Genomic DNA, 72,089 nt, shown 5'->3' on the forward strand with positions numbered 1-72,089 from the left:
CTCAACAGAATGGTTTTGCTGTCTCCCTGGTGCCAGGGTTCAGCATGTGGTGGAACGGCTGGACAAATTGCTGCGAGGGGCTGGTGATGATCCAGCTGTTGTGGTCCATGTAGGTACCAACGACAGAATAAATGGTAGGTGGAGGAGACTTAAGAATAATTTTAAAGAACTAGGCTACAAGCTAAAGGGAAGGACCTCCAAGGTAGTATTCTCAGGAATACTGCCTGTGCCATGCGCATCGCAGGAAAGACAGCAGGAGCTCAGGGAGTAAAATGCATGGCTTAAGTCTTGGTGTAGAGGAGAAGGCTTTGGGTTCCTACAGCACTGGGCTGACATTTCATTGGGGTACAAACTGTATTCTGCAGATGATTTGCACCTAAATGGAAGGGGGTCCGCTGTGCTGGGGTAGAGAATTCTAACTGGGGTGGTGGAGTATTAAACTAGGGCTGAGGAGGGAGGCCAATGTAGAAAATAAAGGGGTAGTTAGGTTAGAGAGGGGTCAGACTATATTGGTGGGGGGAGAAACAGACTGTGGGGAGAGGACTAGGCAACAAGATAAGGAGATCCTTTCGTTACAAAACAGCAGTGAAAATAAAAATGCCCAAATGTCAAATAATCACATTTCTGATACTGAAAGTGAAGCATTTAAAGGCAAGTTAAAGTGTATGTTCACAAATGCCAGAAGTCTAGCAAGCAAAATGGGGGAGCTGGAGGCCTTGATACTGGAAGAAAATATAGATATAGTTGATGTTGTTGAAACATGGCTGGACTCTTCACATGATTGGGCTGTAAATCTACAGGGTTTTATACTGTTTCGGAAAAGCAGGGCGAATAGGAAAGGTGGTGGTGTATGTCTGTATGTGAGAAGTGATATGAAGGCGAGTGTGAAAGAGACAATAGTGGGTGAATACTGTGAGAAGGTTGAACCCTTGTGGGTGGACCTAGAAAGGGAGGTAATCACTGAAAAAATTACTTTTGGTGTAATCTATAGAACCCCCAATATAACTGAGGAGATGGAAGGTCAGCTATATAAACAGATGGAGCGGGCTGCACAGGCTGGTACTGTAGTGATAATGGGAGATTTTAATTTCGGGGATATTAATTGGTGTCATGGTTCGGCTTCAACTGCAAAGGGGAGACATTTCCTCAACCTGTTGCAGGAACATTTTATGGGCCAGTTTGTGGAAGACCCGACTAGAGGTGAAGCTCTGTTGGATCTGGTCATTTCTAATAATGCAGATCTTTTTGGGAATGTCAATGTTCGTGAAAACCTTGGTAACAGTGATCACAATATAGTTACATTTTACCTATACTGTAAAGAACAAACACAGGCTGGGAGGGCAAAAACATTTAATTTTAAGAAAGCCAATTTCCCCAGGATGAGGGCTGCAATTCAGGATATAGACTGGGAAGAACTAATGTTAAATAATGGGACAAATGATAAATGGGAGATTTTCAAATCTACTTTGGGTAATTATAGTTCAAAATGTATTCCTATAGGTAACAAGTATAAACGACTAAAATTAAATCCCACATGGTTTACACCTTCTGTGAAAGGGGCAATACATGACAAAAAAAGGGCATTTAAAAAATACAAATCTGAGGGTACATCTGTAGCCTTTGTAAAATATAAAGAGCTTAATAAAATCTGTAAAAATTTAATAAAATTAGCAAAAATACAAAATGAAAGGCAGGTGGCCAAGGATAGTAAAACAAATCCCCAAAAAATCTTCAAGTATATAAATACAAAAAAGCCAAGGTCTGAATATGTAGGACCCCTAGATAGTGGTAATGGGGAGTTGGTCACAGGGGATCAAGAGAAGGCAGAGTTAGGCCCCATGCACACGACCGTGCCCGCAATCACGGCCCGCGCTTGCGGGCACGGCCGGCCGCTGACTGACAGTTGCATTTTCGGGCCGTGCTCCCATACAAAGTATGGGAGCACGGCCCACAAAATGCGAAAGAACGGACATGTTCCATAATTCCCGGAACATTTCCACGGCACTGACACCCTTCCATAGTGCTACGGAAAGGTGTCAGTGTTCAATGAAAGTGAATGGCTCCGTTTTTGAGGACCGCAATTGCGTTCAGCAAAAACGGAGGTTTTTGGCTGTCGTGTGCATGGGGCCTTACTAAATGGGTTCTTTAGCTCTGTATATACAACAGAAGAAAGAGCAGCTGATGTAGCCGGTGCCAGTGCTGTTAATGTATCAGTTGATATACTGAATTGGATGAATGTAGATATGGTCCAAGCTAAATTAAATCAAATAAATGTGCACATTGCCCAGGGACCAGATGGGATACACCCAAGAGTTCTTAAAGAGCTTAGTTCAGTTGTTTCTGTCCCCCTTTTCATAATATTCAGAGATTCTCTAGGGACTGGCGCAGGGCAAATGTGGTGCCTATTTTCAAAAAGGGCTCTAGGTCTTCCCCAGGTAATTATAGACCAGTAAGCTTAACATCCATTGTGGGGAAAATGTTTGAGGGGCTATTGAGGGACCTTATACAGGACTATGTGACAAAAAATAGTATTATAAGTGACAGCCAGCACGGTTTTACTAAGGACAGAAGTTGTCAAACTAACCTGATCTGTTTTTATGAAGAGGTGAGCAGAAGCCTAGACAGAGGGGCCGCTGTGGATATAGTGTTTTTGGACTTTGCAAAGGCATTTGACACTGTCCCTCATAGACGTCTAATGGGTAAATTAAGGACTATAGGGTTAGAAAATATGGTTTGTAATTGTATTGAGAATTGGCTCAAGGACCGTATCCAGAGAGTTGTGGTCAATGATTCCTACTCTGAATGGTCCCCGGTAATAAGTGCTGTACCCCAAGGTTTAGTGCTGGGACCACTATTATTCAACTTATTTATTAATGATATAGAGGATGGGAGTAATAGCACTATTTCTATTTTTGCAGATGACACCAAGCTATGTAATATAGTTCAGTCTATGGAAGATGTTCGTGAATTGCAAGGGGATTTAAACAAACTAAGTGTTTGGGCATCCAGTTGGCAAATTAAGTTTAATGTAGATAAATGTAAAGTTATTCATCTGGGTACCAACAACCTGCATGCATCATATGTCCTAGGGAGAGCTACACTGGGGGATTCACTTGTTGAGAAGGATCTGGGTGTACTTGTAAATCATAAACGAAATAACAGCATGCAGTGTCAATCAGCTGCTTCAAAGGCCAGCAGGATATTGTCGTGTATTAAAAGAGGCATGGACTCGCGGGACAGGGATGTAATATTGCCACTTTACAAAGCATTAGTGAGGCCTCATCTAGAATATGCAGTTCAGTTCTGGGCTCCAGTTCATAGAAAGGATGCCCTGGAGTTAGAAAAAATACAAAGAAGAGCAACGAAGCTAATAAGGGGCATGGAGAATCTAAGTTATGAGGAAAGATTAAAAGAATTAAACCTATTTAGCCTTGAAAAAAAACGACTAAGGGGGACATGATTAATTTATATAAATATATTAATGGCACATACAAAAAATATGGTGAAATCCTGTTCCATCTAAAACCCCCTCAAAAAACAAGGGGGCACTCCCTCAGTCTGGAAAAAGAAAGGTTCAACCTGCAGAGACGACAAGCCTTCTTTACTGTGAGAACTGTGAATCTATGGAATAGATTACCGCAGGAGCTTGTCACAGCAGGGACAGTAGATGGCTTTAAAAAAGGGTTAGATAATAGAACAAAAAAGTATTAGCTCCTATGTGTAGATGGACATATGTCTTTTTTCAGCCGTACTAACTATGTAACTATGTAAATATTAAAGGGAAGGTGTCACAAACAATTTTTTTTCTATATCTTATTGCTTTTAGTATGTCATTTAAATAAATTTTATTTATTTGTGTTTTTATGTTGTACTTTTTTCTTTCTTTTACTTCTCTATGGGGGCTGCAATTTTTTTTTCATCTCTGTATGTGTTGATTAACGACACATACAGACATGGAATACGGCACATACATCCCCATAGAGAATGCGAACGGGAGCCGTTCGATTCACTATAGCGTACGGCGTCTGTGTGGGAATGGCGCATGCCACACCGTCCAAAAGGAAGGTCTTCGGCAGAGCGACATCCAGCGCCATTTTCATGTGGACCGGAAGCCGCGGCCGGACAGTAAGAAGACTACTTCCAGTCGCGGCTTCCGTCCATATGTTCAGAAGCAAGGACTAGGAGCGGAGGCAGCGGCAGCGGCAACGACAGCGGCGGCGGCAGGAGCAGGTAAGTTATGTTTGTGTATGTGATGTGTGTGTATGTTCGTGTTATACTGTGTGATTACCACTGTATCTAATCCTCCTACACTGTGCATTCGCTCAAAAAATGGCGGCACACAGTGTAGGAGGTTTGAACATTCAACCCCCTCCTTTCTCCTGGCACTAGCCAGGATAAAGGAGGGGGGATTTTTTGAGGACACTAGAGCGAGTGTGTCTTCTCCAATTTTGCAGTATAAAGCAATGAGGTTGCTTTACCACGTGCCAATGCTGCATTTTTGGGAATTGCTTCCTCTTGTGACCAGCACATGGAAATGTTATAAATTATAATCTAATTTATAATATTTCCTGACTTGTGAAAAAACTTAAAAAATTAGAACAATGTGTAATCATTTATATACTAATGGTTTAACTAAAAAAATATATATATTTTTCTAGCGACACATTCCCTTTAAACAGTACAGCTGGTTAGGAGTAGAGAGCATGCAGTATGGATCTAAAAATCAATCTTATACTGTGTATCCCAGCCCATCAGCCATGCAATACCTCTCAATTTGTATGCTTTGCTACCCTTTTTCTTTGCTTTCTTTCTTTTTGTTTTACTAACATTGTTAAGAGATTTCCTACATTTCAGTCCATGTACACACACACACACACACACACACACACACACACACACACACTGCATACATGTCCACTTCATACTTCTCGTCATAATCCACATTAATCACTGCAATGTTCCTAGCTGTATTAGTCTTCATCATCACTAGTACAGTCACTCATCTTGTCAAAATCTATGCCTGTATACACATACTATTCATATCAACTTCCTTGTAACCACCTTGTTCAACATTCATTGACACACTTTTCCATAGCTCTGCTTTTCCTATCAGTTCATGGTCTTTTAACCATGAAGCATTCTTGTTCTATGAAAGTTTTCCATTGAGATCTATCTGAGCGTCCGGTTAAACTGACCGCTGTGGGTACCGGGTTTCGACACCAATGAAAGGTCAAAGTAGCCTGGGTTTGGGAGAGCTAAAGGTACTCTAAGAATCCGGACACGGAGTCCAAATCAGATAACGATGCATCCGAGAGATGACACAGACAAGTGCTTCAGTACCTAATGTGACATTCTCTGTAGAATGATGCCCTGTTCAGTTTATTTATATAGGTCAAGATGCCAAAGAGAGATAACATTATTTTTTTCATTTTCAATCCAACCATTATTATGACTGGCTATTTTTTTATTTTTTTTTTAGATTGACAATCCATGCATCAGTATTTTTGTTGCTTGAGCTTCCTACAGCCTACAGCATACCCAAACAGCAGTTTACATCCACATATATGGCATCGCCATACCCAGGAGAACTCGCTTAACATTTTATGAGGTAATTGTCTTCAGTGGCACAAACTGGGCACAACATATTGTGCACTAAAATGACATATCAGTGAAAAATTGCAATTTTCATTTTGCACCATCTGCTGCGCATTAGTTAATTTCTAATGAGAAAAACACTTGTGGGGTCCAAATTTTCAATACACCCCTTACAATTCCTTAAGGCGTGTAGTTTTCAAAATAGGGTTTGCTACTTGGGGGTTTGTTATACTATTTGACCTTAGAGTCCTGCAATTGTGGGCCAATGCTGTGAAAATCATCAAAATAGGCCTCGAATGTGCTTGTTGCTCTTCACTTCTGAGCCCTGTCATATGTCCAGGGAAATGATAAATGCCTTGAAGGGTTTAGTTTTCAAAAGGGGGTCACTTCTTGGGGGCTTCCACTGTACTCTGATACCTGAGATGCAACATGGCACCCAAAAACCAATCCAGCAAAATCTGCATGCCAAATAGCCTTTCTGAGCCCCTGCCGTATGTCCGAACAGCAGTTTATGACCACATGTGAAGTATTGCCATATTCGGGGGGAAATTGCTTTACAAATGTTGGGGTGCTTTTTCTCCTTTATTCCTTGTGAAAATGAAAAAAAAAAACAACATTTTAGTGGAAAGAATGTTGATTCCTTTCCACGGCCTAATTCTAATAAATTCTACTCTTATCTATTGTGAAAATGCAAAAAATCTGGGCTAAAACTACATTTTATTAGAAAAAAATTTAGATTTTAATTTATATGGCCTATTTCCACTGTTTTGGTCCCACAAGACCTCTTCAAACCTGACATGATGCCTAAAATATATTCTAATAAAAATTAGGAATCAAAATCCACTAGGTGCTCCTTTGATTTTGAGGCCTGTGTTTTAAACCATTAGCACACTAGGGCCACATGTGGGATATTTTTAAAAACTTCTGAATCTGGGCAATAAATATTGAGTTGTGTTTCTCTGGTAAAACCACCTGTGTTACAGAAAAAAATTGATTTTCTAAAAAAACTAAATGAAATTTGTAAATTTCACCACCAATTTGCTTTAATTCCTGCGAAACACCTAAAGGGTTCAAAAAAACTTTCTAAATGCTGTGTTAAATACTTTGAGGGGTGCAGTTTTTAAAATTTGATCACTTATGGGGGGTTTCTAATATATAAGGCCCTCAAAGCCACTTCAGAGCTGAACTGGTCCCTAAAAAAGTAGGTTTTGAAAATTTTCTTGAAAATGTGAGAAATTGCTGTTAAAGTTCTAAGCCTTGTAATGTCCTAGAAAAATAAAAGGTTGTTCAAAAAATGATGCCAACATAAGGTAGACATATGGGAAATGTTAACTAGCAACTATTTTGTGTGGTATTACTATCTGTTTGACAAGCAGATACATTTAAATTTCCAATTTTTGCTAATTTTCTCACAAGTTTGGCATTTTTCTCAAATAAACACTGAATTTATCGACCAAATTTTCCCACTAACATAAAATACTATATTTCACGAGAAAACAATCTCAGAATAGCTTGGATAGGTAAAAGCATTTCAAAGTTATTACCACATAAAGTAACACATGTCAGATTTTAAAAAATCGGCTGTGTTCACAAGGCCAAAGCAGGTTGTGTCCTGAAGGGGTTCAAAGGGTTGTGACATGGCAGACATTTATGGCATTTCCTCAGGATATGTCATAAATATCTCAATGACGTGATCCCACCTCTAAGACCTGCATGCAGGAGCGGATTAAGGGTACCATGAGCCCCCGGCAGTTCAAAGTGTCCACTCCAAACTCTGAAGGCAGCTAACATTATATTTACAGATTTTTATTTAGGCAGCCACAGATCTGGCATGGTTTTGAATTTGCTGTAAAAACAGAATGATCCATACAGAAGATAGAAAGTAGAATACTTTCACCCTTAGGGTATGTTCACACGGCCAAATTTCAGATGTATACGAGGCATATTATGCCTCGTTTTACGTCTGAAAATACGGCTCCAATACGTCGGCAAACATCTGCACATTCATTTGAATGGGTTTGCCGACGTACTGTGCAGACGACCTGTTATTTACGCGTCGTCGTTTGACAGCTGTCAAACGACGACGCGTAAAAATACAGCCTCGTCAAAAGAAGTGCAGGACACTTCTTTGGACGTTTTTGGAGCTGTTTTCTCATAGACTCCAATGAAAACAGCTCCAAAAACGGACGTAAAAAACGCCGCGAAAACGGCGTGAAAACGCCACGAAAAATGCGAGTTGGTAAAAAAACGTCTGAAAAGCAGGGTCTGTTTTCCCTTGAAAACAGCTCTGGATTTTCAGACGTTTTTGTTGACTACGTGTGAACATACCCTAAAGCGGTCAGAAGCTTTAAAATTTGTGTGGTTTCTGTGAAAAAACAACCTCTGCTGTGCGTGAATATAACCTTAAAGAAGCAGTAGTCTCTGTAGTTTAAATTTACATTTAAGATCAGGTAAATATCTATAGCACCAGAATCAAGCTCAAAGCTCAGTACGTGTATACAGCACCAGAACAAAGCTCAGTACATAAATACAGTACCAGTACCAAGCTCAGTACATATGTACAGCACCAAAACGAAGCTAAATACATAAATTCAGCACCAGAACCAAGCTCAGTACATATATACAGCACCAGAACAAAGCTCAGTACAAATATACAGCACCAGAACCAAGTTAAGTACATATATATAGCATCAGAGCCAAGCTCTACAGCACCAGAACCAAGCTCAATACATATATACAGCAACAACACCGAAAAAGGCCATACTTACAAATGGACACAGCCAGGTCAGAAACGCTGATGAAAGGGCGAGCAGGTGCTTTAAATAATAATAGCCACTCCCACTAGTCTTGAGGGGAGTGGTGTGTGGTGCATGGGATGTGTAGTAAGAAATAATAAATGAATAGTGTGTGTGCAAGTGTAATACTATAAGTGAATTATAGGGGGCAGTAATGAGTGAAGTGCCTCAATAGAAATAAATGGATAATGGGGTGCAAGTGAGTGAAACATGGAGGGATAGTGTGTACGTCATGAGGCACAACGTGTATAGCCAGGTAGAAGCCTATTTGTGACGCCTTGATAATTCATAGAGCGGGCTACCCTGCTTGCTATGCCAAACAACAACACACCATGCTCTCCCAGCATCAAAGACCCGGCTGTGTCCAAGAGAAGCGAATATACATAATAATGAAAAATACCTGGGGTATTGGTAATCATTTTGGCCAAAAGGACGCAAGCTCGCAAACCACGACAAGGATCCCCAGACTTGCGAGTCCCTAACTCCTAAACTGGAACAGAACGTTCCTGATGAACAAACAGAACCGATAAAAACAAGGGGACATATACAAAAACACCGAAAAAGGCCATACTTACAAATGGACACAGCCAGGTCAGAAACGCTGATGAAAGGGCGAGCAGGTGCTTTAAATAATAATAGCCACTACCACTAGTCTTGAGGGGAGTGGTGTGTGGTGCATGGGATGTGTAGTAAGAAATAATAAATGAATAGTGTGTGTGCAAGTGTAATACTATAAGTGAAATATAGGGGGCAGTAATGAGTGAAGTGCCTCAATAGAAATAAATGGATAATGGGGTGCAAGTGAGTGAAACATGGAGGGATAGTGTGTACGTCATGAGGCACAACGTGTATAGCCAGGTAGAAGCCTATTTGTGATGCCTTGATAATTCATAGAGCGGGCTACCCTGCTTGCTATGCCAAACAACAACACACCATGCTCTCCCAGCATCAAAGACCCGGCTGTGTCCAAGAGAAGCGAATATACATAATAATGAAAAATACCTGGGGTATTGGTAATCATATATACAGCACTAGAACAAAGCTTAGTACACATATACAATACCATAACCAAGCTTAGTACATAAATACCGCACCAGAACCAAGCTCAGTACATAAATACAGTACCAGAATAAAGCTCAGTACATAGATACAGCACCAGAACCAAGCTCAGTACATATATACAGCACAAGAACCAAGCTCAGTACATATATACAGCACCAAAACACAAGCACAGTACATAAATACAGCACCAGAACAAAGCTCAGTACATATATACAGCACCAGAACAAAGGTCAGTACACATGTACAGCACAAAAAACAAGCTCAGTACATAAGTACAGCACTAGAACCAAGCTCAGTACATAAATATAGTACCAGAACCAAGCAGCACTAGAACCAAGCTTAGTACATATATACAGCACTGAAACCAAGCTCAGTACATAAATACAGCACAAGGACAAAGCTCAGTACATATATACAGCACCAAAACCCAAGCACAGTACATAAATACAGCGCCAGAACAAAGCTCAGTACATATATACAGCACCAGAACGAAGGTCAGTACACATGTACAGCACAAAAAACAAGCTCAGTACATAAGTACAGCACTAGAACCAAGCTCAGTACATAAATATAGTACCAGAACCAAGCAGCACTAGAACCAAGCTTAGTACATATATACAGCACTGAAACCAAGCTCAGTACATAAATACAGAACAAGAACCAAGCTCAGTACATATATACAGCACCAAAAACCAAGCACAGTACATAAATACAGTACCAGATCCAAGCTCGGTACATAAATACAGCACCAGAACAAAGGTCAGTACACAAGTACAGCATCAAAAACATGCTCAGTACATAAATACAGCACTAGAACCAAGCTCAGTACATAAATACAGCACCAGAACAAAGCTCAGTACATATATACAGCACCAGAACGAGGCTAAGAACATAAATACAGCACCAAAACCAAGCTCAGTACATAAATGCAGCACCAGAACAAAGCTCAGTACATATATACAGCACCAGAACAAAGCTCAGTACATAAATACAGCATCAGAGCCAAGCTCTACAGCACCAGAACAAAGCTCAGTACATATAGAGCACCATAACCAAGCTCAGTGTCACGATGGGTACGTGGACCCACTTGGCCGTACCGCCTTGACGGTATGGCAGCTGGCCAACAGGACACAGGTCACAGTTTATAGTTCGTATGGTGTACCTGTGGTAGCTCAGACAGTGGCAAGACAGGCTTGGCTGGGACTAGGCAGCAGGCATTCTCCAAGCGTGGTGTAGCAAAACAGGCATGGTATACAGCACAGCACGACTTCAGCTCAACACGGTACTTGACCAGGATAGTACAGGATTCAGGTTACAGGTAGCAGGAACGGGAAACACTGGGAACTGGGAAACACCAGGAGACCATTTGCATAGACATACTAGGATAATGACAACAACGCTCAGACATTGCAAGGAGGGGCACAACCCTTCTTATAGCCCAGGGTTCTTTGGGAGCACTCAGCTCAATCTCCCACCTGTGTGCGCTTTGGCTCCTTAAGTCTGGACTGAGCTCGCGAGCACACCCTGGTGGTCACTGTGGAACAGGACGGCCGCATGTGCAGACATCTCTGGAGAGAAGGGCGTCGACTGGATGGAAGGAGTACTTGGTCAGCGACCACGGACGTTACACTCAGTACATAGATACAGCACCAGAACCAAGCTCAGTACATGAATAGAGCACCAGAGCAAAGCTCAGTACATAAATACAGCACCAGAACAATGCTCAGTACATAAATACAGCACCAGAACAAAGCTCAGTACACACATATAGCAGCATAAGCAAGCTTACTACTTACATACAGCACCAGAGCAAAGCTCAGCACATTTCTACAGCACCAGAACAAAGCTCAGTACATATATGTAATACCAGCACAAATACAGTTCAGTACAGAGATAATTTAAAAAAAATTCAGTTTACCCCTGCCTTATAAGTTTGCACCATGTGCAACTACAGCTCCCAGCATGGCCTGAACAATTGTAAGGATATGCTGGGAGTTGCTGTTTCGCAAAAAACAATGCTACTACCCATCATCGTGCTGCAGATTATACAGTAAATAAAATATTAATCAGTCAGAGAATAAACATTTACATTCAGTGGCTACTTCTACTTAGATTCTAGTTGTACTTGCTCTCTTTTCTTCTCCATCCGGTCCATACCTTAATGACAATGTCTCCCGACCACGACCCATTTCTGCAGAGTTTGCCGCTCAGATGTCTTCAGTGCCACGCTTTTTTTAAATTTCTGAACCTATAAACTAAGATAAAATTCTCATGGTGCCTCATGGTGCCACACACTGTGCATCTAATTATAACAGCATCATACACTGTGCCCCTGAATATAATAGCACCATACACTGTAAAATAAAGCAGCACACACACAGTGCCCCCTCTAGATAGTGCCGCTCAAAATCCCCCCTGTAGTGCCACTCACACTGCCCCTGTAGATAGTGCCACTCACACTGACACCTGTAACTAGTGCCACTCACACTGATCCCTGTGGAAAGTTCCACTCGCAATGCCCAACATAGAGCACCCTGTAGATTGTGGCCCACATCAAGCTTTCTGTAGACAGTGCCCCCATAGAGCCCCCTGTTGATAATGTGCCACATAGAGCCTCCTGTAGATAGTGCCCAGATAGAGCCCCCTGTAGCTAATGCCCCACATAGAGCCCCCTGTGGATAGTGCCCCACTTAGCGAAACCCATATATAATGCCCCACATAGAGCGCCCTGTAGATAATGCCCCACATAGAGCCCCTGTAGATAGAGCACCACTAAAAAAACAAACAACTTTAAATACTCACCTTCCCCCATTCCCACGCCATCCTCCAGAGATGCAGGCCTTGTCTCTTCTGACCAGGCCTGCTCTAGCGGAAAGACACAGGCCGCACAATGACATAATCGCGCCGTCAGCATCATAGCTAAAGCACCGAATAGCGGGACAAGGAACTGATAGTTCCTTTGCCCTGTCAGCACTAGAAAGACTGCTCAGTTGTATCTGCGTTCTAAGGATGTGGATACAAGTGAGTGCATGGGGACTTGTTCTTGATCCCACTGTATGAAGTTCTGGTCTCTTATAAGCCAGACCTGCTCCTGAGCAATGTCGCAGGCAGCACAATGACGTCATCACACTGCCTGCATCATTGAAAAGCATTGAATGGCAGTGAACTGATGTTCCCTGTCCTTTCAGCACTTGTGGAATTATTCAATTGTTTCTGCGTCCTCGGGCACTTGCCCAGATTACCCTCATAATAATCCACCCCTGCCGGCACATATCTCCTGAACGGGGTCCCTCGATCCATCCTGCCTGGCGAGGAATCAGTGGACAGCAGGACAAATTTCCAAAAATAGCCAAGCTCCCTGTGCAACACTGTTTCCATAACTCTCATGCACTTCTCCCATTCACTGCTAAACTATTTTCGACCACCTTATCCAGTTGGACGTGGTTGATGGAGTGGGGGACCCGGATCTATCAGACATTTATGAAATATCCTGTTGATATGCCACAAATGTCAGTCATGAAAAAACCCTTTAACCCCTTCCTTCTTTTGGGCACCTTTGACCTTGCTGACAGAGCCTCATTTTTCAAATCTGACCTTTTTTACTTTATGTGGTAATAACTTTGGAATGGTTTTACCTATCCAAGTGATTCTGAGATTGTTTTCTCGTGACACATTGGACTTTATGATAATGGAAAAATTTGCTCGATACATTCAGTATTTGATTGTGGAAAACACCCAAATTTTGCGAAAAATTTCAAAACTTTGCATTTTTCTAAATTTAAATGTATCTGCTTGTAAGACAGGCAGTTATACCAAACAAAATTAGGCTTAGAACTTCAGCAGCAATTTCTCAAATTTTCAAGAAAATTTCAAAAGGCTATTTTTACAGGGGCCAGATCGGTTGTGAAGTGGCTTTGAGGGCATTATATATTAGAAACCCCCAATAAGTCACACTTAAAGTCATATTTTAAAAACTTCACCCCTCAAAGTATTCAAAGCAGCATTTAGAAAGTTTCTTAAGTTTCTTTACCCTTTAGACTTTTCACAGGAATTAAAGCAAAGTAGAGGTGAAATTTACAAATTTAATTTTTTTTGCAGAAACTAAGTTTTAATCCATTTTTTTTGTAACACAAAAAGTTTTACCAGAGAAATGCAATTTAACATTTTTTGCCCAAGATCTGAAATTTAAGGAAATATCCCACATGTGGCCCTAGCGTGCTAATGGACTGAAGCACCGGCCTCAGAAGCAAAGGAGCACCTAGTGGACTTTGGGGCCTCCTTTTTATGAGAATATATTTTAGGCAGCATGTCTGGTTTGAAGGGCTCTTGCGGTACCAAAACAGTGGAAATACCCCAAAAGTGACCACATTTGGGAAACTACACCCCAAGGAAATTATCTAGGGGTATAGTGAGCATTTTGACCCCACTGGTTTATTGCAGAAATTATTGGAAGTAGACCGTGAAAATTAGCTTTAGCTAATTTTTTCTCATTTCCACAAGGACTAAAGGGGAAAAAACACCACAACATTTGTAAAACAATACCCCACATGGGGTCATAAATGTCAGTTTGGACACACGGCAGGGTTTAGTATGGAAAGAGCGCTATTTGGCTTTTGGTGCTCAAATTGAGCAGGAATGGTTTGTGGAGGCCATGTCGCATTTGAAAAGCCCATGAGGGGACAAAACAGTGGAAACCCCCCACAAGTGACCCCATTTTGGAAACTACACCCATTGAGGAAATTATCTAGTGGCATAGTGAGCATTTTGACCCCACAGGTAGGCCGTAAAAATGAAAATTTACATTATTTCAAAAGAAAATGTAGGTCTAGCAAATTTTTTCTCATTTCCACAAGGACTAAAGGAGAAAAAGCACTGCAAAATATATAAAACAATTTCTCCCGAGTAAAACAATACACCACATGTGGTCATAAACGGTTGTTTGGATCCACGGCAGGGCTTAGGAGGGAAAGAGCGCCATTTGGCTTTTGGAGCTCAAATTTAGCAGAAATGGTTTGCGGAGGCCATGTCACATTTGCAAAGCCCCTGAGGGAACAAAACGTTAAAAACGCCCAAAAAGTTACTCCATTTTGGAAAATACACCCCTTAAGGAATTCATCTAGTGGTGTAGTGAGAATTTTGACCTCACAAGTGTTTCATAGAATTTATTAAAATTGGGCAGTGAAAATAAAAACAATCCCTTTTCTTCAATAAGACGTAGCTTTAGCTAAAAAATTTTAATGTTCTCAACAAATAAAGGAAAAAATGTTGTTTGGGCACACAGTAGGGCTCAGAAAAGAAGGAGCTCCATTTGGCTTTGGGAGTGCAGATTTTGCGGAATTTTTGGGTGCTACGTCGCATTTGCAAATCCCCTGTGGGACCAAAACAGTGAAAACCCCCCAGAAGTGACCCCATTTTGGAAACTACACCCCTCAAGGTATTCACCTAGGGGTGTAGTCAGCATGTTAACCCCGCAGGTGTTTTGCAAAAAATTTGTGTGCTCTCGATGTTGCAGAGTGAAAATGGGATTTTTTGCATAGATATGCCAATATGTGGTGCCCAGCTTGTGCCACCATAACAAGGCAGCTCTCTAATTATTATGCTGTGTTTCCCGGTTTTAGAAACACCCTACATGTGGCCCTAATCTTTTGCCTGGACATTCGACAGGGCTCAGAAGTGAAAGAGTACCATGCGAAGTTGAGGCCTAATTTGGCGACTTACACAGTATTAGTTCACAATTGCAGATGCTCTAATGTGAAGTAATGAAAGAAACCCTTGAGAAGTGACCCCATTTGGAAACTGCACCCCTCAAGGCATTTATTAAGGGGTGTAGTGAGCATTTTCACCCCACAGGTCTTTTCCTTTAATGAATGCGCTGTGGATGGTGCAAAGAAAAAATTTCAATTTTTCCCTAGATATGCCATTTCATTTGGCTTTTGGAGAGTGGATTTTGCTTGGTAGTAGTTCTGTTTGAAATCTTACTGGTATTTCAGTTTATAATGTGTGGGTACATGTAAGCTGGGCAGAGTACATCAGGGGCATAGTCAGGTGGTATAATAATGGGGTAAAAAAACAATAAAATAAACCATAGATGTGTATTACGCTGTGACACAATCGTTTCTGCACAGGCCGGTGTCGCATTGATAAATGTCCTTCCTTATCCCCCTTTTGGTCCATACTCTGCACCTTTGCCGTTTAGGGAATATTACTGGGAAAGTGTTGTCCTGGCATAATACGGGCACCCTCGCGTCCAGCAGATATGTTTGGGCCCTACCCTTCATGGTTCCCTAGTTTTAGGGCCTTGATAATTTGCCTCTTGAAACAGAAGAAATGTTCCCCTCGGGCCTGCACAACTGTATACTTTTTATTTCTTGAATTATTGGAGCCTTAACTGATTTTATTTTTTGATAGACGTAGTGGTATGAGTGCTATTTTGTTGCGGGACGAGCTGTAGTTTTCATAAGTACAATTTTCGGGTACATGCGACATTTTGATCACTTTTTATCCTATTTTTTGGGAGGCCAGGTGACCAAAAAAACTGCAATTCTGGCATAGTTTGTTAGTTTTTCTTTATACAGCATTCACCATGCATTATAAATTAAATATTAACTTTGATTTGCGGGTAAGTATGATTCTGGCGATACCTAATTGATAGCACTTTTTTATGTTTTACAACTTTTTGCACAATAACATTACTTTTGTAAAAACAATGTCTTTTTTCTGTCGCCAAGTTGTGAGAACCATAACGTATTCATTTTTTCATCGACGGAGCTGTATGAGGGCTTGTTTTTTGCAAGACGAGCTATGGTTTTTATAGGTACCATTTTTGGAAACATGCGACTTTTTGACCACTATTTATTCAAATATTTGTAGGGCAAAGTGACCAAAAAGCATAAATTCTGGTATCGTTTTTTAAGTTTTTTTTACGCCGTTCACCACATCGAAAAAATAACATAATATTTTTATAGTTCAGGCTACTACAGTAGCGGCGATACCAAATATGTATGTTTTATTTTATTTATTTTCAATAATAAAGGACTTGATAAGGGAAAGGGGCGATTGTATTTTTATTTTATTACTTGAAACTTTTATTATATGCATTAAAACTTTTTTTTCACTTTTTTTATACTTTTTTTACACTTTGTTTTAAGTCCCACTAGGGGACTTGAAGATCCAACTGTCTGATTTTTTTTCTAATTCATTGCACTACCCATGTAGTGCAATGTATTAGATCTGTCAGTCATTCACTGATAGCAAGCCTATTAGGCTTCGCCTTCCGGCGGGGCCTAATCGGCTTTCGTAATGGCAGAGGAGGAGGCCATTGTTAGGCCTCCTGTTGCCATAGCAGCAGTCGGCAGCCCTGCGATTGCAGGGCAGAGCTCCCGATCTGCTAGCAGCCTCTAAGATGCAGCAATCACTTTAGATCGCTGCATCTAAGGTGTTAATGGCAGGGATCGGAGCTAGCTCCAGTTCTTGCCATTACAGGTGGATGTTAGCTGTAACATACAGCTTACATCAACCACTGATGACGCCGGCTCAGCTCCTGAGCCGGTGCTATCTTGCCGTTGGCCACAGAAGTCTTTCGGGCCCCGCCTCTGGGCGGGGCATGGACGGCTCCCATGCTAGGCAGGCCGGTAGGCCAGTATTAGGCCTGCAGTTGCCATTGCAGCTACCGGAACCCCGGCAATTTCATTGCTGGGGTGCCGATGAGCTGATAACTCCTTAAATGCAGCGATTGATTTTGACTGCTGCATTTAAGGGGTTAATGGCAGGGGTCAAAGCTAATTTCGGTCCCCGCCATTACAGCCAGATGTCAGCTGTAATACACCGCTAACATCCGGCGATGATGGCACCGACTCCGCTTGTGAGCCGATGCCATCCATTTGTCGTATGGATACGCCAAAATGTGGGAAGCACTGGCTTTCCATTACATATCCATACGATAAATGTCGGGAAGGAGTTAAGAGATGGTCTTTTGACCTAGATTATCAACTATCCTCAGGATGTTAGTAAATTAGATTGTGGGGGCCCTATTGCTGGGACCCACACCAATTACTACAATGGGGGGTTCTGAGTTTAAATTGAGCATGTCATGCATGAGTCCTGCCGCTTCATTCAATGATTATGGGGTCGACGGAGACACTTTAGGACTCCTGTTCTAAGTGATTAGTGGGGGTCCAAGTGATAATGCCTCAGCAATCATACATTTTTTTACTTATCCTGTGGATAGGTGATAAATGGTTTTTGTAGGTTTTTGTAACCCCTTTAACTTACCCTGAATGGCTAACACTTATAACAGAAAATACATATATAATTGACGTGTGACAGTGGCATATCTAAATGATATGCAGTGGTAGCAGTTGCTCCTAGGCCCTGGTGCCTACGGGGGCCCAAAGGCCTCCTGCCACATATGAAGACACCAGTATGGGTCCCAGAAGCTATACCTTCGAAGCTTGATAATGTAATCACTAGTTATTACATTTAGAAATATTCATATGCTTTGAATATAACAGTTGGAATATTGATGTCTTCTCTGGAATTATTATTATATTGCAATATAGCACTTAATGGAAAATACACAAATGTTTATAGTATATACTATCTAAAAAACATCTAAAACTGTGGCGTAAACTGCAGGATACAAGACAGCCTTTATATTGAGATCAAGGTATTTCATAGATATGTTACCTAGGTAGCAGCCTTTTATCTGATCACAGTTTATGATATGACATGAAATGTCAGGGGAATGCTGAGTTCTGAAGGGATTACAGAGCAATGCCATTCTCAGATAGCTAAGAGGCTAGGCTCACTGAAAGCTAAAAACTGTCCCTCTATCAATTGGAAGTAAACAAAGCATTAAAATAACACTTGTCCAAAATTAAACAGAGGAAAAAGAAGTGCAAATCATCATACAAATAATATAAAAATAAACCAATGCAAACTTTAGAATTTCTTACAAAGTTTGTTCTAGAATGTGAAGGATTTTCAGAATCTTTATTAAGGTGAATGCATTTCAAATGCAGAATATATTATTTATAACATTTTGTCTTTGTAGAGACATCTTCATCTGTTTCTTAACACCTAGATGTAAAGTACATGCAGCTGGCAAATTGAATCTATCAACGGATGGTCATAAACAATCTGCCACTAAGAATTTTCCAATGTTTTTTTGCTAGAAATGCTTTGTTGAGACATGCACCGCAATAAAGATAAAGGTATACAATACATGACTAATGTACTATAAAAATAGTAAATCAGTATGACTTCATTGTACTGCACTTCCACTGTGGTAACAGAATGTATTCAATTGTAGAGTTAATATATGTATCATAAAAATCAGTGCACTCCAGGTGAAAAAATGCAAAGAGAGTAGACCATTAGATCATGTCTTGAAATAAATCATATACACAGCAAATATACCTACAAACATGACATGTGTCAAGGGCAAACCTATTATGTATCCATCTTTCTTGTTAAAAACTGCCTTTTTTTTTTCAGAAACAGCACCACTCCTGTCCATGGGCTGTGTGCCTGTTATTGCTGCTCAGTTCTATTTTCTTGAATTGGTTTGAGCTGTAATACCAAGCATAGACCATGGAAAAGACTGGTGCTGTTTCTGGCAAAAAATATGGCTGCATCATGTCGTCATGGAGAACTTACCTTAATTATTTTGTGATGTGCATGATATGGCTTATTTCAAGTGAATATTCCGAACATGTAGTTTGGACATTACAAATATATTGCTATATTTTTTTCTCCATACATCTGTAGTGTGCATTCATACAGTATATGCAATTTGACTTCTTAAAGGGGTTTTCCGAGATCTAAAAAATGTTTTTATTAATAGTCTGCCACATTTTTTAGGCATAAATAAACTTCCAAAATACCTTTGTTAGATTTCATTTTCTTTCTATGATGTAAACGTTTTCTGTTTACATCGTTCACTTTGTTTACATGCCTCCTTTTCTTCTGACAGTTACCCGTCCACTGCTAGGGGAGAGAAAATTATGCGCAGGCACTGTGATAGGGCAGGAGTGGGCATGCGTGGTAAACACTGTTAGTGTGGAAACCACGCATGCTCAGATGCCAGAGGAAAAGGATCCGTTCCACCCCTTCCCTCAGTATACAGTGACGTCAGGCATGATGTTACCATACATTGAGTCGACCAGAAAAAGGATGTGTACGGGGCAGCGCTGGAAGTTAAGATTTCAAGATTGGAGACATGTCATGTGACCGCCACTGGAATAGGGTGTTAGAAAAGGAAATCCAAACGTAAGTATATTACAAATTAGATTATTTTTAAATGTGTAGTGAAATATAAATTAGTTTACAGGTACTCAAAAACCCGTTTAACTGTTCACTCACTGAATTTACTGATAAAATCCGCACACAGAAATCAGTGCCCCGTACACCGAGAGATCAGGTTACAGCTGCTGCCCATTAGACTATGGAGAGGGTAAGAGGAGGAAGAGGGAACTGCTGGAGGTAGACAGAGGAGAGAGAGACACAGGTGCTGCAGCAGCTTCTGGTAAGGATTTTATCTCACGCCAGTGCTGGATTCACAGCTACACTTCTCATTACTGCTGTGTAATGTTCTCCATATTGATGATACTGCTTCTATACTCCTCAACATTGAAATTGCAACACCAAGAGGGGCAAGCAATGTTATGCAAATCAAGGAAGTAGCATGTGTTGCTAAGCTCTGCAAATTTTCAAGTACCTAGCTCCAATCTGTGGCATGTGGGAGAGGATTAAAAGCCAGATTGAAAGCAAAGTTTTTTAGCCACATGAAACCTCAAAAATTGGATCAAGTGGTGTGGGATGATTGAGCGATTGAGCGATGCCTCCTGTTCGTCAACGTGGCAGTTATGGCCACTTGTTGCAAACTGAAAAGGGACAGAATCCTTGAACTGAGAGACCTTGGTTTATCACTCCGGCAGATCGCTACACGCCTAGGCCGAGATATCAAGCAGACAAAAAATGGACAGAGGCAGCACTTCCAAAAAGAGCAAGAGCTATTTATTCACCCATGCGACGTTTCAGTCCAACTGGACTTTTTTCAAGCAGTTGGACTGAAACGTCGCATGGGTGAATAAATAGCTCTTGCTCTTTTTGGAAGTGCTGCCTCTGTCCATTTTTTGTCTGCTTGATATCCAGGACCGCGGACCAGGTCTATTTGAGGCGTGCACCCACTTGCAGTCCAGTGCTGTGGAATCTTTTCGTTTTGTAGGCCGAGATATCAGCACTGTTCAACGTTGTGTGTCCTGGAGGTTGGAAGAACAACAACAAACGGGAATCACAGCAAGAGGTGCACGGAGGCACACCTCTGCACGGACGGATCTTCAGATTGGAAGAATAGTGTGTAGTAATCCATTCTGTACTGCAAGAGAAATTGAATGTCACATCCCAAACCTAGGGTCACAACCAGTGTCGACACAAGCAATCAGGAGTCGTTTGCATGACATTGGGCAACGAGCCAGACGTCCAGCTACAGGTGTTGCATGGACCGCATGCCACAGCTCTCAAAGGTTATCTTGGTGCACAAAAAGAAGTTAATTGAGGCTGTAATGGAGCTCTATCCTCTTCAGCGATTAGTCAAGACTTGTCTCCCATCGAGCACATAATTTGCATATCATTAACATGTCTATCAATCCTGTGATTTCCACAATTCCATAACTTTTTTTTCTTGGTGTTGCAATTTCAATATTAAGGAGTCTATATGTGTGATAGATTATCGATAGGGGAGCAGGATCTCATGGGAGATATCATAGAAGCACAGTCTTCTCCCCCTCTGGAGCTCAGTTCAGGTAAAACTGAGAATGAGAGAGAGCCTGCAGAGGGGAAAACTGCTGATAAATGTCATATACAAGTCATGTAACGGCCAGATATAGTATTATTTCTCATGTACACACACATGACTGCTTAATTCTGAAAAGTCAGCTGAAAGTTTAGGTATACAAAAAACCAAGGAAACAAACCTAGTGTCACGAAGGGTCTGTGGACCCACTGGGCCGTACCGCCTTGGCGGTAAGGCAGCTGGCCAACAGGGGGCAGGTGAATGTCTATTGTTCTATAGGTACCTGTGGCAGCTTAGACAGCAGCAGGGCAGGCTCGGCTGGGACTTAGATAGCAGGCGGACGTCAGGCGAGGTGAAGCATGTCAGACGTGGATGCAGCACGGCACGACTTTGGCACCGCACAGTGCTAGACCAGGAAGGTATGGATTACTAGGAACAGGAACTGGAAACAAGTAAACGTACAGGGGCAGGGACTGGAACAGGGATTGGAACAGGAAACACACTAGGAGGCCATCACGTAGACAAACTAGGGAACACAACAACGCTCAGGCATAGAACTAGGTGGCTGGACCCCTGTTATAGTCCAGGGTACTCATGTGTCAAAGTTCATCCACGAGACCCGGTGCGCGCGCTGCCCCTTTAAGAGCGGGCACGAGCATGAGCGCGCACCCTACGGGATCCGGCAGAGGTGAGTGGACGCGAGCACTTGCGTCTCCTGAGGAGGAAGCTGGGGCCAGCGCTTGCCGACTCGTGGCTGCGGCTGTCAGGGGGAGGTTGGAGCTGACAGCCAGCAGCCACGGACATTACACCTGGTAATGAAAGGGCACGCGACTCTAAGGTTATAAAAAAGAATAACATTTTATTGATACAAAAATAATTTATTAGGCCATAGGCCTAATTCACACGAGCGTATTTCACGTCTGTGTTACGCGCGTTAAAACGACGGACGTCACACAGACCTATGCAAGTCAATGGGGCCATTCAGACATTCAGTGCTTTTTACGCAGTGTGCGTCCGCTGCGTGAAACTCACTGCATGTCCTATTCTTGTGCGTCTTTTGCGCATCACACACCCATTGAAGGAAATGGGTGCGTGAAAATCACGGACAGCACACGGACGTCATCCGTGTGCTGTCCTTGTTTTTCACGCACCGGTTGCTAAAGAAATGATGAGGAAAAAATAAACACCCCTTTCAGTTTTTTTTGCTGACGTGAAAAACGTGTGACATACGGATGACATAAGCGCGTAAAAAACGCAGACGCGCACAGCACATAGATTTGCAGTTCCGCGTGGTATCCGCGTACGGTACGCAGCTGCGTTTTTTTACGTGCGTATGCCATCCGTATGTCAAGCGTTTCTTACATCAGCAAAAGAAACTGAAGGAGGTATTTCCCTTTTTCTCATCATTTCTTTAGCAACTGTTGCGTGAACCATAAACAGCACACGGATGACGTCCATGTGCTGTCTGTGATTTTCTGACACCCATTGACTTCAATGGGTGCGTGATGCGCAAAAAACGCACAAGTATAGGACATGCAGTGAGTTTCATGCAGTGGAAATATCTGAATGGCCCCATTGTATTGCATAGGTCCGTGTGACGTCCGTTGTTTTAACGTGCGTAACACGGTGGAATACGCTTGTGTGAATAAGGCCTTAGGCCTAAGACGTATAAGAGGACATAAGCAGGTATGGATTGTATGGAATATAGCAAAGTAGTGAATATATAATATGTTATACCTTAATGGGAATACATATTGTCATACAATCAACATATGAGAATTATTATATTACATATATGCAGGCAATCCAGCATATAAATACAGATATAAATACAGTTAGGTCCAGAATTATTTGGACAGTGACACACCTTTTGCCATTTTAGCTGTTTACCAAAACATATTGAATATACAGTTATATAATGAATATGGGCTTAAAGTGCAGACTCTCAGCTTTAATTTGAGGGTATTCACATCCTAATTTAAGGAAGGAATTACAGCTCTTTAATATGTAGCTGCCTCTTTTTCAAGAGACCAAATGTAATTGGACAATTATCTCAGAAGCTATTTAATGGGCTGCATGGGCTATTCCCTCGTTAATCCATCATCAATTAAGCAGGTAAAATGTCTGGAGTTGATTCCGGGTGTGGCATTTGCATTTGACAGCTGTTGCTGTGAACCCATAACATGAGGTCAGAGGAGCTCTCAATGCAAGTGAAACAGACCATAGTTAGGCTGAAAAAAATGAAGAAATCCATCAGAGAAATAGCACAAATGTTAGGAGTGGCCAAATCAACAGTTTCGTACATTCTTGAAAAAAAAGAGCGTACTGGTGATCTCGCGAACTCCAAAAGGCCTGGATGCCCGCGGAAGACAACAATGGTGGCTGATCGCAGAATTCTTTCCATGGTGAAGAAAAATCCCTTCACAACATCTACCCAAGTGAAGAACACTCTCCTGGAAGTAGATGTACCAGTATCTAAGTCTACCATAAAGAGAAGACTTCATAAGAGCAAATACAGAGGGTTCACCACAAGATACAAACCATTAATCAGCCTCAAAAATAGAAAGGCCAGATTAGACTTTGCCAAATAACATGTAAAGAAGCCAGCCCAGTTCTGGAACAGCATTCTATGGAAAGATGGAACTAAGACCTGTACCAGAATCAAGGGAGGAAGAAAGTATGGAGAAGGCTTGGAATGGCCCATGATCCAAAGCACACCACTTCCTCTGTAAAACATGGTGGAGGCAGTGTGATGGCATGGGCATGCATGGCTGCCAAAGGCACTGGGTCACTAGTGTTTATTGATGATGTGACTGAAGAAAGAAGCAGCCGGATGAATTCTGAAGTGTTCAGGGATATACTTTCTGCTCAGATTCAACCAAATGCAGCAAGGTTGATTGGACGTCGGTTCACAGTACAGATGGACAATGACCAAAAACATACTGCAAAAGCAACCCAGGAGTTTTTTAAGGCAAAGAAGTGGAATATTCTGCAATGGCCAAGTACATTCGGGATACGTGCTTTGTGTATATCCATAAACAAGTCCTTTAGCTGAATCCCAGGACAGTACATGTATAAGTATCCATTTCCATTTTATTTTTTTTCATATTATTAGCCATGCATACATTTCGTGTGATACTGGTCACATGTACTTTTCTGATCCGGTCGGGTGTATTTCTGTCTTTATGCAATACAGGATTACCTGTGATGTGATTATTTTAGACTATTATAAATTATTTTTGTATCAATAAAATTTTGTAACGTTAGAGTCGAGTGCCCTTCCATTGGCAGGTTTGTTTCCTTGTTTTTTTTGTATGCAATGTTGTCCTGGTGGCACCATACTATTTGTACAGTAGTCTTGTTTATCGCAAGAGATCCTTAGTCTTTCTGTTTTTTTCTTGAAAGTTTAGGTATCCTTTAACCACTTAGTGACCAGCCTATTTTAGACTTTAGTGACCAAGCAATTTTTTACAATTTTCCATCATTGCATTCAAAGAGCTAGAACTTTTTTACTTTTGTATCAAAGTAGCTGTATAAGGTCTTGTTTTTTGTGGGACAAGTTGTATTTTTTAATAGCAACATTTTGGGGGTACATATCACTTATTGATTAACTTTTATTAACTTTTTTGGGGGGGGAATAGGAAAAAAAACAGCTATTTCACCACACTTTTTTGCATCCTAAATTTACGCTGTTTACCGTGTGGTATAAATAACACAATAACTTTATTCAGCGGGTTGTTATGATGTTTATATAGTTTTCTTATGTTTTACTACTTTCACGCAGTAAAAACTATTTTTTTTTCAAAATGAATTGTTTTTGTCTCGCCATATTTTAGGAGCCATAACTTCTTTATTTTGCCGTCGATGCAGCTGTATGAGGGCTTTTTTTTGTGTGGGAAGACTTGTAGTTTTTATTGGTATCATTGTGGAGTAGATGCAACTTTTTTATCACTTTTTCTCAACATTTTTTGAACGCAGAATGAAAAGAAAACATCAATTGTGGCATTATTTCTTATTTTATTTTTTACAGCGTTCACTGTGTGGCTTAAATAATGTAATAGCTTTATAGTTGGGTTAGTTAAGGACGCTGAGATACCAAATATGTGTAATTTATTTTGTAAGGGGAAAAGAAGTATTTTTCATTGTTTTATTACTTCTGTATTGCAGTGTTTTATTTCCTGTCAGTGTAAAACTGACAGGCATCTGAAAGGCCATGCCTCTGGCATGGCACAAAAGGCATTCACTAGAGGCAGACCTGGGGGTATTTTTTAGGTCCCCTGCTGCCAAAGAAATCAACGGCACCCCGCAATCGCATTGCGGAGTGTCGGTGGCGTGAGAGAGGGAGCCCCCTCCCTCCAAAATCACTTAGATGCAGCACTCGCTATTTTGCGCCGTATCTAAGGGGTTAAACGGGCAGGATTGATACTGATTTCAATCCCGCCCACTCGAGCAGGTAAACTCCCAGCCCTCAGTTACCGGAGGTAGCTGAGAGCGGGGAGCTTTAACTTCTCCCGGCTGCATTTATTTATTTTGATGCAGTGCCGTAAAAAGGCCAATGCATCAGAAGAAAGCCTGTCAGTGGCCGCCGTAAAAACACCTATGGGCGGTCACTAACGGAGAATGTATTTTCCTCCCTTAGCTTTAGATGCAGTCTCTGTACTTGAATGATATTCATTCAAGCACAGATATTTTTTTTTAGGGAAGGCTCAAAAGAAGATACGCTTGGGTAAAACAGACAAAAATTAGTGTGCAAATTAGAATGTGTGAATATCAGAAAACTATACCAAAGTAAGGCAGAGCCATGAGGAAATTAATTAAAAAAAGATGCCGCACCCTGCATATGTTGTGGGTTGTAAAATCGCTCCAAAACGCCACAAATTTGTGGCAATTTGAAAGAGAACTAAATTTTTTTCTGAAACAGTTCTACAGAAATTGCAGCAAAACCACAAATTGAAAGCGTGCAGGGCTTTTTGTGACATCGTGGCAACTTGATAAAAGGCCCTGATACTGGCATGGCAGAGGAGGAGGACTGTAAATAATGTGTGTAGTGTCTGTATGCATGTCTGCGGTATAGTGTCTGTGTGTGAGGTGTACAGTATGTTACATAGTTACATAGTTAGTACGGTTGAAAAAATTCACATGTCCATCAAGTTCAACCAAGGGGTGGGAAAAGGGAAGGGAAAAATTTGTACGCATAAGAGCTTATATTTTTTAGTTCTAGGAATTTATCTAAGCCTTTTTTAAAGCCATCTACTGTCCCTGCTGTGACCAGCTCCTGCGGTAGACTATTTCATACATTCACCGTTCTCACAGTAAAGAAGGCTTCTCGCTTCTGCAGATTGAACCTTTTTTTCTTCAGACGGAGGGAGTGCCGCTTGTTTTTTGAGGGGGTTTTACATGGAACAGGAGTTCACCATATTTTTTGTATGTGCCATTAATATATTTATATAAGTTAATCATGTCCCCCCTTAGTTGTCTTTTTTCAAGACTAGATAGGTTTAATTATTTTAATCTTTCCTCATAACTTAGATTCTCCATGCCCCTTATTAGCTTCGTTGCTCTTCTTTGTATTTTTTCTAACTCCAGGGCATCCTTTCTATGAACTGGAGCCCAGAACTGAACTGCATATTCTAGATGAGGCCTCACTAATGCTTTGTAAAGTGGTAATATTACATCCCTGTCCCGCGAGTCCATGCCTCTTTTAATTCACGACAATATCTTGCTGGTCCTTGAAGCAGGTGATTGACATTGCATGCTGTTATTTAGTTTATGATTTACAAGTACACCCAGATCCTTCTCAACAAGTGACTCCCCCAGTATAGCTCCCCGTAGGACATATGATGCATGCAGGTTGTTCGTACCCAGGTGCACAACTTTACATATATCTACATTAAACCGCATTTGCCAAGTGGACGCCCAAACAGTTTGTTTAAATCTGCTTGCAATTCACGAACATCTTCCATAGACTGAACATTACTTCATAGCTTGGTGTCATCTGCAAAAATAGAAATAGTGCTATTAATCCCATCCTCTATATCATTAATAAATAAGTTGAATAATAGTGGTCCCAGCACTGAACCCTGGGGTACACCACTTATAACCGGGGACCATTCAGAGTAGGAATCATTTACCACAACTCTCTGGATACGGTCCTTGAGCCAATTCTCAAGCAAATTACAAGCTATACTTTCTAAACCTATAGTCCTTAATTTACCCATTAGACGTCTATGAGGGACAGTGTCAAATGCCTTTGCAAAGTCCAAAAACACTATATCCACAGCGGCCCCTCTGTCTAGGCTTCTGCTCAACTCTTCATAAAAACAAATCAGGTTGGTTTGACAACTTCTGTCCTTCGTAAAACCGTGCTGGCTGTCACTTATAATACTATTTTTTGTCATTTAATCCTGTATATAGTCCCTCAATTGCCCCTCAAACATTTCCCCCACGATGGATGTTAAACTTACTGGTCTATAATTACCCGGGGAATACCTAGAACGCTTTTTGAAAATAGGCACCACATTTGCCGTGCGCCAGTCCCTTGGCACTATACCAGTCACTAGAGAATCCCTGAATATTATGAAGAGGGGGGCAGAAATAACTGAACTGAGTTCTTTAAGAACTCTAGGGTGTAACCCATCTGGTCCCAGGGCCTTGTGTACATTTATTTTATTTAACTTAGCTTGGACCATATCTACATTCAGCCAATTCCGTATATTAATTGATGAATTAACAGCAATGGCACCGGCTACATCAGCTGCTCTTTCTTCTGTTGAAGAATGCCTTTTTTTTGTAATGTATCGCCCTTTTTACAGAAGGTGTAAGCCATGTGGGGTTTAATTTTAGTCGTTTATACTTGTTACCTATAGGAATAAATTTTGCACTATAATTACCCAAAGTAGATTTCAAAATCTCCCATTTATCATTTGTCCCATTATTTGACATTAGTTCTTCCCAGTCTATATCTTGAATTGCAGCCCTCATCCTGGGGAAATTGGCCTTCTTAAAATTAAATGTTTTTGCCCTCCCAGCCTGTGTTTGTTTTTTACAGTATAGGTAAAATTTAACTATATTGTCATCACTGTTACCGAGGTTTTCACGAACATTGACATTCCCAACAAGCTCTGCATTATTGGAAATAAATAGATCCAACAGAGCTTCACCTCTAGTCGGGTTTTCCCACAAACTGGCCCATAAAATTTTCCTGCAACAGGTTGATGAAATTTCTCCCCTTTGCAGTTGAAGCCGAACCATGACTCCAATTAATATCCCGGTAATTAAAATCTCCCATTATCACTACTGTACCAGCCTGTTGCGCCTGCTCCATCTGTTTATATAGCTGACCTTTCATCTCCTCAGTTATATTGGGGGTTCTATAGATTACACCTAAAGTGTTTACCTCCCTTTGTAATTCCACCCACAAGGTTTCAACCTCCTCACAACCTTCACCCACTGTGGTGGTGGAGTGTCTGTGTGTGAGTGGTAAATATAGTGGTCTGGTCTGGGGTATCAATTTTATTTTTGGTTTGGATCTGGGATCTGATTTCATTTAGCCAGTCTGGTCTGGTGTGTGATTAAATTAGGAGTTTAGTCTTCAATCTGGTTCATTTAGAAGGTCTGCTCTGAGGTCTGAATTAAATTAGGGGGTTTAGTCTGAGGTCTGAATGACTTTAGGGGTCACATCTGGTCTGGGTTCTGATTAATTTAGGGGGTCTGGTCTGGGGTTTAAATAAATATTGGGGTTCTGTCTGGAGTATGAATTCATTTAGGGGTGTGGGTTGGGGTCTAAATTTATTTAGGCGTCTGGTCTGGGGTCAGAATTTAATTAGAGGTCTTGTCAGGGGTCTGAATTAATTTAGGGGGTCTGTTCTGGGTCTGAATTTATTTAAGCCCCATGCACTCGACCATGGGGCCGCGGACGGCCGTGAACAGTCACCTACATTTGCGTGCCTTGCTCCCATTATAAAGTATGGGAGCACGGTCCATAAAGTAAAGAAATAGGACATATACTATTTTTTACGGAAGCTTTCTACGGCCCAGACACTTTCCCATAAATATATGGGAAGGTGTCCGTCGGCCATAGAAATTAATGGGTCCATAACTACAATCCGTAATTACGGTCGGTAATTACGGATTAAATCTAAGTTTGTGTGCATGTGGCCTTAGGGGTCTGGTCTGGGGTCTGAATTAATTTAGGGGGTCTGTTCTGTGGTCTAATTTATTAGGGGTCTGGTCTGGTGTCTGACTTTATTTAGGGTTGGTGTCTGGGGTTTGAATAGGAGCTTGTCCTGCAATTTTCTAGTTATGTGGCAAATCGTGTGTGTGGTACCAGTACTCTGTCATGTGTGTCGCTATCTGTATTTACTTGGCTTAGAAATTATACAGTATTTATGTACTGAGCTTAGTTGTGGTACTGTATTTATTTACTGCGCTTAGTTCTGGTACCATATTTATGAATTGAGCCTACTTCTAATACAGTATATGTAATTAATTTTGTTCTAGTGCTGTATATATGTACTGAACTTGGTTCTGGTACAGTATTTATTTACAGAGCTTGGTTCTAGTACCGTATTACAAGAATTAAACTTGGATCTGATAGTGTATTTATGAATTAAAGTTTTCTGGTACTGTATCTAGTAACTGACCTTGGTTCTGATACATAATTTATGAGCGGAGTTTAGCTCTGATAAAGTATCAATATAATAAGCCTGGTTCTGGTACCATATTTATTAATGTGCTTTGTTCTGGTACCGTATTTAAGAATTGAGCTTGGTTCTGATACTGTATTTATGATATGAACTTTTCTGGTACTGTAGTTAGTAACTGACCTGGGTTTGATACATTATTTATGAACTGAGCATGGTTCTGATATAGTATTTATACAAAGAGCTTGATTCTAGTACCGTATTTATTAGTGTGCTTTGTTTTGGTACTGGATTTTTTAATTGAACTTGGTTCTGGTACCATATTTATGAACTTAAAGTTTTTGTGGAAAAAAATTTCATTTCCCAACTCTCTATCTATGATGCTGATTGTGCACATATAGATGTATAATGAATGAGTGTAATATAGTATGAGTGTGGGTAGGTATGTAATCTGTCTGCATGTGAGTAATACACTGCAGAATTTCAGCAGCATATGATCAGGATATTTATTTATCCTATACACGACGTATGAACATAAAAGTTATATATTTTTTTACGATGTTATCTGTGGATGTCCTCTACCTATCACTTCCACCCTCTGGTGCCAGTGGGGACACCACCTTTAGGCTGGATTCACACGGGCACATTACGTCCGTAATGGACGGAACGTATTTCGGCCGCAAGTCCCGGACCGAACACACTGCAGGGAGCCGGGCTCCTAGCATCATAGTTATGTACGATGCTAGGAGTCCCTTCCTCTCCATGGAACTACTGTCCTGTACTGAAAACATGATTACAGTACAGGACACTTGTCCTGCATCGAGGCAGGGACTCCTAGCGTCGTACATAACTATGATGCTAGGAGCCCGGCTCCCTGCAGTGTGTTCGGTCCGGTACTTGCGGCCGAAATACGTCCGTCCATTACGGACGTAATGTGCTCGTGTGAATCCAGCCTTACTGTTTGCCTGAGGCAGCAGAAAAACTAGGAGCAGCCCTTGCAGTAAGTAAACTTTTAGAGGGAAGGAAAAAGACCACAAAAATGAAGGTTAGACACAACATTTCTGGCTGCTCTACATCTAATATACATTTACAGAAATGATTGTGATTTATATTTTTGGAATGACAGGTATGCTATAAATTCACTGAAGAAAGACAGAAATGCTCTAAATGTTATTGAATAAATAATATAGCAAGATTCTGTAAATACAAATAAGAAATTAAACTATAAATATAAGCATTACAGTTACTTCAATCAAAATATTGTTGACACGAGCCAATGACCGGGTGTCGTACAAACGCTGTGTTCCCGATCATTGCCCTCTGTAAACAGGGGAGAGATTAGCCGGCTGATTGCATCTTTTATGCAACCTAAAAATCATCGTTGTCAGCACCACATCTCCCAGTGTAAAAAAGGATGTGCTGCTGAGAATATGTAAACTGTATGGGGATTGAATGATTGTATTGTTCGTTCCCATACAGTTTACATTGGCCCATGTAAAGGACCGCTAAACGAGCGACAATCGACTTGTAATTATCTGCACTCGGTGCTGGTTATGTGCAGAAATCAGATTTAAGAGTAAGGCCGGGTTCCCACGGGACGGATACGCTGTGTAAAAAACACGCAGCGTATCAGACCTGGAAGCCGCAGTACATTCCGTCCGAAAGCCGCACCACTATTGTGGTGTGTTTTTTTCTGACGGAATTTCTACTGCGGAAAGCAGCGGCAAAAGCTGCTCATACTTAAGTAAGTCTCCTGTGCAGTCCAGTCCTGCCTCCTTGGATGATGCTGCAGCCCATGTGACCGGGCTGATTGGCTGATTGGCTACAGCAGTGTTCACATGGGATATAACGTCATCCCAGGAGGTGGGACCTCTGACGTTATTCAGCCCAGCCTCCTGGGATGACATATCATCCCATGTGACTGCCGCTACAGCCTGCGATTGGCTGCAGTGGTCACATGGGATGCAACGTCATCCAAGGAGGCCAGACCGGACTGCACAGGAGGGACGCGTCGCTATAACAACGGCTTACTTATGTATGAGCGGCCGGACTGCAGGAAGAAGGAGGGCGTTCTGAGTAAGTATGTTGTTTTTTTTGTAGAGCTGTGATTTCTGCGGGGTAATCGCCGTGAATACGCCACAAAACTCGCAACACTTGGCTTTCTGTTGCAGGTTTTGCATCCCCATTGACTTCAATGGGGAAAACCCGCAATGGAAAATCAACAAAGACTCAGCATAAATGTACACGCTGCAGAATTAAATTTCACACCGCACGTTGATTCATTAACGTTTACGCTGCATTTTTATTCCGCAGTGTGGGCATGATATTTTTTGAATCTCATGCACTTTGCTGCTACTGTAAATGCTGTGGAATTTCCGCACAGAATTCCATTGCGGAAATTCCACAGTGTTTACGCTACGTCGGAACCCGGCCTAAAGAACTTTTCTGTGGGCATCTTTATTATTTCTAATTTATCTCAAAGTCATAAAAATATTGACATGTGATCAGTAATATTGGAATAAGTTAATAAAAATTATAAATTCATGATTAATAAATTTAGCAAATTCTACAACTGAAGAACTTTCAGAATGCAATATGTAATTATGTCAAGCAAACTTGACAACATACAAAGAAACAAGTTTATTTCTAATCGTTGTAATATTTTCTTACACAAAGAAAAATATCATCATTAATGCTGTCATAGAACAATGAACCCTAATAGGTGCTAATGAAAAAAGCTAGTTATGATAATTAGCACTTAATCTGTACATTCAATGATTTGCATGGAGAAAAAACAACATTTGGTGAACTTTGTAGCTAATGATTCTGAATATTATGTCATAAATATTGTTAACTTTAGCCAGAAAATCATGATCTTAATAAATCAGTTATTATTCTTTGAGCAATTAGCTAGTTAGTTCATTACAGGCAAGCAATGTTAAGCTCTGATCCCTGTAAAAAATTATTGTTACCATAATCAGCACCACTTAAGGTTAAATGAAATTGTACGTACACTTTAACCCCTTTTTTGCCCTAGACAACCATAAATAATACTATTAACCCCTTAACCATCCTAAATCTTCAGAAAACCTCCCATTGAGACAGATCTCAGTTGCACAGCAGCGTGGTCTATCAGCTGAAATCCTCCTCTGCTCCAGGAAAATCTGATCCCACACAGACTCCATGAGCTTTCCCCTTAGTGATTGGGCAGAACACTTATGAAGAGCAGGGAAGGAAAAGGAAGCAGAACGATAAGGCTGGGTTCACACGACCATGTTACGTCCGTAAAGTACGGAACGTATTTCGGCCGGAAGACCCGGACCGAACACAGTGCAGGGAGCCGGGCTCCTAGCATCATAGTGATGCACGATGCTAGGAGTCCCTGCCTCGCTGCAGGACAACTGTCCCGTACTGTAATAATGATTACAGTACGGGACAGTAGTTCCATGCAGAGGCAGGGACTCCTAGCGTTGTACATCACTATGATGCTAGGAGCCCGGCCCCCTGCAGTGTGTTCGGTCCGGGTCTTCCGGCCGAAATACGTTCCGTACATTACGGACGTAACATGGTCGTGTGAACCCAGCCTCAGTATTCACTTTCTTGCTTTAGGGACACAACTGGAGCCTGGAGAGGTGAGTAACCTACAGGAATGAAACATTAACACATTAACACATTCACTGTCCTAGACAAAAACGAATGCAGATATTAAGCCATTCACGGCTCTAGACCACCAGGGATACAGCCATTAACCTCTTGAATGTCCTAGACCACAAGGGATACAGACATTAAAGGGGTTTTCCAGACCCTAAAAATTAATGGCCTATCGTCAGTATAGGCCATCAATAGCTGATTGCTCAGGGTCCGACTCCCGGGACCCCCGCCGATCAGCTGTTTTGAAGGGAGTTCAGCGCTCGGACAATCGATACTTCCCCTTCATTTCTACTTGCTCAATGTGAATCGTCGACACAGATGTTGCAGCGATTTACAGTATTTCAGCCTTCTCCCATTCACGTTAATGGGAGAAGGCTGCAATATTGTGAATCGCTGCTACATGTGTGTCAACAAGAGCAAGTGGAAATGAAGGGGAAGCAGCGCTCGTACGAACACTGCACCCCCTTCAAAATAGCTGATCGGCAGGGGTCCCAGGAGTCGGACCCTGAGCAATCAGCTATTGATGGCCTATCCTGAGGATAGGACATCAATTTTTAGGGACTGGAAAACCCCTTTAAGCCTTTCCATGCTCTAAACCACCAGGGGTGCAGATATTAACCCGTCCACTACCCTACATCACCAGGGAAACAGACATTAACCTATTTACTGTGATAGACCACCAGATATTAACCCCTTCTATGCCTTAGACCCCCACAAATGCTGATATTAACCCCTTTTCTGTTCTAGACCACCAGAGATACATGCATTAAAAACCTTATCTGATCTAGACCACCAGTGATGCAGACTTTAACCCCTTGTCTGCACTAGACCACAAACGGATGCAGACCTCTATCCCTTCACTGCCCTAGATTGAAGAGATGTTACCATAAACCCTTTCACTACCCTAGATTGAAAATATGTTATTATAAACCCTTTAACCACCCTAGAACAACAGGGATGTTAGCATAGGCACTGTTAAACTTTTTATCTGTACTCTGTATTGAAAATATTTACCAAGTTTGCTATATAAACAATTATTTTGGCACTATACAGAGTTACTGTTTGTTACTACTCTGGCTAATGCAGGGGGGTCTTAAGCAGGGGATCCTACAATATTATGTCATATAGATATTGTAATGATGGGGGTAGGGAAACAGACAAGTGAGCCCTAATCTACCCGCCACTCAGTCCCTGCCTACTTGCATCGACCCGACCTAGGTGACGGGGTACAACTGGGGGACGGTCCCTACACTCAATAAGTGCACGACAGACAAACAGACAAGGGAATACAGAACCTAAGGAAAATGGGGCAGTTGCCCACGGCAACACCGTGAGCAACAAGAGTAGTAAACGAGCCGAGTCAAACCAGGAGGGTACGAGGTGCCAAACGCAGAGTAGGAGAGTAGTGAACAAGCCGAGTCAAACCAGGAGAGCACGAGGTACCAAACGCAGAGCAGGAGAGTAGTCAGCAAGCCAGGGTCAATACGAAGCAGGGACAAATAGTACAAGAAGCTGCAGCAGGGCCAGGAAACCAACAGAGAAGATTCATAAGCAAGGAGGAACAGGAAAGGCAGGTATAAATAGACAGAGGGCGGGAGCTAGCTCCGTCTGGCCAGGCTGTGATAGGCTCTCCCACTCCTAAGCCTGCCATCCTGAGTGGTGGAAGATGGAGTCAGTCTCACAGACATAGAAGCAGGTGCAGACTGATTACCTATGGACGTAGATACTGAAGCTGTGCCTGGCAGATCCTTTACAGATATGCCCTGATAATCTTGAGAACACCCATTTAACCATATAAAATTAAGTAGCTTTCCATAATACTCTGTCACTTCATTATAGTGTCAAATAATGCTATTCAGCTTTAGTCTAGGTCTTCACAGTAAAAGGTTACTGCATTTGTCACGTGACCTCAATGGTTTCCTAGGGGGGAAAGTCAGGTGACAATTGCAAGAATTCAATTTAATGTCTCAAGTGGACAATGGCTTTTCAATTTGGGAATCATTAAAATCACGAGACGGACATAGTAACCTGGAATTTTACCACAACTGTCACAACAAAAATTCAATATGGAGTACCATCCTTATTGTGTATTACCTGTTTTACCTGTCTATGAATCTAAGTCTTTATATATATATATATATATATATATATATATATATATTGGACATTTTCTATGCCATGATTTAAGATTAATGATCGTTTCTTGCTGTCTGTTATAATAATTGCAGCATTGATCACTAGAAAACGAAAATGTCAAGTGAAAAAGTTGTTGTCTATCCCTAAAATGATTCATATGTGAAATCTTTCTAATTTATATTTTACTGTGAGTACTGTTCCGCGTAGATATACAATTTCCTGAGCTGATATTTTAAACAGATGACTCTGGATATTGTTCAGTATAATAGCCCTATAAATTATATTTTTGCTTGATTTTTTCTGGAGGTTTTATTATAAATTTCTACTGCTCTCAGTAAGATAGAACACATCCCTTTTTCCCGTAATAGTTTACATTAACTCTAACAAGTTTCTTGTAAAGGTACAGTGACTTTAACAGTTTCCTGGCAGTCATTATTAATATTGTAGAAGATAAAACTGTATAACACATGCTGTAAACGCTGGCCTCTCCTTGGTTACAATGGATTATATTTAGTCACAATACACCATTTAGTTTCAGATAGAGCTTTAGTAAAGTATCCATGAAAAGTAGTCCTACAGGTGATTTTACTCTAATCTGGAACTACTTTAGCGTCTTAACTTTAAAGGTGCATTTGTATGAAGGTAAAAAGACCTTAAAGTGCACTATAGTGTGGAATCAGACTAGACTTTTGATATTTTCAGGTTGTGCTTAATTTGGTACAACACTTTTGAGGTTTTTGGTCAAATTATGAGTAGCTGATTGCAGCTGTCCTTATAACTGCCCGGCTGTTCCAAAGATGGTAAGTCGATATACAGTATCAGAAGATTTCGAACATGTGGAGGAGAAAATGCCAGTATCTGGTTGCTGTATTACATCAAAAAGCACATTGAATGCCGATCCAGAGTAGAGCTGTAAGCAGATTTTATTAAGTCTTTGCATTTCAAAACCATACCGGTTTCTTGACTTTAAATACATCTGACTTGCAAATGGGTTTCTTAGATTTTCTGGTCGTTATTGATCATAAAAACAGAGTTCTAACAACTCAGACTATTTAAAAGTGTTGAAACCGTTTCTTAGACTTTAAAAGAACATTCCGGTGATTTTTCTGTGTTTTGTGGCCCCCTTTTTGGAAAGCACACCTGGTAAAAGGTAGGGCAGGTCAACTTCTTACTGGGCGCTTTGTTGCCGAGCTATCTTCTCCGATCCCGGCCACCGTTATGTCACATGACCGGAATGTGACTGTCCGATTCCTTCAGCCACTGCTGTGTGTACCAAAAGTTACTTTTACTATGCATTCCTAGGAGACTCCATTGTGCATCTCATATGAATGCATGGTGAAAGTGACTTCCTTCCATACAGCAGACTCTGTGGTCACGTGACATAACAACAGCAGGGATCGGAGGAGATAGTTCATAAACAAAGTGCCCAGTAAAATGATTACCTGCTGTAAAGGATCTGCCAGGCACTACGTCTGTGGATACTCCCAGGATTAATCAATCGACACCTGAGGCCGGACCTCTTAGACTGACTCCGGCTCCCACCAATCAGGGTGGCAGGCTCAGGAGTGGGAGAGCCTATCGCGGCCTGGTCAGTCGGAGTTAGCTCCGCCCCCTGTCCATTTATACCTGCCGTTTTCTCTTCCTCATTGCTTGTGATTCTTCCTGGTTTCCTGGCCCTGCTACAGCCTTGCTCCAGCCTGCTTCTGCCTTGCTTCAGCCTTGCTACAGCTTCCGCTTATCCTGCTTCGCTCTGACCCCGGCTTGCTTCCTGCTCCTTGCTCTGCGTTCGTATACTTGGTGACATCCTGATTCTGACTGGCTCGTTGACCACTCTGGTTTCCTCACAGTGTTCCGTGGGCTACTGCCCCTTCCCTTGCTTGTTCCCTGTTTGTATTCCCTTGCACTTAGTCAGCGTAGGGACCGCTGCCCAGTTGTACCCCGTCGCCTAGGGCGGGTCGTTGCAAGTAGGCAGGGACAGGGCGGTGGGTAGATTAGGGCTCACTTATCCCCTCCTTCCTGCCATAACACCTGCCCTTCCTTTAACTGGGTGTACTTTCCAAATGGGGCCACAATAAAATAATTCACTAGCGTGTTCCTTTAACAGTGCTCATTTAATGGGCCCTATAGTCAGCATAAGATAAAAAAAATAGTACTCAATTTCCCTATAGGCTCTAAAGATTCACTACTAGCTGGATTTCCGCAAGGAGAATCAGTACCATCAGAGAGTCCATACATATGGCATCTAAACACAGTCTACCAGTACCCTACTTTGTACTGATGAGAAGCAACTACTCTGGAACAAAGCTGCCTATAAATGAATGTCTCCGGTTTGACTGAAAACCTGAGTAATGTTTCAAGGCTCTATAAGAGGTTGAACATTGACTAACAGGGTAACCACATATAGATAGCAATAGAGATACAGTTTTCTTTCTTCTAGAGAACTATTTTGTATCCCATTACAGCTCAATAGCTGAACAGCTTGGCATCCCCAGTGGACCTAACCATATGGAGACATCAGAGAATCTATGAGCTCACTTATCTTAATGATCGTGGATGTTTATTTTTATGAACTTGGAAACATTCTTATATCAATATGAATTTGATCTGAACTTATCTTGAATGCTCAATTTATGAACTGTACCAGGCGCGGAAACAGGCAGCAGATAGTTCTTATGCAAAATCAGCTTATGGGTCCCTAGATCTTAAATAGTTTAGCGTAAAGTATCTTCCTTACTGTATGTCTCTCAAAAATTCGCCAATTTATGTGAGCTACAAAATTAATTAGGTCAGTGCCTTACATGCAAGATAATATGTAGTAAAAAGCTGTTTTAAGTTGGCCCCCTGAGCCCCTGTGCAACTACGCAGTTTCCACATATGGTATCGACGCCCCTGAACTAAACATATGCTCTAACCATGTTGAAGCTTTTGTGAGGGTTGTTGTATGGTTGCTTGCCACTTTTTTCGCCATAGAAAATTATTGAGGTCAAATCATTATCAGTCGCTGTATAGCCCTGGTATTTCACTGGCAGGCACTGCATATATTCTGCCACATACCCTGTAAACTGTAAATAGTGCGTCCTTAGGTGCACGCTATTGCACTTCTAATTACTCTTACTTGTTACCCTATATAAAGACACTACATGTTCATATGCAAACTAACCCCTGAGGAAGCCACATTTGTGGCGATACGCGTGGGGCTCTCTATCCCCTTGTTTTCCCCTTCATAGCTTGAGACAGAGGGCATGCTGATCTGATGCCTAACTGATGCAACATTTTCACACATTTTTTCAGATTACATGCATTGCATGCCTATTCTGGGGATCTAGGTGAGTGTAAGGAGGTAGCTATTCGCTAGCCACTTATCATGGTGGTTTCCCCCTTCTAGTGATCTTTACATGGCATTTTTTTATGCTATTTTAAGTGTTTTTAACCTCTATGTAGTGTACTTTATTCAATAAACAAATATCTTCTTTGTATACTTATATGGCTATTTCTTGATAGATAAGTTTTTTTTGCCCTATACATACCCATTTTTGAGGTTCTAGTTGCTGTATAGCCCTGGCCTTACTATTACTATTATTGTTTCATGTATGGTACATCCTATATAAACTAGAAAGAAATACTAAAGTATTTTTTATTAAATTTGTTTTTATTAAAAAAATTAAGTAGTTTCACAAAGTTCTATTACTCCTTGTTATCATATGTTTACATATGCATGGGGACTTTCTTCCATAATGGAAGCAATTACGTTGTTCCAGATCCATCATACAACGGATCCCAAAGGCACCCCGTGGACCCTATTGACTTAGAATGCGATCCATCAGGGTTACATTGTAGCCTCTGTCATTTTGACGGCAAGTATAAAACTGTATGCTGCACTCTTCTTGCTATCAAATGTGATGGAGCCTCCAATGGTAGTGTGAACATAGCCTAAGTGAGTACTTATATTATGTTTATGGTATTGTCTTTATATTTAAATAATTGTTATAGTTATAATTGTGTAATTCAAATTGTTGGTCAAGAAACCAAACTAGGCTAATTACTACCAAAGTAAAATTATATATCTTTATTTGATCTTTTTTTTTTTATACAGTCCTATATAACCTTATGCATCTCCATTAAGATTATTCCTATATTGAATGACTAAAGTCTTGTCCAAGCGTATTAAATTATAAAAACAAATATGGTAAGTGAACATATTTCAAAATCTGTAGCAGCAAGAGCCGTGTCACTTTTTTGTTTTCTCGAAAAAATGAGTAATTCTGTAGATCATGTGTAGGCTGTAGATCTCTTCATGAAATAAACCACAAACCTCATTTATTGCATTTTTTAAATATCTTCATTAATTTATCACAAAAATAAAACTGTCATTTTTATAATCTGGAAGACAGAAATTCACTGACCGGATTAATAAAATATATTAAAATGAACCCCGCATAACAAAATAAAGAAAAAAACACAGAAATTAAGTGTATATAGCCCAAAACTAGTTTAAATAGGTACTCAAATACAGTGGTCCGCAATCACTGGGTTGTGGACCAATACCGGGCCGTGGATCATTTGGTATTGGTATTTGCGTAAAGTTACACTGCGTATTCGCCTGGGGGCCGCAGGGAATTCGGGGCAAAAAAACACACACTACTGGGGTGCAATTTTTCACCTGGAATGTCTGCTGAGGAAAACTGCAGCATTTAGCCGGCCTGCTAGCAGGCCGGCCTCTTAGGATGATGTTTCATCCCAGGAGACCACTGCAGCCTGTCATTGTCAGCAGCGGCGGTCACATGGGATAAGATGTCAACACAGGAGGCCAGCCCTCTGTCGTCATTCAGGGCGGCTGCCTTGGATGACGTTTCATCCCATGTGACCGCCGCTACAGCCTGTGTTTGGCTGCAGCAGTCACATGGGTTGAAGCATCATCCCAGGAGGCTGCATGGAGGAAGAAACAGACTTCTGCGTAAGTATAAGATGTTTTTGTCTCCGTTACGTTTTTTGCGGCGGAACAACTGCTATTTGTTGCGTGTTTTACCTCCCATTGAATTCAATGGGTAAAAGCCACAACAAATAAGCATCGCTTATGCAAACACAATTGACATGCTGCGGAATACAACTCTGCACCGCAAGTACATTTTCGGAGCGTTTTTTCTATTTACGCAGCGTGTGGATGAGATTTGTGTGTTGTAATGCGTGTGATCCCTCCCGTGGAAATATTGTCTTGCATCAAACTGGTCCTTGGTGAAAAAATGGTTGGGGAACGCTGCTCTAATACATGTTAATAAATTCCATATAGTAATTTACGAACTAGAACTAAAACAAATAAATAATTGAATAATAAATTAATTAATTAGTAGGAACTAAGACAAAGTTACATTTACTGGAACAATCGGTTTACAGTAGCAAAAATGCAACCTTCTGGCCGGGTCATTAAAAGTCCACAGTTTTTCCACTTATTTGGAGTCTAGAGTGCTACCTGGTATTTATTTTCTTGTATTCTGAGAGCACTACTAGTCAAAATCTTTAAGGCCAGGATCACACACAGAGTTTTGATGCCGTTTTTGTGGCAGTTTTTGGCTCACACTTTTCAACCAAAGCCAGAAATGGATTCAAAAGGAAGGAAGGGTAAAAAGAAAAAATGCATGCATCTTATTCCTTTTGTCCACTCCTGTGTTTGTCCCAAAAAAGGAGTCAAAAAAAAGCCACAAAAACTGCATAAAAAATGTGTGTGTGATCCTTGCCTTAGGATTGCACCCTGCATACTTTATATAGAAGTATAGGGTGCGGCTATTTCCTTTCTTTATTTTTTTATTGTAAATTGTGCTGACACCTTAGAGGTTTTACTTCAAGACTTTGCACATCTTAAATGTTTTCACAATATACTTTGATCTCTGTTGCCACTATTACTCACTGTCCTGGAGAAATAGTTTATCACACAAACTCATTTCTTTGGATGACGAACTCGTTCTGTTTTTTTTTATGTTTAGGAAGGGTTTTTGGTATCAGGAGAGTGGAAGTAAATATATATTTACATGTAAGAGAAATGTTAAATGCTAGACTTGGATACCTTTTTTTATTAAAAGTTTTTTAGTATAAAGAATAAAGTAATAATAAATTACAGGCATTTGAGGTTAAGCGCTGAGCATAAAGATTAAAACACGAATGCCTTTGAAATGAGATTATAAATATAACATATACATTACAATGCCATGGTAAATCTTAAGTAGACAGGCAGTGAGAAACAGTCGGTAAAGAGTATTAGAAATCCAGTGAGATAAACTTCCACCTGTTAAGAAAGACCTCTTTTTTACTAAACGCAGAAGCTCAAATACATTCAAACCAGCAATTCTCGTTTATACCAATGGTATACAGGATACAGGATACACAGAATTGTAAAAAATAAAAAAATAAATTAAAAGAGGCAAATCAAAAGTCCTTAAAATAAAAAAAACATTGATTTAATTAAAAACATGTAAACCGTTTCCATAGCCTTTAAATTGCCTTACTGTGAGCTACCTATCCAGCACTGCGAATGAAAAGTGAAAAAAAAATCTGAACAAATTAATAGGAGAAACATACCACCTATACAAAATGTTTCCCTATGTGATAAATGCATCTAGATAGTTTGGCTGTAGATGTGAATGCCAATTTGAGATGTGCATTCAAAGATCGGTTTCCCATTGATCCTTGACTTGTTGTAAGGGATCTTAAACAGGTAGGGATAAAATATTTTTTAGATATTTGGGGAGGAGTTGAGCCATCCCTCCAAAGGAGATTGTGTATGTAAATTATTAGAAGTGAATATAGTGCGTGTCTCATCTAAAGAAACTTATAAAAGTTTTGGTTTGGGATGTTATAATGTGCTGACAAGTGTAAGATTGGTAGAAAGTTACTAATTTGGTACAAATTAATTAAGATTAGTAATGTTATTACTTTTCTAACCAGTAAGAGAAAAATCAGGGACCAGTATCTCCAAAAGATCAAGTGGACTTTCATAAATGTCCATATTAATTAGTTTTTTTTTGCTGGCAATGATTTACGAAATTGTTGATATGGCTCTCAGTGTGTCTAAAGATGGCATCAAAGAAATTTCTAACTGACCACCAATTCTTCAATATTTTCATATAGTTCTTTAAACATTAAAGGGGTTGTCCAGTTTCAGGGCTGTTTTTATACTGATGACCTATGCACAGGATAGGTCATCAGTATATGATCGGTGAAGGTCCGACACCCAAACCCCACACGGATCAGCTGTATCGGCTGCCTCTGGAAGTCGGAAGCGATGCAAGGGTAGGTGCAGGAAGCAGAAGACTCCAACCACTGTATGGCGGCTGTGCTTGGTTACTGCAGCTCTGCTCCTATTCACTTAAATAGAAGTAGAGCTGCAGTACTGCAGAACAGCTGCTATACTGTGGTCGAAACCATCTGCTTCCGGCACCAACCACTGCATAGCTTCCAGCGTCCGAATGGTGCGGGCTCTGGGTGCGGGGTCCGGGTGTGGGGTCCAGATGTCAGACCTTCACCGATTATATACTGATGACCTATCCTGTGGATAGGTCATCAGTATAAAAAACAGCCCTGCACATGGATAACCCCTTTAAGTATTGAGTACATTGTATCAAATGTAAGATTTTGTATATATAAGTCACATACAGAGCAACTGAGAATAATTATTTAACTAACATTTTATTTAAATAATTTAATCTGATATTCCTTCAGTTTGACCTGCATTTAACCAAAGAAATCATCACCAAGTAGCCGAAATGTTTAATAGAAACACGTTTCATTGGAAGATTACTGATTAACTACTTGACAGTCTTTATTGCTCCCAATTTTCTATTTGAAAACAACTATTTTCATTTGTAGCAAGTGTAGTGCATAGAAAACACAAGAATGGGACCTCAGGTATTTGTTTATTCTGAAGTATTATGGACACAAATAATCGATCCAGTGATGGAATGAGGACAATTTGTTGAAGCTTACAAGGTCAGTAACTATACTTAAATATGATTTAGTATAAGGCAGAAAAGGTTAACTCAAAATGTATGTTAAAAAATTCAAGTAATTTGTTTGGCAGTATTGTAAAGGATCTGCCAGACACAGCTTCTGTGTCGACACCCGTGGGTAATCAGTCTGCACCTGCTCCTATGTCTGTGAGACTGACTCCATCTTCCACCACTCAGGATGGCTGGCTTAGAAGTGGGAGAGCCTATCACAGCCTGGCCAGACGGAGCTAGCTCCCGCCCTCTGTCTATTTATACCTGCCTTTCCTGTTCCTGCTTGTACTACTCATCCTCTGCTTGTTATTGACCTTGGCTTTCTGACCACTCTCCTGCTCAACGTTTTGTACTTCGTTCTCTCCTGGTTTGACTCGGCTCGTTCACTACTCTTGTTGCTCACGGTGTCTCCGTGGGAAGCTGCCCCGTTTCCCTAGCTTCTGTGTACCCTTGTCTGTTTGTCTATCCTGCACTTACTGAGCGTAGGGACCATCGCCCAGTTGTACCCCGTCGCTTAGGACGGGTCATTGCAAGTAGGCAGGGACTGAGTGGCGGGTAGATTAGGGCTCACCTGTCTGTCTCCCTACCCTGTCATTACACTCTGCTCCAGTCCCTGTACCTGTACCTGTTCCAGTTCCTGTTCCTGTTCCTAGCATTCCATACATTCCTGGTCTAGCACTGAGCTGTGCCAAAGTCGTTCCGTGCTGCATTCACATCTGACCTGCTTCATAGTTACATAGTTACATAGTTACATAGTTAGTACGGTTGAAAAAAGACACATGGCCATCAAGTTCAACCAAGGGATGGGAAAGGGGAAGTAAAAAATTTCTACACATAGGAGCTAATATTTTTTTGTTCTAGGAAATTATTTAAGCCTTTTTTAAAGCCATCTACTGTCCCTGCTGTGACCAGCTCCTGCGGTAGTCTATTCCATAGATTCACAGTTCTCACAGTAAAGAAGGCTTATCGCCTCTGCAGGTTAAACCTTTCTTTTTCCAGACTGAGGGAGTGCCCCCTTGTTTTTTTAGGGGGTTTTACATGGAACAGGATTTCACCATATTTTTTGTATGTGCCATTCATATATTTATATATGTTATACATGATGTCCCCCCTTAGTCGTCTTTTTTCAAGGCTAAATAGGTTTAATTATTTGAATCTTTCCTCATAACTTAGATTCTCCATGCCCCTTATTAGCTTTGTTGCTCTTCTTTGTATTTTTTTCAGATTCCAGGGCATCCTTTCTATGAACTGGAGCCCAGAACTGAACTGCATATTCTAGAAAGAGGCCTCACTAATGCTTGACGTCCGCCTGCTATCTAGTCCCAGCCGAGCCTGCCCTGCTGCTGTCTGAGCTCCCACAGGTATCTATAGAACTATAGACTCTCACCTGCTCCCTGTTGGCCAGCTGCCTTACGGCCAAGGCGGTACGGCCCAGTGGGTCCACAGACCCTTCATGACATTGCCTAAATAACAATGCTATACAGTGCAGCATCCAACACCATACACTCCAAAAATAATAAACTGTAATGCGTGCCTAAGCAAAAGTGCCATACCATACCTAAGTAAATACCACCATACGGTGCATAAATAGTACCAAAATACAAATATCAAATGACAGGTCCATGTGTAATTTATTAACAGAGCACCCCTTCAACAGGGAAGGCTGATGCACCCTGTAAAACTACACTGTTTGCAAGCCTCTTAGGCCGACAATTATTTTTGGCCTCATGCACATTTCCATCTCATAGATCTATGTTATATGAATATGGCGTTCATAAATAGTTCTGTGTGTCTCTGATTTTAAGTGAAGGAACAAGGAGATTTTTGCAAATGGAATCTGTGTAAAATGGGGTCACTTCTGGAGGGTTGCCACTGGTTTGGTCCCACAGGGGCTTTGCAAATGCTACATAGCGCCCAGAAATCAATCCAGCAAAATCTGCACTCCGAAAGCCAAATGCCGCTCGTTCCCTTCTGAGCCCTGCAAATGTTGGGGTGCTTTTTTTCCTTTATTTGTTGAGAAAATGAAAAACTTTGAGCTAAAGCTACGTCTTATTGAAGAAATAGGATTGTTTTTATTTTCACTGCCCAATTCTAATAAAATGTATGAAACACCTGTGGGGTCAAAATGCTCACTACACCCCTAGATAAATTCCTCAAGGTGTGTAGTTTCCTAAATAGAGTCACTTTTTGGGAGTTTTCACTGTTTTGGTCCCTCAGGGGTTTTGCAAATGCAACATGGCCTCCGAAAACCATTACTGCTAAATTTGAGCTCCAAAAGCCAAATGGCACTCTTTCCCCTCTAAGCCCTGCCGTGTGTCCAAACAGCCGTTTATGACCACATATGGGATTTTATTTTACTCGGGAGAAATTGCTTTACAAATGTTGCAGTGCTTTTTCTCTGTTAGTCCTTGTGGAAATGAGAAAAAATTAGCTAAACCTACATTTTCTTTGAAAAAATGTAGATTTTCATTTTCACGGCCTACTTCCAATAATTTCTGCAATAAACCTGTGGGTCAAAATGCTCACTATACCACTAGATAATTTCCTTGAGGGATGAAGTGTCACAAATGGGGTCACTTTTGGGGGATTTCCACTGTTTTGGCACCGCAAGAGCTCTTCAAACCTGACATGGTGCCTAAAATATATTCTAATAAAAAGAAGGCCCCAAAATCCTCTAGGTGCTCCTTTGATTCTGTAGCCTGTGCTTTAGTCCATAAGCACACTAGGGCCACATGCGGGATATTTCCTAAAACTGCAGAACCTCGGCAATAAATATTGAGTTGCATTTCTATGGTAAAACGTTGTGTTACAAACAATGGATTAAAAATGAATTTCTGACCTCTACATTACTTTAATTCCTGTGAAACGTCTAAAGGTTTCAGAAATTTTCTAAATGCTGTTTTGAATACTTTGAGGGGTAAAGTTTTTAAAATGGGGTGAGTTATTGGGGGTTTCTAATATATAAGGTCCTCAAAGCCACTTCACAACTGAACTGGCACCTGTAAAAAGACTTACTATTGTCTTAAATTTAGACTTAGACTAGATGCCCCAAATTTATCACAGTGGCTCATGCTGGATGATAAATTTGGCTCACGTTTAGACACTTCTGTCTAACTTTAGACCACCGTTTGGTTGGCTTACTTCAGACCATTTTTTTGTTCCAAAATTTTGGTGCCATTAGGTGCATTTTAGACCAAGCCACATTTTCAGCTAAGCCAAGTCCCCTTTTAGAGTTAAAAACATTTGTTTCCTTTGGTGCATTTCATTGATACATGTGTCTAAAATGATTTGCGCCAAAAATAAGGTGCAACTTAGGCGCCAATAGTAAATCTGCCTCATTGTTGCCTTATTTTACTAAAAAGTAATACCCTGAAGATTGTATTTTTTATTTTTTTTAGCGTTGCAGCAGAGGTTTTGCAACGCTAAATCATAAAATCTGTAAAGAGAACAACTAATTATTTGGTATTTGAAAGAAATGTGTAAACTTGTAATTTAATTTATTATATAATAGACAGCTGCTTAATGTCTTCTAAAAAAATTATTCTGTAGTAAAACTATTTTCCTAACTATTTCTTTATTGGTTTTCATTTAAATATTAGGAATGTACCAATAAATTGAGCTGATCTGGATTATTACTGCACATTAGACTAGAACAATTACCTTAAATATATTAAATACACAGAGGATGTTTCATGGGTAAATCTAAAAAGCGTTAATTGTACAATTATAGCTACTCATAAAAGCCTAGCCAAGCAAAGGACCAATGCTGTGGAATGCAGAACACTTCTACTTATTGAAACTAGTTTCAACATGAAAGGTAATAAAATAGGCAATACCTTAAGTAGCATATATGGCAGAAAATCAAATCAAATACAGAGTACACAGATTTATACTTTGTCATAGAACAGCTGCATAAACAGCATTATGTAGAGTACATAATAAAAGGGGATTTTAAAACTGGGAAAAAAATTTGATTGTGAAATCAGCATTTATGTTTTATGATGCATTTTAAAATTGTAAATTCATGAAACATTCATTAAATTTGAATTATTTTTGTTTTCAGAAGAGATTCAAAATTTGTATGCAAGCGGGCTACCCTTTTTATAAGAGTTATTAAGGATGAAGCGGACAAAATTTGTACATAAAATACACCTTTTTCCACTTTATCTGTTAATATGTAGTTAACGGAATTGATCCTAAAAATGTATCTCTTAAATGGGTTCACTGTTGTCAGGTATCTGCATAAAGATGGGGTAGAGAGCTATTATCCAGAACAAAGGTTTAATATTATGGTCAGGTATATAAAATGCAGAGTGATATAACATCATTTTAACATGCTTATGTAAACCTTTGAAGGGGATTTTTTTTTAAATAAAAAGGTCAATTTGTGTGTGCAACTTTATAATTTGTTTTTTATTAAAAATTCTATTTGCTTTTTGAGATACAGTTGCTCTGACTCCTGTATATAGAGCGGCTGTATTGCTTGCTAAGACCTCGATCCGCCATTTGATGGGTTCAGTGTCAGCGGGTCCTGCGTGTCTCTGACATGCAGGATTCACCTGTAATCTATCACATGTGATGTGATGGATAACAGGTGGATCCTGCGTGTCAGAGACATGCAAGACCCACTTTCATTGAATCGTTCCCGCGGAACTGACAGGTACAGGATTCAGCGAACGATGCAGCTGCTCTGTATGCAGAATACAGAGCAGCTGTATCTCAAAAAGTAAAAACTATTTTAATAAAAACGAATTATAAAATTTCACCAAACACACTGATTGTCCTTTTAATTAAAAAAAAAAAATACACAATACACACCCAGTTGGTAAAAACACAATACACGCCCAGTTGGTAAAACGAGAAAACACGCCCAGTTGTCCATTGAAAAGCTCATTTGCATAAATATAAAATTGCTCATAACTTGGGCAAAAATGATCGTTTAAAAAAAAAAAAAAAAAAACTTTGCTGTTATCTACATTGCAGCGCCGATCACGTTCAATAGGAGATAGGGATTTGATAATCTGGTGACAGAGCCTCTTTAAGCAAATCATGGTTCTCTTTGGATAGCTTTCTAAAGTAGCCCTCGGACATTTGTATAAACTGTAATAAAAAACAAAACCATAAAAGAAGAGAGCTGTTTTCTCACCCTCCTTTCTACCTTTTCTACCTCTAGTTTTGGGCATGCTCCATTTCCCCCTTTTTTATTTCTTTACATTTCTTTAACTTCTTTAACTTGTTACTTAATAAAGGTCATTTCATATTTGCTAATCAGAATTTTTGTTGTATACACATAAGCACCTAAAGATTTAAAATTAGAGTTCATTGTACTTTTATTGTGCCCTTTTTCTTTGCTTTTATTGCAAGTCTTATTAAAACTATATAAGGAATGCACTCCAAAAATATTAAACAATGAAAATATAAAAAAAAAGTATAGATAGATCTATATTTTCAGTTCTGCTCTGGGGCCTGCTACTGCTAAACACAGACAGAAGAAAAATGATGGGTACACTTTTTTACTCTTAAATATTGCACATCGCTCCATTATCAGGGACTATTCTCTGCATTTATACAGGCACATAAAGAAATTTTGCTTAGATAAGAAACATTTTCAATTGAATTAATGAAAATAAAACACAGCTCTTTCCTAAGAGTAAGGCTGGGTTCACACACCCTATTTACGGACGTAATTCGGGCATTTTAACCTCGAATTACATCCGAAAATACGGCTCCAAAGCGCCGGCAAACATCTGCCCATTCATTTGAATGGGTTTTATGATGTACTGTGCCGACGGTCAATTTTTACGCGCCGCTGTCAAATCACAGCGCGTAAAAAAGACGCCCGCGTCAAAGAAGTGCATGTCACTTCTTGGGACGTAATTAGAGCCGTTTTCCATTGACGCCATAGAAAAACAGCTCCAATTACGTCCGTAACGGACGCTGCGAAAAACGCCTGCACGTGCCATTACGTCTGAAATTCAGGAGCTGTTTTCTCCTGAAAACAGCTCCGTAATTTCAGGCATATCGAACATGTACGTGTGAACATACCCTAAGAGGAACCGCCAAAGGTCATTGGACAAAGGTAATTTTATCCATTTGTACACGGTTATTCAGAATACTATGTGTTATTTAGAATTTAAATGTGTTAATAATTTTCAAAAACGAACCAGTAAGTACTATGTCACCTAGGGATCAATCACAAGGCAATGCGATGTTGGACCCCGTACATGTGTTATGGGCCTGTAGAGACTACATGTGCAGCTGTATGGTGCCTCCATAGCAATAGTTCTAGTGAAGACTACTTTCTGCATACAGAATGCATCTAAAATTGGAGGCGCACACAGGTACAATATGGATCCAAAACAGGCTATGGGTATGGTAATATGGATCCATACCTCACCAATCCATACAACGGTTGTGTCCAAAGACTTATTTTCTACTGTACTTCTGAAAGACAAGATTATTTCTGCATTCAAAAAACAGGCCATTTGTTTTGTTTTTGATAAATTGCCCACCTCTACAAACACTATAATCTGTAGGGTTTCCCATTCTCTAAGTTAGGCCAGATTCAGACGAACGTGTGCGTTTTGTGCGCGCAAAAGGCACTTTACAGCTCCGTGTGCCCTGTTCATATGAATGCGCGGCTGCGTGCTTTTCGCGCAGCCGCCATCAATATGACACTCCGTTTGGATGTTTGTAAACAGAAAAGCACGTGGTGCTTTTCTGTTTACATTCACTCTTTTAGTGCTGTTGTGCGAATAACGCTTGTCCCACGGAAGTGCTTCCGAGGGGCATGCGTGATTTTCACGCACCCATTGACTTCAATGGGTGCGTGATGCGCAAAAAACGCAGAAATAAAGAACATGTCGCGAGTTTTACGCAGCGAACTAACGCTGCGCAAAACTCACGGGCAGTCTGCACTGCCCCTTAGACTTGCATAGGTCCGTGCGACCCGCGTGAAAACCATGCAGGCTGCACGGACGCAAATCACGTTCGTGTGAATCCCCCCTTAAAAAAGTTTTCATATATTTTTAGAACAAACTTGTTCACACGACTTATTTTTGGCTGTTTTTCGGACCGTTAACGGACGAAAAATGTCTGAAAAATCGGAAGCAGAACGCCTCCAAACATCTGCCCATTGACTTCAATGGGAAATACGGCGTTCTGTTCCGACGGGGCGTTTTTTTACACGGCTGTTTTGAAAAAACGGCGCGTAAAAAGACACCCCGTAAAAAGAAGTGCATGTCACTTCTTGAGCCGTTTTTGGAGCCGTAAAAAACGCAGCGAAAAAAGCGAGTTTGCTTAAAAAACGTCTGAAAATCAGGAGCTATTTTCCCTTGAAAACAACTCCGTATTTTTAGACGTTTTTTTAGTAAACATGTGAACATACCCTAACAATTCAAAGATCTTTTCCTTGACAATTAATTTACTTAATAGAATTTCAAAAGAGAGCACAAAAACAATTATTCAATAGCACTTTGAGAAAACTGCAATGATTGAAATATTTTACTTGAAAAGGCTTATATGTTATCCTGTAACAGAAAAAATATCTTATAAGTATAATCATGCAATGAAACAAAATACAAAAAGTATTTTTTGCACAGAAATCGTCTTTTTTTTCAAAAGCCTTAAACCACTCAATTTTTTAAGTCTTCTCACCAGAATCAGCAGCACACAAAAGTCAAATTTATTCTTTAACATCTTTAGACTAATAGCATAATTTAAATGAAATTATAACTATTTGCTCTAGCATTTCTCTTTGAATGTTTGCATTTTAAAGAATACCCTGAGCTGAACTCATAAAATGAATAAATGTACTTTATTATTGTGAACACAGAAGGCCCTTTGAATATGAATATAAAAATAAAATAAGTTGCAAAAGATGCAATTATTTTCAAGCCTGAATCAATTCATTAGTTACATATATTGCTGACTTGCTCACTCAAAAATTATACTTAGTAAAGTATACTTGTTAAAAATTATTGCCTGATAAATTGGAAAAAATATTGATGATATTTATGAATTTGAAATTATGTAAAGCAATCACCCAAACAAAGGTAAAAACGTATAAGTAAGACTAAAAACACACCAGGTACGTCAACCACTGAATGCAATAAAAAAAAACTGCAGTCGATTACTTTTTTCAATACAATTGAAGCTGCAGAAACCCGCTGTATGCAGGCCAAAGATATGGCAAAACGACACTTATTTGGCATATGTTTGCCCATAATGGTCATGGCACATATGTCGACAGTACACAACAAAGGTGGTTTGATTAAACCTTACAAATATGAGAAAGAACACACATTCTGTTCAAGTGTATTAGAGCTCATGCACACTTCAATGAATCTCTTCAGTGTGATATCCAATTTTTTAACGGATAGCACACTGACCCATTCATTTTATTAGGGCCATGCACACATTTTTTTTTGCGAATCCGTGTGTCCGTTCTGCAAATTATAGGACAAGTCCTATTCTTGTCTGTTTTTGCAGATAGGTCTCGCCCATTCTAGCCTTCAAAAAAACGGACCGCTCACAGAAGGCATTTGTGTGCGGTCCGTTTTTTCAGATCAGTTATTAGGCAACATTAGGACGGTCCGATTTTCCCTCCTTCTGTTTGTTTTTGTGGTCTGTGAAATACGGAAGACACGGATGCAATACAGATGCAAAATATAGAGAAACGGAACGGATGGGGAATGAACACGCAAACCATACGGACATCAAAACGGACACGTGGATCTTTTTTTTTTACAGCCGTATAAACGGTAAAGGATGTGTGCATGAGGCCTTAGGCTAGATATGCACGTTTGGGCATTACATTTGGTTGTCAGATTTGAAAAATGCCGCCAAATGAATTCCCCAGTTGTATGTAACGACATGCCTATACAATTGTATATGTCTGTCATTCACTACGATTGTAAATAAAAATGTTTATGGTGTGGTTTTTATCTTTTTTGGCATATAGTTGTATTTAAAAGCGTAGTTAACATTGCGAAGTGAAGCTGTAGGCTGGCACTAGAAGTGGCAAATAAAGTTTAATGTAGATAAATAGAGGTTCTACACTTAGGCCCTATTCCCAAGGCAGAGATAGTCGGCCGTGTGACGGCCGTTCATTTAACAGCCGTCACACGGCCGCAGCAAAAATAGTAGACCCCCAAATGGGGGTATTCCACCAGCTGATTTTTTGACGGCCCGGTAAACCAGCTCATCAAAAAATGGAATATGCCCTATGTTGGGTCATTCTCATGGCCGCATGGCTCCCATAGAAGTCTATGGGGCCGTGTAAAACTTGGCCGTCACTTGGATGGGATCCGAATGACGGCCGTGATTTCTGCCGTTTGCTCTCTCGCTTTTGCTGTAGTTAGTGCCACAGCCACCTTGTATATAGCACCCCTGCCCCCGTAGATGGCACCCCCAGTAGATAGCGCCACTGTAGTTCCCTGTAGGAGCGGAATCCGCTCCTAGATGGAGCCCCTGACGTCACTATCCGTATATGGACAGTGACATCAGGGGAAACTCCTGAAGCGGAATCCCTGACCAGAGGGATTCTGCTCCTACAGGGAGCTACAGTGGCGCTATCTATAGGGGGATGCCATCTACAGGGGGTGCTATCTACAAAGGGGCTGTGTGGAACTACTACAGGGGGCACTGTGGTACTATCTACAGGGGGCTGTGTGGCACTACCTACAAGGGGGCTGTGTGGCACTACCTACAAGGGGTACTGTGGCAGTATCTACAGGGGCACTGTGGCACTATCTACAGGGGGCACTATCTACAGGGAGCACTGTGGCACTATCTGCAGGGGGCACTGTGGCACTATTTATAGAGGGCATCAACATCTGCGATTGCTGTACGACTCCTGAGAAATCAGCCAAAGTTGCAGTACATGGTTCAATGGTTGTGAGGTCATGCTAACAAGTAAAAAATAGCAGAGAAAAAGCCAGAAACCAATGCAAAGAAGCTGAGGATCAGACAAAGCTCTCTATACTCTGAAAACAAGAGAAAATGGTGACTGGGCAATCATGTGATCTACCTGTGGGTGTTTTTTTTTCCAAAAATTGACGAGTTAAATTCATCCGTTTCTAAAATGGACAGTGAAAAACGGATGCAAAACGGCTCACATTCGGCCGTTAAAAACAGAAACACGGACCGGAATGGAACAGATTAAAAAATGAATGCGAAACGGCCGAGAAAAACCGCCATAACGGCCATTTTTATCGGCCGACACCCAGAACCTGTTGTGTGAATAAAAGAGAAAAAAATGTCCTCATTACACATTAAATAGTAAAACACAAGGTAATGCAGACAAGGAAGAAGACCTCGGGATATGAGTGAATTTCAAGATGATGAACTTTAGCATTCAATGCCAGGCAGGTGTTGCTATGGCAAGTCAAATAATTGGATGCATCAACAGGGGCCTAGATTCACATGATGAGAACATAGTTCTACTCATCTAGACTCTAGATTGATGAGGACGGTGTGAAACAAACAGAAACATCTAGTCCTGTGCAAAGCTTGGATTGAGGTTGTCAGAATCTGCTAATGTAATGTGGGTCTAGAAGGAACATTTTGAATGTAAAATTACCTAAATATTTTTTTTATCATATTGTGATAGAATCTGTCGTATTGTAGAAATGGTGTGCTATTCTAGTGCTACCCAAATTCCAAAACAAAGAAAAAAAAATGAAAATGGCAGCATATAATTGAACAAAGCAAGCACTCACTAACAGATAAAGATTAACAAGAGGAAATTAATCTGTCATCTTGCAGGAGCCAAGACCAATATGAATGTTCTTATGTGATTATCTCAATAAATATCTCTTTTGTTTTCTCTAATTGCTGGTTTGAATGTATGAAACTCATCAATGGGATTAAGGCTAATAGATGTTTGGTCACGCATAACATGCAGACGAGGAATCTGATACACATACACGAAAAAAAAACTGCACTTAATGAGCTTTGCAAATGTTTGCCATATTTTTAATGAACCCTGGGGCTGTCATTTAGAAATGCTTAGCAACTGCCTTTCCATCCTTGAAAAAAACAGCAACTGAAGGACATTAACACTGTACACACCATGAAGGCAGATATCTGTATTAGGGCATTATGGTAGGTTTGTTGTAATGTTTTCTTCTGTACCAAGCCAGTGATATTTAACATTATGACCAGTTGCTGTTTAACTAACTTCATGCTTCTAATGCACAAAATTCTGTAATTTTTCACTATACTATATATTCTCTATTATGGCCACAAGAATCGTCAAAAGCTAACCACAGGTCAGGGAGTGAGCTTACTGTGTCACTATTCGATTAGGCTGAGGGCTAAACTGGGTGTTGCATTTTTTCTGGATATGAACTGGATTTTGTGTTTTTCACCTTAGCCCTTATTCACACGACAGGGTTTCCCGGCTGCGTGACGGCCGTTCATAAATCGGCCGTCACCCGGCTGCATTTGGAACAATAGACCCCTAATGGGGCTATTCACACGACCGATTTTTTGACGGCCCGGGAAACCAGGCCGTCAAAAAATGGGACATGCCCTATTTTCGGCCATTTACCCGGCCGCCCGGCTCCCATAGAAGTCTATGGGGCCGGGTAATACACGGCCATCGCCGGAATGTGTCCCAAGTGATGGCCATGTATTCCGTCGCTCGGGTGCTCTCTCTCCTCCTCCTCCTCACAGTGCAGAGTTCATGTGAGGAGGAGGAGGGTCTTTTTTTGCTTCCTGTAGGAGTGTGAATCCCCAATCCCCGGCCGGGGATTGGGGATTCCGCTACAGGAGAAGTGCATGACTACACTGTCCATATATGGACACAGCGATGTCACTCACTTCTGCAGCGGAATCCCCGACTCTATGGCCGGGGATTCCGCTACAGGAGAAGTAAGTGACTACACTGTCCATATATGGACACAGCGATGTCACTCACTTCTGCAGCGGAATCCCCGACTCTATGGCCGGGGATTCCGCTACAGGAGAAGTGAGTGACTACACTGTCCATATATGGACACAGTGACGTCACTCACTTGAGAAACGGAATCCCCGACCCTGTGGCCGGGGATTCCTCTCCAGGAGAAGTCAGTGACTAAACTGTCCATATATGGACATTGAAGTCAGTGACTTCTCCTGGAAGGGGGGGGGTGCGACCTACAGGGGGCTGTGTGGCATTACCTACAGGGGACTTGGTGGCATCACCTACAGGGGGCAGGGTGGCATCACCTACAGGGGGCAGGGTGGCATCACTTACAGGGGGAAGGGTGGCATCACCTACAGGGGCAGGGTGGCATCACCTACAGGGGGCAGGGTGGCATCACTTACAGGGGGCAGGGTGGCATCACTTACAGGGGGAAGGGTGGCATCACCTACAGGGGCAGGGTGGCATCACCTACAGGGGGCAAGGTGGCATCACCTACAGGGGGCAGGGTAGCATCACCTACAGGGGGCAGGGTGGCATCACCTACAAGGGGCTGGGTGGTATCACCTACAGGGGGCTGGGTGGCATCACCTACAGGGGGCTGGGTGGCATCACCTACAAGGGGCTGGGTGGCATCACCTGCAGGGGGCTGGTTGGCATCACCTTCAGGGGGCTGGGTGGCATCACCTGCAGGGGGCTGGGTGGCATCACCTGCAGGGGGCTGGGTGGCATTACCTGCAGGGAGCTGGGGGGCATTACCTGCCAGGGGCTGGGTGGCATTACCTGCAGAGGGCTGGGTGGCATTACCTGCAGGAGCTGGGTGGCATTACCTGCCAGGGGCTGGGTGGCATTACATATAGGGGGCTTGGTGGCATTACCTGCAGAGGGCTGGGTGGCATTACATACAGGGGCTGGGTGGCATTACCTGCAGAGGGCTGGGTGGCATTACCTGCAGGGGGCTGGGTGGCATTACCTGCAGGGGCTGGGTGGCATTACCTACAGGGGGCTGGGTGGCATTACCTGCAGAAGGCTGAGTGGCATTACCTGCAGGAGGCTGGGTGGCATTACCTAAAGGGGGCTGGGTGGCATTACCTACAGGGGGCTGTGTGGCATTACCTACCAGGGGGGCTGTGGCATTATCTACAGAGGGCTGTGTGTGGCAAGAAATTTAAATGAAATTCATCCGATTTTAAAATGTACAGGGAAAAAAACGGATGCAAAACGGGTCAAAATCAGCCGTTAAAAATGGCAACACGGCCCGGAATCGGAACGGATGCAAAACGGATGCAAACCGGCCGGGAAAAACGGCCCAAAACGGCAGTTTTTAACGGCCGACACTCGGACCCTATCGTGTCAATGAGGCCTTAAAATGCCCCTCACAGGGATATGGACTTTGCGCAGGGAATACCTGGAGTAGTCTTCGAAAGCAAAAGTTGAAGGCTTACTAAATTAATTAAATTAAAAGAAATACCAAACTCTGCTAGTAGGTGTGTTGTGACACACATTTTGTAAAACCAAAAAGTGACTTAAGTCATGTATAATAGGAAAGAATATAATCTTCAAACATTTGGCAGCTGAAAACAAGGTCGGAAAAGACCTGAGTATTTGTTGAGGAACTCCACAGATCTCAGCTTAGGGTCTCTGTAGAGGAAGGGTGAGCAGGAGTCACTAGTGCTAGTTCAGTTGGGCAATCACAGCTTTGAAGTTTGAGTTATGAAAAAAAGGAAACCTCGGTAACATGTTGTTGTCTCCATCTCTTAAATGGTAAGTGGCTAGAAACTTAAACCTCTTAAAGAGACTCTGTCACCTCCGAAACCTTACCAAAAACGTCAGTAATCCATAAATAGCTTGAAAGACACTAATTCCGAATCTGCTAATTTTTTCTTTCTACAGACTTGCATTCCCACACTGTAAGCCTGCAAACGCACCATGCACTGCATGCCGATGCATAGAGGGGACTTCTAGGCTCAGCAATATAATGGAAAGGACGACTCAGACTCATCATCAGCATGCAGCGCCCGGCCCAATTGAAGGTTTACAGCGGGTAAATTCAAGCAAGAAGAACTGTATAAATTGCAAATTTAGAATCAGCATTTTATAAGCTATTTATGAATCACCGTAGTTTAGGGGGGTCTTCGGAGCTGACAGATGCCCTTTAAACAGGAAGTCTTGTTAACCCCAAAAATACTGTTTCTTTTGTCTCCTTAGTAATATAATATTAATATTTCCAACAGCCTTGTAATAGGCTATAATGTCATAAATGCCCTTGTTTATAAAGGATTATGTGTATACTTACCCTTACCCTCTACTATTTACCAAGAACAGGAGAATATAATGCATTTGAGACATGCATAAAGGTCTTCATGGTAAAGTAACCTCATTTCTGGTCTAGCAATGGAGCTTGATTGGTGTGCCTTTTAGAAGACAGTGCTATAATGGCATGAAGGGTCTGTGGACCCACTGGGCCGTACCACCTTGGCGGTAAGGCAGCTGGCCAACAGGGCGCATGTCAATGTCTATAGTTCGTATAAATACCTGTGGCAGCTTGGACAGCAGTAAGGCAGGCTCGGCTGGGACTAGGCAGCAGGTAGACGTCAGGCGAGGTGAAGCAGGTCAGACGTGGGACACAGCACGACACGAATTTGGCACAGCACAGTGCTCGACCAGGATAGTATGGAATGCAGGGAACAGGAACAGTAACACACTAGGAGGCCATCACATAGACAAACTTGGGAAACATGAACAACGCTCAGGCATAGAAGCAGGGGGCTGGACCCCTCATAGTCCAGGGTACTCACGGGTTCAAAGTTCATCAAAAGGTCCGGTGCACGCGCTGCCCCTTTAAGAGCGGGCACGAGTGTGTGCGCGCACCCTACGGGACCCGGCTGAGGTGACTGTAAGCGAGCGCTGGCGTCTCCTGAGGAGGAGGCTGGGGTCAGCGCTTGCCAACTCGTGGCTGCGGCTGTCAGGGGGGATTGGAGCTGACGGCCCGCAGCCATGGACATTACAGTATCCCTCCTCTTACGCACCCTCTTCTTGGGACCAGAGCGAGAGAGAAACTTCTTGTAAAGGATCTGCCAGGCACTACGTCTGTGGATACTCCCAGGATTAATCAATCGACACCTCTTAGACTGACTCCGGCTCCCACCAATCAGGGTGGCAGGCTCAGGAGTGGGAGAGCCTATCGCGGCCTGGTCAGTCGGAGTTAGCTCCGCCCCCTGTCCATTTATACCTGCCGTTTTCTCTTCCTCATTGCTTGTGATTCTTCCTGGTTTCCTGGCCCTGCTACAGCCTTGCTCCAGCCTGCTACTGCCTTGCTTCAGCCTTGCTACAGCTTCCGCTTATCCTGCTTCGCTCTGACCCCGGCTTGCTTCCTGCTCCTTGCTCTGCGTTCGTATACTTCGTGACATCCTGATTCTGACTGGCTCGTTGACCACTCTGGTTTCCTCACGGTGTTCCGTGTGCTACTGCCCCTTCCCTTGCTTTTTCCCTGTTTGCATTCCCTTGCACTTAGTCAGCGTAGGGACCGCCGCCCAGTTGTATCCCGTCGCCTAAGGCGGGTCGTTGCAAGTAGGCAGGGACAGGGTGGTGAGTAGATTAGGGCTCACTTATCCCCTTCCCCTCCTTCCTGCCATAACATAATCACAAGCCCATACCTAGTCTACCCTTTCTTCTACTTTATCATGGACCCCCTTGAGACCCTGACCCAGCAGATGCAGGGCCTCTCCCTACAGGTCCAGGCCCTGGCTCAGAGGGTCAACCAGCCTGACGCTGCCATAGTAGTACCCCTCGCCTCACCTCTAGAACCTGACCTCAAGTTACCTGACCGGTTCTCAGGGGACCGTAAGACTTTTCTCTCCTTTCGGGAGAGTTGCAGACTTTACTTCCGTCTAAAACCTCACTCCTCAGGTTCCGAGAACCAGCGGGTGGGATTCATTATATCCCGACTCCAGGAAGGGCCCCAAGAGTGGGCCTTCTCCTTGGCTCCTGACGCCCCTGAACTTTCCTCCGTTGATCGTTTTTTCTCTGCCCTCGGACTCATTTACGACGAGACTGACAGGACTGCCTTGGCCGAGAGTCAGCTGGTGACCTTACGTCAGGGTAGGAGACCTGTTGAGGAATACTGTTCTGACTTTAGAAAGTGGTGCGTAGCTTCTCGGTGGAATGACCCTGCCCTAAGGTGCCAGTTTAGGTTAGGCTTATCTAACGCCCTAAAGGATCTGCTTGTTAGCTACCCCTCTTCTGACTCCCTAGACCAGGTTATGGCCTTAGCAGTACGACTTGACCGACGTCTCAGGGAACGACAGCTTGAACGTTTCAGTATTTTCCCCTCTGACTTCCCTGCGATTCCCCCCGAGGTCCCGTCTCCTCGCTCTTCCACGGAAGACTCGGAGGTACCCATGCAACTCGGGGCCTCCGTGTCCCCCCGACAACGTAGAGAGTTCCGTAGGAAGAATGGTCTCTGCTTCTATTGTGGGGATGACAAGCATCAACTGAACACCTGTCCCAGGCGCAAGAATAAGCAGCCGGAAAACTTCCGCGCCTAAGTGATCATCGGGGAGGTCACTTGGGCACACAGGTATTTCCCGTTAATATGAAACGCAATAAAATTTTGCTTCCCTTTCAGGTCTCGTTTGGTGGTCGGTCTGCCACCGGCAGTGCCTTCGTGGATTCAGGCTCATCTGCTAATATCATGTCTGTGGAATTTGCTATGTCTCTAAAAATGCCTTTTATTGATTTGCCTAATCCTGTCCCGGTAGTGGGTATCGACTCCACTCCTCTTGCTTATGGTTATTTTACTCAGCATACTCCTGTTTTTGAACTCCTTGTTGGCTCCATGCAATTGGAGCAGTGCTCTGTACTGTTGATGCAGGGATTATCGTCCGATTTGGTATTAGGTCTTCCCTGGTTGCAGTTGCATAATCCCACGTTTGATTGGAATACTGGGGATCTCACCAAATGGGGTAGTGAATGCCTGACGTCATGTTTTTCGGTTAACTCTACTTCTCCCCGTGAGGAGGTAAACATGCTACCTGAGTTTGTTCAGGACTTCGCTGATGTTTTCTCTAAGGAGGCCTCCGAGGTGTTGCCCCCTCATAGAGATTACGATTGCGCTATCGATTTGGTACCAGGTGCTAAGCTTCCTAAGGGTAGGATATTTAATCTTTCATGTCCTGAACGTGAAGCCATGAGGGAATATATCCAAGAATGCCTGGCCAAGGGTTTCATTCGCACCTCTACTTCTCCTGTAGGTGCTGGCTTCTTCTTCGTGGGGAAGAAGGATGGTGGTCTTAGGCCGTGCATTGACTATCGTAACTTGAATAAGGTCACTGTAAGGAACCAGTATCCCCTTCCTTTGATTCCGGATCTTTTTAATCAGGTTCAGGGGGCCCAATGGTTCTCTAAGTTTGATCTACGGGGGGCGTATAACCTTATCCGCATCAAAGAGGGGGATGAGTGGAAGACTGCGTTCAACACGCCCGAAGGTCATTTCGAATACCTGGTCATGCCCTTTGGGTTGTGTAATGCCCCTGCTGTCTTCCAGAATTTTATTAATGAAATTCTGAGAGATTACCTGGGAAATTTTCTTGTAGTGTACCTTGATGACATACTGGTGTTTTCCAAGGACTGGTCCTCCCACGTGGAGCATGTCAGGAAGGTGCTCCAGGTCCTCCGGGAAAATAATCTGTTTGCAAAAACCGAAAAATGTGTGTTTGGGGTACAGGAGATACCATTTTTGGGTCAAATCCTCACTCCTCATGAATTCCGCATGGACCCTGCCAAGGTTAAGGCTGTGGCGGAATGGGTCCAACCTGCCTCCCTGAAGACGTTACAGTGTTTTTTGGGGTTCGCTAACTATTACAGGAGATTTATTGCCAACTTCTCGGTCGTCGCTAAGCCTCTTACGGACCTCACTCGCAAGGGTGCTGATGTCCTCCACTGGCCTACTGAGGCCGTCCAGGATTTTGAGACCCTCAAGAAGTGCTTTATCTCGGCCCCTGTGCTGGTTCAGCCCAACCAAAGGGAGCCATTTATCGTGGAGGTTGACGCGTCCGAGGTGGGAGTGGGGGCTGTCTTGTCCCAGGGTACCAGGTCCCTCACCCATCTCCGCCCCTGTGCTTACTTCTCCAGGAAGTTTTCGCCCACGGAGAGTAACTATGATATTGGCAACTGCAAACTTTTAGCCATTAAATGGGCTTTTGAAGAGTGGCGTCACTTCCTGGAGGGGGCCAGACAACAGGTAACGGTCCTTACTGACCACAATAATCTGGTTTTCCTAGAATCTGCCCGGAGGCTTAATCCGAGACAAGCTCGATGGGCGCTATTTTTTACCAGATTTAACTTTTTAGTTACCTATAGGGCTGGGTCCAAAAATATTAAGGCTGATGCACTGTCACGTAGTTTCATGGCCAATGCTCCTTCTGCTTGTATTTTACCCCCTGGTATAATCGTTTCTGCGACTGATTCTGATTTAGTCTCTGATATTGCGGCTGATGAAGGTTCAGCTCCCGGGAACCTCCCTGTGGACAAGCTGTTTGTCCCCCTGCAACACCGACTAAGGGTACTTAGGGAAAACCATGACTCCGCACTATCTGGTCATCCTGGCATCTTGGGTACCAAACACCTCATTACCAGAAACTATTGGTGGCCTGGGTTGCCTAAAGACGTTAGGGCTTACGTCGCCGCTTGTGAGGTTTGTGCTAGGTCCAAGACCCCTAGGTCCCGACCTGCGGGCTTACTACGTTCTTTGCCCATTCCCCAGAGACCTTGGACCCATATCTCCATGGATTTTATCACCGATTTGCCTCCATCTCAAGGCATGTCGGTGGTGTGGGTGGTAGTAGACCGCTTCAGCAAGATGTGCCACTTTGTGCCCCTTAAGAAACTACCTAACGCCAAGACGTTAGCTTCTTTGTTTGTTAAACACATTCTGCGTCTCCATGGGGTCCCAGTCAATATCGTTTCTGACAGAGGGGTACAATTTGTTTCTTTATTTTGGAGAGCCTTTTGTAAAAAGTTGGAGATTGATCTGTCCTTCTCCTCCGCCTTCCATCCCGAAACTAATGGCCAAACGGAGAGGACTAATCAATCCCTGGAACAATATTTAAGGTGTTTCATCTCTGACTGTCAATTTGATTGGGTCTCATTCATTCCCCTCGCCGAATTTTCCCTGAATAACCGGGTCAGTAACTCGTCAGGGGTCTCCCCGTTTTTCTGTAATTTCGGGTTTAATCCACGGTTCTCCTCCGTTTCTCCTGGTAGTTCCAATAATCCCGAGGTAGAGGTCGTTCATCGGGAACTGTGCACAGTTTGTGCCCAGGTTCAGAAGAACCTAGAGGCGTCCCAGAGCGTACAAAAAATTCAGGCTGATAGAAGACGTTCTGCTAACCCCCGGTTTGTCGTCGGGGATCTGGTGTGGTTGTCGTCTAGGAACTTGCGCCTTAAGGTCCCGTCCAGGAAGTTTGCTCCCCGATTTATTGGGCCTTATAAGGTCATTGAAGTCCTCAACCCTGTATCCTTCCGTCTGGAGCTGCCCCCATCCTTTCGCATACACGACGTCTTTCATGCCTCCCTCCTTAAACGCTGCTCCCCGTCCTGGTCCCCCTCGAGGAAACCTCCTGTTCCCATTCTCACCCCTGAGGGGGTGGAATTCGAGGTGGCCAAGATTGTGGACAGTAGGATGATCCAGGGCTCCCTCCAGTACCTGGTCCATTGGAGAGGATACGGGCCGGAGGAGAGGACTTGGGTACCTGCTCGAGATGTTCACGCTGGGGTATTGGTCAGGAGGTTCCACCTTCTCTTCCCCACTAAACCAGGTCCTCTTAGTAAGGGTCCGGTGGCCCCTCATAAAAGGGGGGGTACTGTAAAGGATCTGCCAGGCACTACGTCTGTGGATACTCCCAGGATTAATCAATCGACACCTGAGGCCGGACCTCTTAGACTGACTCCGGCTCCCACCAATCAGGGTGGCAGGCTCAGGAGTGGGAGAGCCTATCGCGGCCTGGTCAGTCGGAGTTAGCTCCGCCCCCTGTCCATTTATACCTGCCGTTTTCTCTTCCTCATTGCTTGTGATTCTTCCTGGTTTCCTGACTCTGCTACAGCCTTGCTCCAGCCTGCTACTGCCTTGCTTCAGCCTTGCTACAGCTTCCGCTTATCCTGCTTCGCTCTGACCCCGGCTTGCTTCCTGCTCCTTGCTCTGCGTTCGTATACTTCGTGACATCCTGATTCTGACTGGCTCGTTGACCACTCTGGTTTCCTCACGGTGTTCCGTGGGCTACTGCCCCTTCCCTTGCTTTTTCCCTGTTTGCATTCCCTTGCACTTAGTCAGCGTAGGGACCGCCGCCCAGTTGTACCCCGTCGCCTAGGGCGGGTCGTTGCAAGTAGGCAGGGACAGGGCGGTGGGTAGATTAGGGCTCACTTATCCCCTTCCCCTCCTTCCTGCCATAACACTTCTACAGAAGAGTAGGAGCATTGAGGTTCTCCTCTGGCTCCCAAGACCTCTCTTCAGGACCAAACCCCCTCCAATCCACCAAATAAAAAGTCTTTCCTCTCACTTTTTTGGTGCCCAAGATCCTTAAACTCAAAGGTGTCTGAAGGACTGCTGGAGGCAACCCCATGGCTAGGAGTTTTGGTATAGCGGTATAGTGTTTAAGAACCACCGGCTTCAGGAGGGAGACGTGGAAGGAGTTGGGGATATTGAGGGTAGGAGGCAGCCGAAGCTTGTAGGAGACAGGGTTGATCTGCTGTAGGATCTCGAAGGGTTCATAGGAACCTGGGAGCAACTTTGCATGATGGCACCCTTAGTCGGATATTCCTGGAAGACAGCCAGATCCTCGTGCCAGGAAGAAACTGAGAGTCACGAGGCGGGGTGTGGACCCAATGGGCCGTACCACGTAGCGGGATGGCAGCTGGCCAAACAGGTATGGTACAGAGTCCATAGTCCAGAAAAGGGTACCTGAGGCAGTGTAGACAGTAGCAAGGCAGGCTCGGCTGGGACCAGGCAGCAGGTAGACGTCAGGCGTGGAGTAGTAGAACAGGCGTGAAGATGCAGCACAACACGACAACAGCTCAGCACGGCAGTAGACCAGGATGGTACAGATAGCACGGGAAACAGGATACAGGAAGGGAAAACACTGGGAAGCTGGAAGACACTTAGGAGACCATTTGCAAGACAGACTAGGGGAAACCACAACAACGCTCAGTCGAGGATAAGGACGGTGACCCATTTATACACCGTGTTCCAAATTATTATGCACATTGGATTTAAGTGTCATAAACATTTAATTATTAGTTTTTCAATTAAACTCATGGATGGTATTGTGTCTTAGGGCTCTTTGGATCATTGTAATCAATCTCAGACACCTGTGATAATTAGTTTGCCAGGTGTGCTCAATCAAAGGAAAACTACTTAATAAGAACGTTCCACATTTTTAAGCAGGCCACAGGTTTCAAGCAATATGGGAAAGAAAAAGGATCTCTCTGCAGCCGAAAAGCATGAAATAGTGCAATACCTTGGACAAGGTATGAAAACATTGGATATTTCAAGAAAACATAAGTGTGATCATCGTACTGTGAAAAGATATGTGGCTGATTCAGAGCACAGACGGGTTCGTTCAGATAAAGGCATAATGAGGAAGGTTTCTGCCAGACAAATTAATAGGATTAGGAGAGCAGCTGCTAAAATGCCATTGCAAAGCAGCAAACAGGTATTTGAAGCCGCTGGTGACTCTGGAGTCCTGCGAACCTCAAGGTGTAGGATCCTCCAGAGGTTTGCAAGTGTGCATAAAGCTATTATTCGGCCACCCCTAAACAATGCTCACAAGCAGAAACGGTTGCAGTGGGCTCAGAAATACATGAAGACTAATTTTCAAACCGTGTTTTTTACTGATGAGTCCTGTGCAACCCTGGAGGGTCCAGATGGATGGAGTAGTGGATGGTTTGTGAATGGCCACTATGTCCCAACAAGGCTGCTACGTCAGCAAGGAGGTGGCGGAGTCATGTTTTGTTATGAAATCATGGGGAGAGAGCTGGTAGGCCCCTTTAGGGTCCCTGACGGTGTGAAAAATGACCTCTCCAAAGTACGTAGAGTTTATGACTGACCACTTTCTTCCGTGGTACAAAAAGAAGAACCGTGACTTCCGTTGCAAAATTATCTTCATGCATGACAATGCACAATCTCATGCTGCAAAGAATACCTCTGTGTCATTGGCTGCTATGGGCATAAAAGGAGAGAAACTCATGGTGTGGCCCCCATGTTCCCCTGACGTCAACCCTATTGAGAACCTTTGGAGCATCCTCAAGCAAAATATCTATGAGGGTGGGAGGCAGTTCACATCAAAACAGAAGCTCTGGCTCTGGGAGGCTATTCTGACATCCTGCAAAGATATTCAAGCAGAAACTGTCCAAATACTCACAAATTCACTGGATGCAAGAATTGTGAAGGTGATATCAAAGAAGGGGTCCTATGTTAACATGTAACTTGGCCTGTTAAGTTTTTTTTGATTGAAAGAGCTTTTGATTTCTGTAAATATGACCTCCTGATGCTGCAAATTCAACAAATTATGATTTTAGTTCTCTTTACAACCTTTAAAATGTTTTGATCTCTGTTGTGCATAATTTGAAACAGTGCATTTTTTACTTCTAAAAGAAAATCTGATATCATTAGGAGATTTGTTCAATAAAATTTGCATTATACTCCAACGGTTCATGGCTTGAAGATTATACTGACGTCGACTATTTAGGAAAATCAGCAAAAAATAACATTTGCATAATAATTTGGAACGCGGTGTAGTCCAGGAGTTCATGAGTTGATGATGATGATTTTCAGGTGTGCGCGCTGGCCCTTTAAGACCGGGCACGAGCGCGCAAGCGCACACTCCGGGAAACAGGCTCAATACCCGGAAGTGAGTAGCGGCGCCTCACAGGGGGACGACGCAGCACAGCAGCAGGACGTCCATGGCCGCAGTCATCGAGGGGTAAGTTAGAACGACAGACCGCGGCCATAGACGTTACACTGAGGTGGTTCTCTTCTCCTTGTGTCTGCCTTCTGTTTCATGCAGTCAACTGCCATTAGATTGGAGGATCGAGTCTGCTGCCAGATCTGCAGGAAGTTTCTAAAAGCGGAGTCAGCCGCTGGTACCTCAGAAGTATCGGGCACCGGGAGAGGAATTCGTTGGTGCTGGCCGTAGACAATGAAGAACGGTGTATTCCTTGTGGACTCGCTGGTGTGATTATTGTAGGAAAATTCAGCCCATGGGAGCAACTGCACCCAGTCATCATGCTGTTTGGAGATGAAGTGGCGTAGGTAGTTCTCCAAGATCTGATTGATCCTTTCGACCTGACCATTGGACTGAGGATGGTTGGCTGAGGAAAAGTCCAACTTCACACCGAGGAGTCCGAAGAGGGCTCACCAGAACTTCGAGGTAAACTGAACCCCTCGATCAGACATAATATGCTGCGGCAAGCCGTGCAGGCAGAAGATGTGTTGGATGAACAGCTTGGCCAGCTGAGGAGCAGAAGGAAGACCGGTCGGAGGAACGAAGTGGGCCATCTTCGAAAATCGATCCACCACCACGCAGACAGTACTACATCCGGCATAGAGAGGTCCGTATTAAAATCCATAGCTATATGCTGCCAGGGAGCATTGGGCACAGGCAATAGCTGAAGCAGACCAGCTGGTCTGGAGTGAGCGGCCTTGTTGGCTGCACATACAGAACAGGAAGAAACAAAGTCCATAATGTCCTTTGGCAGCGTGGGCCACCAGAAATGACGAGCAGTCAGATTCCGGGTCTTACGGACCCCCGGGTGACCTGCCCGTCTAAAGGAGTGTCCCCAGCGGAGGATTCTTACACGATCAGCCAGGCGCATAAAAGTCCTCCCTGGAGGAATGTCCCCAACTTGCAGGAGATTGACAGAGACAATGCAAGACGGATCAATAATCCTCTGTGGAATCTCCATGATGTCTTCTGTCTCGAAAGACCTGGACAAGGCATCGGCGCTCACATTCTTGTCGGCCGGGCGATAATGGAGCTCAAACTGGAACCTGGTAAAGGACAGTGACCACCTGGCCTGACGAGGGTTCAGGCGTTGGACCATCTAAAGGTAGGTCAGATACTTGTGGTCTTTAAAAATTAGGATCGGATGAGCTGCGCCCTCTAGTAGATATCTCCACTCTTCCAGAGCCAATTTGATGGTCAGTAACTCTCGATCCCCAATCAAGTAGTTGCGTTCTGCGGAAGAGAAGAGCTTAGAGAATATCCACATTCCCTTGACTTACCCTTGGGACCACTCTGGAACAGGAGTGCACCAGCACCGACAGGATGCGCCCACCTCCAACGAGAACTTCAGAGAGACAACCGGATGATGGAGGATAGAGGCTGACGTGAAGGCACTCTTCAGGCTATTGAATGCGGACTCTGTCTTGGGAGTCCACACCTTGGCGTTCATATCCTTCTTAGTAAGGTTAGAGATGGGAGAAGTCTGTGAGGAGAAGTTTGGAATAAACTGTCTGAAAAATTGGCGAATCCCAAAAAGCGCTGTATGGCCCTCAAGCCTTGAGGGCGTGGCCATTCCAGGACAGACTTTACCTTCTCAGGATCCATCTCGAGACCTCGATTCGAGACGATGTAGCCCAGGAAGGGTAGAGCATCTCTGTCAAACATGCACTTCTCCAACTTGGCGTACAAACGACTCTCCCTTAACCGTAGCAGAACTTGACGGATATGTCTCTGATGCGTCATAGGATCTGGGGAAAAAAATCAAGATATCATCAAGGTAGACTACTACACAAACATAGAGGAGGTAACGGAAAATGTCATTAACAAACTCCTGGAAGACCTCGGAAGCATTACACAGGCCGAAGGGCATTACTAGATACTCATAGTATCCATCACAGATGTTAAATGCAGTCTTCCATTCATCACCCTTGCGAACTAAGTTGTAAGACCCACGCAGGTCCAGCTTACAAAAAATCTTGGCACCATGTATACGATCAAACAGTTCAGAGATCAGTGACAACGGATATTTATTCTTCACCGTGATCTGGTTGAGACCTCGGTAGTCGATACAAGGACGAAGAGAGTCATCTTTCTTCTTGACAAAGAAGAACCCGGCTCCTGCCGGGGAGGAAGACTTTCGTATGAAGCCCCTCTCCAAGTTCTCATTCACATAGGCGGACATGGACACAGTATCTGACAAGGAGAGAGGATATACCCTACCACGGGGAAGGGATGCACCAGGAATAAGTTCAATAGGGCAGTCATATGCCCGATGTGGAGGCAATGTCTCCACCTCCCTCTTGCTGAAGACATCTGAAAATGCAGCATAATGACCCGGCAATCCTGCCAATGACCGAGGCAGAGAAGGCTGAACCAAACGAATCTGCACCAGGCAACGGCTTTGACACTCAGGGCCCCACTGGAGTACCTCTCCAGAATTCCAGTACAGGACTGGGGCATGCAGTCGTAGCCAAGGCAGGCCCAGCAACACAGGGTTAACAGCTTTGGATAGGACATAGAACGACAGAAGTTCGGAATGAAGAGCTCCCATTTGGAGCCTCAGCGGCTTGGTCAGAGCTACAACTGGGTCTGGCAGAGGCAGTCCATTTACAGAAGCAACTGTCAACGGGCTCTCCAGAGGGGAGGTGGGTAATTGCAGAAGGTCCACCAGGTCTCTACGGATGAAATTAGCAGCGGATCTAGATACGCAGAGACCTGATGCGTTCTCTCACCGGACACTTTGGTCACAGGTATGGACAATTTAGACAGAAGTCTATTCTTACCCAAGGTTGTTACTGCTAGCATACCTAGGCTTTGGGATCTTTGGGGACACAGGCGCACAAGATGGCCACCGATGCCGCAATAAAGACAGAGTCCAAAAGTGTGTCTGCGTTATCTCTCCTGGGTGGATAACTTACACTGGTCATTTATCACAGACTGCTTAGGAGGATCGACATCTTTAGGACAGCAGCAGTTGCTGCAAAGTAGGAGCCAGACTGGGAAGGACTCCCTCCTGTCGGACCTCTTGGCGGCGTTCTCGAATCCGTATATCAATCCGGGCAGACAGAAGGATGATGTCAGCCAGGGTAGATGGCAGATCCCGAGCGGCAAGTTCGTCCTTAATCTTAGGAGCCAGTCCATGCCAGAATGCATCCACCAGGGCCACATTGTACCATAACAGCTCTCCCGCCAGGGTGCGGAAGTGGATGGCGTACTCACTCACGGAGGTGTCTCCTTGGCATAGGTTAATCAAAGAAGTCGCTGCAGATGAGACCCGACCAGGCTCCTCAAACACCATACGAAAAGTCCGGAGGAAGGCTTGGAAGTCACGGGTCTCTGGTCCTTGTCTCTCCCAGATAGGGTTCGCCTATGCAAGAGCCTTGCCAGTGAGGAGACAGATAATGAAAGCGACCCTTGAGCTATCAGACAAAAATGTCCTATTATACAGGAGGAAGTGGATCTGGCACTGATTCAGAAATCCACGACAGGTACTTGCTTCTCCATCATAGCGGTCAGGAAGTGGCAAGAGGTGTAGTCTGAGGATCAACACTGCCAGGATGTGTAGTAGCAGGAATGGCAGCTTGTGCCTCCTGCTGACGCGCAAGAATGTTTAACTCCTGGAGGAGTTGGTCCTGTCGAGACCGGAGGTCTAGCATATCTGCCCGCATTTCTTGAGACGTCGTCATAGTCTTGAATTGAGCAGCGGGGTCCATGGCCTGAGCATACTGTCACGAAGGGTCTGTGGACCCAATGGGCCTAATCGCCTTGGCGGTAAGGCAGTTGGTCAACAGGGCGCAGGTCAATGTCTATAGTCCGTATAGGTACCTATGACAGCTCGGACAGCAGTAAGGCAGGCTTGGCTGAGACTAGGCAGCAGGAAGACGTCAGGCGAGGTGAAGCAGGTCAGACGTGGGATACAGCACGAAACGACTTTGGCACAGCACAGTGCTCGACCAGGATAGTATGGAATGCAGGGAACAGGAACACACTAGGAGGCCATCACATAGACAAACTTGGGAAACATCAACAACGCTCAGGCATAGAAGCAGGGGGCTGGATCCCTCTAATAGTCCAGGGTACTCACGGGTTCAAAGTTCATTAAAAGGTCAGGTGCGTGCGCTGCCCCTTTAAGAGCGGGCATGAGCGTGCGCGCGCACCCTACAGGATCCGGATGAGGTGAGTGGAAGCGAGCGCTGGCGTCTCCTGAGGAGGAGGCTGGGGCCAGCGCTTGCCGACTCGTGGCTGCGGCTGTCAGGGGGGTAATTGGAGCTGACGGCCCGCAGCCACGAATATTACATATAAGATAACATTTCACTCTCCGATTGGCTGCCCTTACTATTGAGTTTTCTGTCTGGGTATGGCTTGTTCTTTATAAGGATCATACCATATGTGCAACCGTGTCCTTTACCGTACTTATTCTATCTCTAAACGATGTGGCTCTGCAGTCTCCCTGATAAGACAGTGCTCAATTGGTGAAACGTGTAGGGAATTTACAGTCAGTGTAGGGTGAGGTTCCAGTGTCTGTACTTTGGGTCGCTTTTGTCAGGGCAGTTACCCTGCCTTATGCATATTATTTATGCCGGTTTTGGGGAACAGTCCGCTCAATTCATACTAAGTAATTTGAGGGTCAGCAAAAGCCACTGTGTATCATGTACCCTTTTAAACGATAACAGATTACTACTATCTTAGGCTGGGTTCACACAAGCATGTTATGTTCGTAATGGACGGAACGTATTTCGGCCGCAAGTCCCGGACCGAACACACTGCAGGGAGCCGGGCTCCTAGCATCATAGTTATGTACGATGCTAAGAGTCCCTGCCTCGCTGCAGGACAACTGTCCCGTACTGTCATCATGTTTTCAGTACGGGACAGTAGTTCCATGGGAGAGGCAGGGACTCCTAGCATCGTACATAACTATGATATGCATAGTATCAACAATATAATATAAAGAATTTTATATATATAGTGCCATATACTGCCATACCGTGCCAAAATTATACAACCATGCAGTATCCAAATAATACTGCCATACAGTGCCAGAATAATATTACCATACCGTGCTCGAAATGCCAAAATACAGTGCCATAATAATACTGACATACATTGCACAAATAAATTGTGCATACAGTAGCAAAATTCTGGACACAATTTCCATTCACATAGCCTAAACTATGCCATTTACATAACCTAGACCAGGGGTCTCAAACTCGACCGGGTAAGTGGGCCACATATAGAAAAAATGGGAAGTGGTCGGGCCGCATTACTTTAAAATTTGATACAATACAAAATTATTGTTAATCAATTAGTTATTTGAACTACTATAACACTATATTACTATAATACTAATACTACATTACTATAATAAGGGTATGTTCACACGACAGCGTCCGTAACGATTGAAATTACGGGGATGTTTTCAGGAGGAAACATCCCCGTAATTTCAGCCGTAACGGCATGTGCAGGCGCTTGAACGCCGCGTCAGTTACGGACGTAATTGGCGCTGCTATTCATTGGAGTCAAT

This window comes from Rhinoderma darwinii, chromosome 1 (genome assembly GCF_050947455.1).
Source record: "Rhinoderma darwinii isolate aRhiDar2 chromosome 1, aRhiDar2.hap1, whole genome shotgun sequence".
NCBI classification, from domain to species: domain Eukaryota; kingdom Metazoa; phylum Chordata; class Amphibia; order Anura; family Rhinodermatidae; genus Rhinoderma; species Rhinoderma darwinii.